Genomic DNA, 61877 nt, shown 5'->3' with positions numbered 1-61877 from the left:
ACCCATGTTAAATATAGGGGAAAAAACGCATGCGCACATATGCGTTTTTTTCCAGCGCTAAAAAACGCAAATGTGAAACCAGCCTAAGCCGGCCTTACAATAGAAAGGTGACAATAACCCCTTATTAACCCCACTTGCCACCACTACAGGGCAGTGGGAAGAACCAGTCAAAGCTCCAGAATAGGCGCATCTAATAGATGTGCCTTTTCTGGGCAGCTGGGGGCTGCTGTTTTTAGGCTGTGGGGGGCCAAGATCAATGGCCCCTTACCAGCCTGAGAATATCAGCCCCCAGCTGTGAGCTTTATTCAGGTTGGTTGTCAAAAATAGGGGGTCCCCACGCCATTTTTTTAAATTATTTATTTAAATAATTTAAAAAACATTGTGGGGACCCCTCTATTCTTGCAAACCAGCCTTGCTTAAGCTGACAGCTGAGGGTTGCAGCCCCCAGCTGTAAGTTTTGTCTGGTTGGTTCAAAAAATAAGGGGGGCCCACGCCATTTTTTTTTATATACAGCACAGGAGCGGCAGATGAATACTCCCATCCGCCGCTCCTGCTCTCACTGCAAATAGCGGCTGTAGGTGTCAGATGATGGGAGCGGTAGTCCCATCATCTGACACCAGTGACCGGGGGTAAACTTCATACCTCCGATTACAGCTAATAATAATAATCTTTATTTTTATATAGCGCTAACATATTCCGCAGCGCTTTACACACATTATCATTGCTGTCCCCGATGGGGCTCACAATCTAAATTCCCTATCAGTATGTCTTTGGAATGTGGGAGGAAACCGGAGAACCCGGAGGAAACCCACGCAAACACGAGGAGAACATACAAACTGGCTCCTGCTGTCTTTTGACAGTGTGGAACCGCAGTGTTTGCCGCTCTTTCATGCATATGACAGCATGTCAAACACTGTATTGTATTGACCCGAACCCCATTCAGTCAAGTGAATCGGGTTCGGGTCCGCTCTGCTGGATGACAGGCTGTATGGAATCATCATTCAGCCTGCCATCTAGATGTATCAGAGCCGAGTGATGTCACATCTGGCTGTTCTTGACTTTTCTGCAGCAAATACGCTGCAAGAAAAGTCAACCAGAGTATTTTCAGCATTTTTTTCACCATCCATTCAAGTCAATAGGTGAAAAACGCTGAAAGAAGTGACATGCTCTATGTCTAAAAAACGCTGCAAAGCACAAAATACTGATCACAAAAAAAACAATCTGTGTGTATGAGATTTCTGAAATCTCATTGGCTTTGCTGCTAATGAAAAAAGCAGCTGAAAATTAGCATAAAAAAAGCTGCAAAAACGCACTGTGTGAACTTACCCTAATATTATTAACATATTAACTATAATTGTTTTGATTATTATTTATTGTATCACTTAATAAAGTATGCTGAAATCCTCCTATATACCATATGAATATCCGATAATTGTGTCCTGAAAAAATCTTTATAATGGATACCACGTTTTAAAAGGACGTACCAAGTGTTGTCTAATCATGTACCATTTTTAATGTGTATGTCTTGTTATATGTCATTATATCAAATAAAGAATTGTCTCTTTTTTAATAGTTTCCTAAGTTTTTTGTAGGATAGTATATACCATATGAGTCAGCACACAGCCCTCCTATATACCGTATGAGCCCACCCAAAGCCCCCAATAAACAGTATGAGCACCACTTAGCCCCTATATACAGTATGAGCCCCCATATAGCCCCCAATATGCAGTATGAGCCCCCATATAGTCCCCAATATACAGTATGATCTCCAACAGAGCCTCCTACATTCAGTTTGAGCCACATAGCCTCCTATATATAATATGAGCCACCGCATAGCCTCCTATAAACAGTGTTCCAAATTATTAAGCAAAAAGAGTTTAGGAGTGATAAGGTTAGAATCTTTTTGTTTGTCATTTAAACTCATTGATGGTGGTGTGTGTCAGGGCTCTTTATATCACTGAAAGCAATTGCAGATACCTGTGCAAATTAGTTTGGCAGGTGTGTCCAAATAAAGGCAAGACTACTTAAGAAGGCTGTTCCACATTATTAAGCAGCCTACATTTTTTTTTCCAGATGGATGGAGTGGAGGATGGCTGGTTGATGGACACCCCATGAAAACATGGCTAAGGCGCCAACAAGGAGGAGGTGGAGTAATGTTTTGGGCTGGAATCATGGGGAGAGAGATTGTCGGCCCCTTTAGGATCCCTGAAGGGGTAAAGATGAACTCCATAATCTATGTGGAGTTTCTAAAACAGCACTTCCTGCCATGGTTCAAGAGGAAGAACCGTGCTTTCCGCAGCAAGATCATTTTCATGCATGATAATGCACCGTCTCATGCTGCAAATAACACATCTGCATCTCTGGCTGCTATGGGAGGACAAACTTATGGTGTGGCCATCATCTTCCCCTGACCTCAACCCCATTGAGAACCTCTGGAGCATCATCAAAAGGAGTGTCTATGATGGTGGGAGGCAGTTCACATCTAAGCAACAGCAATGGGAGGGTATTCTGTCCACATGCAAAACAATTGAAGCACAAACCATCCAAAAACTGACAAAGTCAATGGACGAGAGAGTTCAGAAGCTTCTTTCGAACAAGGGGTCCTATGTGCAAATGTAACATCACCTAGAATAAAGTTTTGACTTGAAAACTGTTTGATTTCATTTTGTAATAAGCTGATAATGCTTATAATTTCACAATTGACCATTTTTTTGTTCAAAATAAAAATAAAAAGGTTGAAAACTGTGCTGTGCATAATAATTTTGAACATGCATTTTGAGTGTTTCTTATTTTTAAAAATATACTGTTTTCATAGGCTGTTTGTTCAAAAACATTGCAATTATACTAGAATATTAGATGACTGGAAAATAACAATGACTGCAATTCATATAGGTAATTTAGAGAAAATATGAGGAAATATTTTTTGCATAATTCGGAACACAGTGTATACAGTATGAGTCCCCATAGCCTCCTATATACAATATGAACCCCAACATAACCTCTTACATATAGTATGAGTCCCAACATAGCCACCAATATACAGTATGAGCTCCCACATAGCCTCCTACATTCAGTATGAGCCCCCACATAGCCTCCTATATACAGTATGAGCCTCATATAGCCTCCTATATACAATATGAGACCCACATAACCTCCTACATACATGTAAGGCCCCCATAACCTCCTACATACAGTATGAGCCCTCACGTAGCCTTCTATATAGAGTATAAGCCAATACAATCTCCTATATACACTGTGAACCCCACATAGCCTCCATATATACACTGTGAGCCGCATATAGCCTCCATATATAAACTTTTTAGCCCAACATAGCCTCCTATGTAAAGTATAGCTTCCAATTTACAGCATGGGCCCTACACACAGTCTCCGATACACAGCAGCATGTGCCTCACATAGCCTTCATATATACAGTATGAACCTCCCACAAAGCCTTCTTGAATACAGTATAAGTCCCCAGCATAGCCTCCAAATATAGTGTGAGGCTCACATAGCTTCCATATATACACTGTGAGCCCAACTGTCACAATCCAGGTTGGACCTGACAGAGTAAATGCACAGAGTAACCATTTTTTTCCTTGGCTATGTACAAAGAGTGGTTTTGCCCCAGTGGCCATTAGGGTCATTGCACTGTGATGATTTCAGTTGTAGTTTTCCCCCCGGTGGCCATTAGGGTCATTGCACTTTGGTTACCTTAGCTTGTGCACTTAATTATGTAACAGGTGTGGTAGCTCTATAAGAGAGTATCAGGTGTGGTAATCACTGTTGGTGATAAAGAATTCATTTGCAAGCAAGCCTAGGTGAAGGATGGAGCTAAATGAGAGTCACGGGTAGGTCAGTGAGATTCCTGGAGTGTTAGCTATGGTATCTGCAAGGAGTGCTGGCATGGCATGGTGGAGTCGCAGCTATGGTGTCAGCAAGGAGTTCGTGCATGGATTGGTGGAGTGGCAGCTGCGGTGTAGAGCTTCACTCAAAATGCTGGACGTGGTTGCTGAGAGCTGGACTCAAGCATGCTGGACTTTTTGGCAGAAAAGCTGGACTCATTTGCTGCAAGGAGTGCTGGCATGGCGTGGTGGGGTCGCAGCTATGGTGTCAGCAAGGAGTTCATGCATGGATTGGTGGAGTGGCACCTGCGGTGTAGAGCTTCACTCAAAATGCTGGACTTGGTTGCTGAGAGCTGGACTCAAGCATGCTGGACTTTTTGGCAAAGAAGCTGGACTCATTTGCGGGACTCTGGTTCTGGACAGCTGCACGCAGGTGTGGACTCTGTTTGCTCCAAGGCTGCACTATGATGCTGAGAATGTCCATTTCTGGACAGCGCACCCAGATGTCGGACACGATGGAGGAAAAGATGCACGCAGGTGGTGGGCTCTGTTGCTGGGAGCGTAAGCAGCAGAGCAAAGCTAAGTGGTGTTCCTCTGTTTTGTCACTTTTCCTTATGTGTGTTTAGTGCAGTGGTGGGATTAGTTTCCGCACCGACCAATTCCCTAGTGAGGGTTTAGGTGCAGGGAGAGTCAGGGTTTTGAGGTTCCTGATCGTCACCCGGTGCGGAACCGGCCTAGGGAACACTAGGAGTGTAGAGACACTGACTCAGAGGAGTGCAGGAGGTCTCCACTTTCCTGTTTCCCTATCGCAGGGCCACCATTGTTATTGTTACCCAGGTTTTCCCCTATTCCCTTTGTCTTATTGTATTAGTTACCGGCCTGCGGGTCGCGTCACAGGACAATTACACGTGCCGCGTCCTGTTGTATCAGTTACCAGCCTGCTGCCCGTGTCACTCAGGACGGGGCACGTGAGATTATCACCAACCACTTACTTTTTTTCTGGTTAGCCTCAGGCCATGTTCAGACCTGTGAGTATTGGCTGCTGGGCCTCACTGAGGTGAGTGAGGAGCAGCATGGTGTGAAGCAGTTCAGCAGCAATTATCAGAGTCTGGGGCCTCCCGTTTGGCTCAACCAGGAAATCAAATAGCGGCTGCCAATGAAGCCCTAGAGTCGCTGATGGGGAGCGGGACTTGCTTTTACAGGCGGACGTACCCAGACAGGTGGGTGGAGTTGGTCCCCATGGTGCTGTCTGGGGTACCCCGAGATGAAGGGGTGCATCCCTGTAGTTAGCAGACTGGTGTGATCGTCCGCGGGGTTTACGCCAAATCTTCATTACCACTGAAGTAGCCGCCCCTCCTGGTCGTTCGGAGGAAGGCGACCAGGGAGTGTACTTTTCCTCCATTTCCCAGGTCCCCTCCCTCACCAGTGTGAGCATCAGGTGTGCTGCGGGGGAGTAGGGGCATGTCTCAGCCCTCGCCATTAGCCAACCCTGGGAGGCGCAGACCTCGTGGTGTAAAGGGTTGGGGGGGTGGTGTACCCCTTGGTGGAGTGCAGGGGTGTGAGTGTGGTGACACAGGGGGACGCCTCTGTTGTTGATCCTAGAATGAGTTCACCTAAATATGACAAACGAATGTGTGGCAATAAACGTTCAGGTCCAGACCTGTGTGTGAACGAGCATGTATGGGTGGCCACCAAAATACATCTTGTGGAAGTGTGTTGCGGAGTCTTACCAGCTCATACCGAACATACACATACTCATACATAACTCGTTCCCCAGGTCGACGCTTTGGAGATGAGTGGTGCCTCCAGAATATACTTTGCCAATACCAGCGGTGCGTTTGTCATAAACCTGAGATGCAGGTAGTTGCAGGGGTGAACTCTTGATCTAGGCATCTCTGCTGTAGTTGGTGCCCTGATGAGGAGTGGTCTTGAGGGTCCAGAGGCCCTTCATTAAGGGGAGAGTACTGTCACGATCAAGGTTGGATCTGACAGGGTAAATGCACAGAGTAACCATTTTTTTCCCTTGGCTGTGTGCAAAGGGTGGTTTTGCCCCGGTGGCCATTAGGGTCATTGCACTGTGGTGATTTCAGTTGTAGTTTTCCCCCCGGTGGCCATTAGGGTCATTGCACTTTGGTTACCTTAGTTTGTGCACTGAATTATATAACAGGTGTGGTAGCTCTATAAGAGAGTATCAGGTGTGGTAATCACTGTTGGTGATAAAGTATTCATTTGCAAGCAAGCCTGGGTGAAGGATGGAGCTAAATGAGAGTCACGGGCAGCTCAGTGAGATTCCTGGAGTGTCAGCTATGGTGTCTGTAAGGAGTGCTGGCATGGCATGGTGGAGTCGCAGCTATGGTGTCAGCAAGGAGTTCGTACATGGATTGGTGGAGTGGCAGCTGCGGTGTAGAGCTGCACTCAAAATGCTGGACTTGGTTGCTGAGAGTTGGATTCAAGCATGCTGGACTTTTTGGCAGAAAAGCTGGACTCATTTGCTGCAAGGAGTGCTGGCATGGCATGGTGGAATCGCAGCTATGGTGTCAGCAAGGAGTTTGTGCATGGATTGGTGGAGTGGCAGCTGCGGTGTAGAGCTGCACTCAAAATGCTGGACTTGTTTGCTGAGAGCTGGACTCAAGCATGCTGGACTTTTTGGCAGAGAAGCTGGACTCATTTGCGGGACTCTGGTTCTGGACAGCTGCACGCAGGTGTGGACTCTGTTTGCTCCAAGGCTGCACTATGATGCTGAGAAGGACCGTTTCTGGACAGCGCACCCAGATGTCGGACACGGTGGAGGAAGAGATGCATGCAGGTGGTGGGCTCTGTTGCTGGGAGCGTAAACAACAGAGCAAAGCTAAGTGGTGTTCCCCTGTTTTGTCACTTTTCCTTATGTGTGTTTAGTGCAGTGGTGGGACTAGTTTCCGCACCGACCAATTCCCTAGTGAGGGTTTAGGTGTAGGGTGTGTCAGGGTTTTGAGGATCCTGATTGTCACCCGGTGCGGAACCGGCCTAGGAAACGCTAGGAGTGTAGAGACACTGACTCAGGGGAGTGCAGGAGGTCTCCACTTCCCTGTTTCCCTATCGCAGGGCCACCATTGTTATTGTTACCCAGGTTTTCCCCTATTCCCTTTGTCTTATTGTATTAGTTACCGGCCTGCAGGCCGCGTCACTTAGGACAATTACACAGGCCGCGTCCTGTTGTATCAGTTACCGGCCTGCTGGCCGTGTCACTCAGGACGGGGCACATGACATCAACATAGCCTTCTATATACAGTGTGAGCCCCCCATAGCCTCCTATATACAGTTTGAGTCCCACATAGCTTCCTTAAATATCTGATGAACATGAAAAAAACAACATATACTCACTTTGTTTCTTAAACATAGAAAAATGGAGTACAAGTCCAATATTATAAATAGATATCAAATTTATAAAACATATAATAATACTGACATAACAAATATATGTACAAAAAAAGGATCAGGTAATACAAGCTGCTTTTGTCCTGAAAAAATCTATATGTAAAATGCTCAGTGCTTTAGGTAATGATGGGCCATGTGTTAGGGACTCAAAAGTGAAAGGAGATCACAAACAGGTGCGCATCCTGAAAAGAGACCCCCATTATCCCACGCAATAGTGCTTACCCATCATGAACTCCGTCAGGACACATGCAGTGCCGCCACCGATGCGCTTTTCGCCTCTTTTTCAAGGTGCGGTCTTTGTTTCTGTTGCCCCCGGTGCTCTACTCCTGTGCATTGAGTCTCAGCAGCAGCACGATGAAACTACATCATCACGTCTGCTGGCTCACATGCTGATCAATGGAAGATGGAGTCTGCCAACCCCCTCCATAAATGTATTCACAGCTATCTGCGGTGATAGCGAGCTGCAGTGGCTGCAGGAGGAAGGGCTGGGGAGGGCATTGTGGGCCACTGCTTCAGCCTTTCAGCTGTCTCGGTTCGCGCGAAGGACCTGGACTGCCAGACAGCTGGATTTGGCTGGCGGGCCACAGTTTGTCCTGGTCTGGCCTAGACCTAGAGAGATCAATATGGGAATTTGAAGGGACATGACATATCATTGGTTACATCTATTCCCAAGTAGAACCATTGCAGCTAATTCTCATTTAGAGTCTTGGCTAGCGATGTGCGCACGTGCTCGATGATACTTGAATATCAGTCGAGTACCTGGGAGCTTGGATACGCCAGGCACTCATCAAACATTGGCTGGTGTTTGGATTGAATTATTGAATCCCAGTCCTGCATGTTTGACACCTGTTACCCAGCCCATAAACATGTTGGGATTGCCTGCCGGTCACTGTAATGCCTTAGCTATCTTGATAGTGGCATTACTGTGATTGACTGGCTGCATTACTTCATCAGAGGTTATAAAATAGCCATTGCTACCTTGCTCTGCTCACCGACATCATTGCACAGCTCAGGGATAGTTCTGATTGGAGTGAGTGAGTAGTTGTTCAGGCCTGTGTGTGTGTTTTAGGAATTAGAGTCCTCTAGTGGTGATACTTTGCTGAACCTTCATACTAAAAGTCCTTCTTATGAGCAAATCTTGTGTTCTAATGGTTATATGCGATACAGTCTGCATTTAGCCTAGCGACAGCTGCTTGAGCAGGGAGAGTGACGAATACAGTCTCTAGGCAGGGCTTAGGGCTTTGCAGTCCGCTGCTAAATATATAGCTGCTGCAGGTTAACCCATTATTCTTTGGGGGGTAAAAAATTGACTGTATTGTCAACCATATAGCTTAACCTGCTTTGTGTGAAATTTCACTGGTTTGAAATTTTTAAAAACCGCATGGTCTGCTACAGGTGACCAAACTTTTTTCTTCAAAAAATTGATTATTGCCATCCATACAGTTTAACATGCTGTGTGTGAAACTATGGTGGTTTGAAATTTTTAAAAATCACTTTGCCTGCTACAGGTTACCAATCTTTTTAATTCAAAAATTAACTATTGTCATCCATACAGTTTAACCTACTTTATATAAAATTACAGTGATTTGAAATGTTTAAAAACCGCTTTGCATGCTACAAGTGACCACATTTTTTTCATTAAAAAAATTTGTTTCAATAAAGAAAGCTTGGTTTCCAGAGACCTATCCATCAGAAAATGTGTAAGGCGTGTGGTAAGGGACAGGGAAATGGAAGTACTGATGATGGTTCAAGCTGACAAGAAGGACATGGAGCAGGTGCTACTGCACCTGTTGCTGGAATACAAGCAACTCACCCATCCAGCACACATAGTTTCCTGTCCCACTTTGCAAGGAGGCATGATACCTCACTTCTGAAGCCACACCAGTGCGAGCAGGTGGTCAGTTGGATAGCACCACCACCCAGTCTTCTACACGGTCCAGTCTCACCAGCCAACCGTCTGGGACACTTCATCCTCATCCCGATCCTCCTTCCTCTCACCATATTGAGTCCCAGAAAACCAGTGATCCCCCACTAGGACACTCTGTGGAAGTATTTACATCATCATCATCTCTTGATTGTGGCTTCCCACCCTGCATGATCCAACAGGGACAAAATGACATTCTGTTTAGTGATGCACAAAACTTAGAAAAGCCACGGTCACAAGAAATGATGGTGGGGAAAGGCAAATTTTGTCTAACGAGGTACAGTAGATGATGATAAGACACAATTGCTGATAACTCAGGTTGCTGTTAAGTCACCAAGTCAGGAGGATCAGGGTGCAGCGGTAAAAAACGAGGTGGTGGATGATGAAGTCTCTGACCCAACCTGGGAAGCTGGAATGTAGAACAAGATTAGCAGCGCTGAAGGGGAGGGATCAGCAGCACCAAAACATGGAGGAATAGGCAGTAAGGTGACCATAATGAGAAGGTGGGCAACTGTTCCGCAGAGCACCGACATCCATTAATTTCTCTGTCAAAGAGTTAGGAGTTCCCCAGTCTGGGACTTTTTTTTAACAGAGAGGTCGTTGACAAAAAATGATCACTTGCAGCCTCTGCCATGCCAAGATCAGCAGGGGTCTGACCACTAAGAGCCTAACCACCAACAGTGTGATCAGGCACATGTCATCTAAGCACCCGACTCAGTGGGTTGAATGCCTGGGTCCACAATTGGTGCCAGCAGGTTCCACCACTGCCTCTTCCCCTGTGCTAGGGGCTTTCCAATACCCTATGACACTGGCACAGATGCCTCCTATCCTGCTCCTGCCCTTGCATATTCTGAGGTACCATTATCAGACACTTCAAAATCCTTGTCTCAGCACAGTGTTCAGCTGCCCCTACCCCAGGCCTTGGAATGAAAAAGAAAGTTATCCAACAACCACCCACAGGTCCAAATGCTAAATGGGCACATGGGCTGCTTGCTGTGGAAATGTTGCTGTTTAGGCTTGTAGACATGGAGCAATTCTGCCAAGTCATGGCGGCAGCCTTCCCTTGGTACTTGGTCCACATATGTCACTATTTTTCCCAGTGTGGCATCCCCATCTTGTACCATCACATGTCAAGGAACATCACCGGTGCCCTTATCAACACACTTACTGGGATTGTCCACTTAATGACTGACACGTAGACAAGCATTTCCCTGATGGCACACTGCTGGTTGAACATAGTGGAGGCTGGGGCCGAGTCTTACTCTGACACATGTGCTACCAACGCTGAGGATTGATGGTCTTACTTGGATTAGGGTTTCCTCCAATTCCTACACCAGTTCCTGCACCCCCTCATCCTCCATCTCCGATTTGGTATATCACAGCACGTTATACAGTAAACATCAGCTGGAAGCTCTGCAGCACTGCCTTAGTAAAGTGGTAACAGTCTATGCTGAAGTTTATTTGTCTAGGAGATAAACCGCACACAGCGGCAGAGTTATTGAAAGGAATAACAGACCAGAAAAATCTGTGGCTCTGGCCGCTAAAACTACAATCAGGCAAGGTCATGTGTGATAATGGCTGTAACCTGGTAGCGTCTGTAAAGCTTGGGAAGCTCACACACATTCCATGCTTGGCCCATGTGCTCAACTTGGTAATTCAGCAGTTTCTGAAAACCTACCTAGATTTGCCAGAGCTTCTGGTCAAGGTAGGCTGTGTCAGCAACCATTTTCGCAACTCAGCTAGAGCTGCCACCGCTCTGGCAGTGCTGCAGCAGTGCATACAAGTATCAGCTCACCCACTGGTGTGTTACATGACCATGCGCTGGAACTCCACACTACACATGCTGCCAAGGTTTTGTGAGCAGCAGAGGCCAGTTGTTAAATACCAGTTCCAACACGCCTCTGCACATGACAACTGAAGAGTGGACCTCTGAGATTTTTGTGGTTCCCCAAGATTTTTAGGACTCCACAAAGATGGTGAGTGGTGATGACACCATGATTCTGTGCCTACTTAAACAGTCGCTGTTCACAATTAAACTTGATGCATTGCATGCAGACCAGATGGCAATAGAGAAAGGCATGAAACAGGTAAATACTACCCAGCGCAGCCTCATCTGATCTCATCTGCTGAGCCTGGATTGGGTAACAATGAGGAGGTGGAGGCTGAGGAGAAGGAGGAGGAACAGGAGCTAGTTGCTAGTGCAACAGAGGCTAGTACTCACACAAGCAAGGAGGAAGAGATGGAGAGTCGTGATCTTGGTAGAGACAGGGAAGTGTTGGCTTTAGGAACCATGGCACATATGCATTTCCCATGTCCCTCACGCTATATTCATGTTGGAAAAAAAGAAAAAAGAGTACTGATTGGGTACCATGCTAGACCCACGCTACAAGGAGAACCTTGCATCTCTTCTTCCCGAGGCGGCGAGGTCTGCTAAAATGGTGTTATACCAGAAGGCCATTGTGGAAAATATGTTTAAACAATTCCCATCAGACATAGCAAGCGGCAGGGGGTAAGCTTCCTTACCGAAACAAGAAGGAGAGGTGAGAAAGACACACAGGTAGAGCAGAGGCAGGGGTACACTGTCAAAGGCCTGAGCTTATTTCATGACACCCTCCCATCTTCCAGGCCCTGATAACCTGTCATTTTTGAGAAGGTGGGAAAAGTTTTTGAAGATGGTCAAGCAATACCTGGCCGACAAAACTAGCTTATTCCCTAATTCCTCTGCGACCTTCAACTAATGGTTTTCAAAACTGGACACCTGCCATGAGCTGCCCCTATATGCTTTGGAGGTGTTGAGCTGCCCTGCCGCTAGCGACTTGTCTGAGCAGGTTTTTAGTGCCACCCAGGTGGGTCATAACAGACATGGACTTTTGTATGTCAACAGAGAATGCTAACAGGGTCACTATGATAGAAATGAGCAAAGCATGGATTAGCCCTGACTTTTCCACACCACCAGATGACAGCAGTACATAAGTGTTTTTAATCTTCTACATTTGAATATTTTTTATTTGAGGCCCTCCAGTTGTTGCCTTCAAGGGTGTATGGATGACCTTCCTTATAATTTTGTTCTGGCTGTTCACTGTGTGCAGAGCATTTATGAGTGTAAAAATACCACAACTAAACTTTCTTAATATTGCAATGAAGCACTCCAGTTGGTGCCCTCAAGGGTTTAAGGATTACCCTGCTGGAAATTTACTCCTAGCTTTACCCTGTGTGCAGGGCCTATATGAGTGTAGAAGCACCACAATTACACTTTCTTTATATTTGAATGAGGCACTCCAGTTAGTGCCTTCAAGTATGTATGGATGATCCTGCTTGTAATGTTTTTATGGCTTTACAATGTGTGCAAAGCCTTTATGAATGTAGAAGCAGCAAAAATACACTTTCTTAATATTTCAATGAGTCACTTCAGTTGGTGCCATTAAGGGTGTATGGATGACCCTGTTTGTTATTATTGGATGGTTTTTGCACTGTGTGTAGAGCTATTATGAGTGTAGGAGTATCACTACTACACTTTGTTCACAATATTTGAATGAGGTACTAAAGTTGATGATTCAAGGGTGTATAGATGACCCTGCTTGTATTTTTTGGCAAGATTTGCACTGTGTGCATAGCTGCTATGAGTCTACAAGTACTACTACATGAAAACTTGAACAGACTGCATGAGGCCCTCCTTTATTTCTAATGCAGGGTGTATCAGAGTCCCTCCTCAATCTAATTCTTGGCAGTTCTTGATTCCTTCATAAATTACACTGAAATTTCCAATTTTTTAATAAAAATCTAAATTTTGGTTTACTTTAATTATTTTTTTTAATCCTTTTGAAATGTTGCTTTATTTACAAGTCATTATACAGGAAAGAAGATTTCTTAACATCATTTTTCCTGTAAACTCCAATTTCTCTTCGATTTTGAATGTTTTATTGTCAGTCCGTAAAGTGGAGTAAAAGTGTGACACCATTGTTCTCAGCAGCGATCTGGGAGTCAGAAATACTTCCAGTGGCCTTCCACATGCTGTTCTCCTTTCATTCAGCACTAATTCCATCCACTCCAACATTTTCCCTGCCCCCCCCAGACCTTCTTGTAGGGTCTGCCGGGAAAATGCTCTTATCTCCTATTGATTCCCACAATACTCGGTACTTGAAACGAGCATCCGAGCATTAGGAATTGCTGAGTTTGAATAACAAACATAGGAGTATTTTAGTGCTAGCTCATCGCAAGTCTTGGCACCTCTTATGATGTAATCTGCCTTCAACGATCCCTCTTTTGACATATAACTACTTCTACAGGTTTTCACATCAGGCAATGTCAGTAACATAGCCAATTATGATTTCTCTACATACACCTGAGATATAAAAACGAATAAAAATGAACGCATGGGCCATGCACATACAGTGAACAAGTCGGTAAGACAGTGTTCACACCACCAAGAGACTAGAACACAGAGAGACACAGTACAACAAACGTAAAAAAATACTCTGCTGTAATAAAAAAAAAATTCCTTCATTTATAAGACCTGCAACCCACCTCCACTGGAAAGCCTTTGATGGGACACACCATGCACCATGCTTCTAACAGAAAATAAAACTGCATTATAATAAATATATACGGTAAATAAAGTTATAGCCATGATATTCATACCTAGAACACTAAAAATGAGTCATAAGTATCTAAAAGCAAGACTAATGACCTTTTGGATGTAGACATGGACACAGAAATCATAATGGGTCAGGCAGTGGTCAGGTAATAAAAGAAGACTTCAAGCCAGGATCTAGCAGTGTATGACATGTTTTATTTCACCTTTATCCTTGTTATGTAAGATTAGTAAATAGATCATCAGGGCCCATATGTACTGTAGCTAACATGGCTTGTACTTTAACTGATCAGATAAAGGTATAGTGCAAACTTTTTTACCTCTTCCGTAACCCTGTACCTAAACTTTAGAACATACTTTGGGTCCTGTAAGTTGCAACATTTAGCACATGGTCAGAACAAAGGTCCCCAATACAAGGTCAAGCTTGGTTGTGGACACAGATCATTAACTTCCCACATATTAAGCTTTGGTACTACATTTCTGTAACTTTCTAAAATTGCTGTCAGCAGCAAGGACCAGCAGTGCTGCTATTGCTATCTGGATCTGTTTCAGTTCTCATGCTTCTGTAAGTTTATAATTACAATTTTGTAATATATAAATGTTAGTAAAATAGCTATTGAAATTATCTTATTCGTAAACTAACTATAATTAATATTTATGCTATTAATTTTAGATCTACTTTTTACCTGATCAATATCCAATATAATCCTCCTGGCATCTGAAATCTTCAAGTTATTTGAAAAGTGACTGAACAAAAATGAAGGACAGTTCCCAAGACATTTCCAAAAACTCCATAAAACTTAAGAAAGAAATTTCACTTCTACATGGAGTTAGTTTGGTCATTGGAAATACAATTGGTGCAGGAATATTTGTTTCACCAAAAGGAGTTCTAATGTACAGTGGCTCTTATGGTTTGTCCTTGATCATATGGGTTCTGGGAGGAATGTTCTCTGTGATTGGAGCTCTATGCTATGCTGAATTGGGAACAACAATTACCAAATCAGGAGCAAGCTACATTTATATAAAAGAGTCATTTGGTGGGTTTTTGGCCTTCTTAAACCTTTGGACCAACATGTTAATAATCTATCCAGCCAGTCAAGCCATACTCGCAGTGACATGTGCCCAGTACATGCTTGAGCCATTTTTCCCTACCTGTTCTTTACCTCAGTCTGCAGTCTACCTTCTCTCAGTAATATGTGTAGGTGAGTAGGCATGAATGGTTTCTCCATTTTTAATTCACATTAATAAATGAAGTTTATGGGTAGGTTGACACAACTGATGTCTTCACATCTGAGAAAAATGATACCGTTATTCTGACCAGAGTTTGATCCGAGTGGCACCAGTTTTTCTTGGACGTGGAGAGAAAAAAAAAATTTCTACACATTCTCCATTCTGTCAATCTGGGAAAATTGTCTATCATCCAAGCGCAGTTCAATGGTTTTTATAGACTTGCATTGCTGATTTTGATCCAACATTGGCATCACAACTGAACATGTCTCTGATTTTTTTTCTTTTTGTGGACCACTGAGTCTGACGAAAAAGTGAGACATGTTCACAGCCCCATAGAATAGCACAGGTACACGTGCTATCCATGAAAACCACGGATAGTGCGCATACAAGAAAATTAGTCGTGTGCATGGGCCTTAATAGTGTGTAGGACCCCTTATGTTTCAAAAGCAGCTCTAACCAGACAAGGCATCTGAATCGGGAGCACATTAACCTGCGTCAAGAACTGTCACTTGCTGACTAATACATCCCACCCCTTGACAGTAGCCATTGTAATGAGATAAAAATAAGTTAGTAGCGTTCGGGTTACAATATAGTGTTTTTTTCAAACCACTATAATTAATTAAAATCAGCAGCACTGGATTAAATTATATAAATATAGATGCAAGCCCAAAAGACCCAATCTAATGATCCTATGCTTTAGTCGAAATATAGGAAAAGGAGGCAGGATACCAGAAAAAAAGATTTTCTTCACTTACCTATGGACTTTTTCAGATGTACAAGCCTTTTTTAATACTTGAAAAAGGCTTGTATAGCTGAAACATTACATTGGTAAGTAAAGATGGTCTTTTTTCCTGTATTCTGCCTGTTTTTCCCAAATGTTGTAAAGAGTCAGTGTTCTTCCTTTCACTTTCTGCAGTTTTAATTTTAGAGTTGATTGGTGTATTTTATAATTTATGTTATATTATTTGTATAAAATAATAAATGTTATATTCATAAATTCATAACAACCCCAGTACCCTCATAACAATGACAGTGACATTGTAACAATGCTAAACACAGCATAAAAAAAGAATGTCAGAATGCCCCAAAGAAAAGGTCGGCCAACCTGACTCCATCTGAAGCGCAATTCTAACAGTGAAAGCTGCAATGCACTCATAAGAGTGCCACAAAAAAAGACTGCAAGATAAACCGCAGATAAAACAGACAGCTGGCTGCAGTGCCCCCTTAACAATGCCAGAGAAGAGTTCTTTTACAGAAGAAAAAATTGCCTTCTTCCAGCGCAATCTCGGCTACCACAAAGCCATGACTTGTGTGCAAACTGGCACCGTTTACACTTAGGTTTCCTCTGGTTGTTTGACCAGCAGGAGCATACCAGATATGGTCCTTAATTGGTTACAAGTGGAGGGGTAATAATAAAAAAGTGTCAGCTTAGTGATTGTCAGATTGCTTTTTTCTTGCTCAGAATGTTATCTGTAATCTAATTATTGTCTATTTGTAGCATTTTTAACAGTGGTGAATTGTGCAAAAGTCAAATGGGGAGCCATCCTTCAAGTGCTGGCAACATTTGCCAAAGTCTTAGCTCTGGTCATTATCATCATTGCAGGAACTGTCAGATTATGTCAGGGTAAGTAATGGCATGCACATAAATAGCTAAATAGGAGCATTCTGAATTTATGGTTTGGTCTATAGCAGTATGGACTGGTATGAAAATGAATTATAATTTTATTTTTACTTTAATGACTTACACAATATTCTTGATGTCCTTTAAACACTACAGTGTGTGCGTAAAGTCATGGCACACTTTTGACCAGTCAAAGGAAAGCAACAAAAGACGATAGAAATGTGAAATCTGCACCAAATAAAAGGAAAACCCTCCCAGTTTGGGGTTATGTGAACCAACATGTGTACATTGAACAAGGAGCATCTAATACCATATGCAAATATTATTTTATTGAATATATTCATAAGTTATAAAAAATATTTTTATTTATTATTATTTATATAAAAATGTTATTTATTTAAAAATGTGAAGGACACAAGACATAAGGTCCGACACAGTTACTATAATTACAAATCAGGGAGACAACCTTATAATATCTTCACATATACCAATGGTACCAGACATATAGAGTCATTTATGCCACTTTAGATATACATATATATACATATAGCATATGCCAAACTAGTATCCACACACAATCTATTAGAACAATCTGAATAGTATAAAAGGTCTCACCCGAAAATATCTGTGTAACCGGTCACACCAAGCAGCCCCAATGCGCGTTTCGCTTGGGCTTCCTCAGGGGGCTGTCGCTGACTTCCTGAAGCACTAAATTGGTTTTGTAACCTCATTGAGCTTTGAACTTCATAGCCAGGTGTATCAAATCATGAGAAAAGGTATTTAAGGTGGCCACTTGCAAGTAGTTCTCCTATTTGATTCTCCTATGAAGAGTGGCATCATTGGCTCCTCAAAACAACTCTCAAATGATCTGAAAACAAAGATTATTCAACATAGCTTTTCAGGGGAAGGATACAAAAAGTTGTCTCAGAGATTTAACCAGTCAGTTTCCACTGTGAGGAACATAGTAAGGAAATGGAAGAACACAGGTACAGTTCTTGTTAAGCCCAGAAGTGGCAGGCCAAGAAAAATATCAGAAAGGCAGAGAAGAAGAATGGTGAGAACAGTCAAGGACAATCCACAGACCACCTCCAAAGACCTGCAGCATCATCTTGCTGCAGATGGTGTCACTGTGCATCGGTCAACAATACAGCGCATGCATAATGCCTTTTTGTATGACCAAACAACTCAATCTTTGTTTAATCAGTTCACAGGACCTTCTTCCAAAAAGACTGACACCATAGCTGCCACTCCACCATGCTTTCCATGAACTCCTCGCTGACACCATAGCTGCCACTCCAGGACTCTGACTGAGATGTCCTGGACTCTTCTCAGCACTATAGTGCAGCCTTGGAGCAAACAGAGTCCACACCTGCGTGCAGCTGTCCAGAAACAGAGTCCAGCAAATGAGTCCAGCTTTTTTGCCAAAGAATCCAACATTTTGAGTCCAGCTTTCTGCAACCGAGTCCAGCATCCTGAGTGCAGCTCTACACCATAGCTGCCACTCCACCAAGCAATGCCAGCCCACCTTGCAGACACCATAGCTGACACTCCACCAATCCATGCCAGCCCTCCTTGCAGACACCATAGATGCTACTCCAGCACTCTGACTGGGCTTCCCATGACTCTCCTTCAGCTCCATCCTTTACCCAGGTTTGCTTGCAAATGAGGAACTATCACCAACAGTGATTAACACACCTGATACTCTCTTATAGAGCAATAACACCTGTTACATAATCACGTGCACAAACTAAGGTAACCAGAGTGCAATGACCCTATTGGCCACCGGGGGGAAAACTACAACTGAAATCACCACAGTGCAAAGACCCTAATGGCCACCGAGGGGCAAAACCACCTTTGGCACACAGCCAAAGGAAAAAAAAGGTTATTTTGTGCATTTAAACTGTCGGATCCAACCTTGATCAAGACGAAAATATGTCAAAATGTTGGCACAAACTAAGCCATCTGACAGATGGTGGAAATTTTGACTCAACAGTTTAAAGATGTGAAAAATGTATCAAATTGCACTAAACACTATCTGAATCATTTTAAGACTATCTAGTCTAAGTCTGCACTGTCTAAAAGTTAGGCAGCCTTATTTGCTGGTAGCATAAGAAGAAAGCAGAAGTGATGAGCACTCCTTGTCAAGAGTCAAGAGAGCAGTCCGGCGCTTTTGGCAAAATAATATAGCTTTAGTATTCTCTGTCGTGTATGCAGAGTTTGTGGAAAAGCCTGCCCGGCACACCTTGCTACAGCAGGCACCAGTTGCCAGTGTAACATAGCACGGGGTGGTAGCTGTTGGCGAAGTACTCATCTCTAACGCCCCGGCACGTTACATGAAGATGGGAGTCCAGGCTGGGTGGCACTGCTCATAATGGACCTCAGGTCCTTTCACTATGCACTCCAGGCCCTATCTCACTTCTTAACAGGAAATTTACATTTTCCCTCCAACTCAGCCCCTCTCACTCTGGCCAGTTTCAAAACATAAACTCCAACTGTCCATTCGGTCAACCTACACACACTATCAATAGTACTAACCACCTTTAATGCACAGCACAATTCACATTATACATCGCATTTTACATTACACAACATAACATTAAATTTGTTTCTTAAAATGGGAATGTGGGCAATGTGTCTCACACCAGGACTGCATGACTCCAGAGGAGACTAGGACCACTCTACTGACTCCTTACAGGTGGTATAGCACTCTACTTTATTAACTTTAATTTTCACTTGCATGACAAGGACTATTGCAGATAGATGTATCCTTATAAAGCTGTTTCCATCCAGTATAGTACTCTGGTAGCAGTTTAGGAACAATATAATTTTAGCAAAGATTACATTATAGTTTATCACAGCTCCCAACTTGAACTGAAGTTCAAACCTGGTATTTAAAAGTACATAGGCCTACTTCTTGTAACTTCTGTAATTACTGTAGTCTCTTTTAGGAAGTGGAACTACACCATTTTCAATGTGTGTTACTGACCTGCCTAGCTAACAGTCACTGAGTTAAGGTCCATTTACCTTCCTGACTATTGACCCATCTAAACAAATCAGAAATTACCTGATGTACAAGCAAAATGATTATTCATCAAGTTCAATTACTTTTAACTGGCTTAAGTTGGTGGTCCAAAGTCTAAAGTAATTTCCATCCTAAATCCTTATTAATTTAGTGCCATAATAAGTTTAGTAACTAGAGCTCCATTGACTCTTGTGCAAAATTTGGACCTGGGCCCCCATCTTCTTGTTGGTCAAATGTAAAGGCCTTTGTAGTATTCTAGATCCTATACAGTCTTCATGGCACCTTCCTGTTGTCAGGCATCTTGGTTCAAACCCTTGAGCCTGTGCTTTGTGGTCGACTTCTCTGTCCACCAAGCCACAGCAGATACATTTTTTCTCTGGGTATTGAGTTTCTGTTATCCTTGTTTCAGTCTTTTTAGGGTAACAGGTGTTTTCATTTACTCATTTGTCTGCCCCATCACCTTTTGTGTGCAGCTTTATATACTTTCCCCCTGGTGGTATTTCCTGTTGATAGTCTCATTTGGATGTCCGACCATAGTGCTGTAGTTTAAGCCAGTCAGTTAAAGACCAACTAGAGTTTCTCATTCTTCTATTTATGTTCTTTACCCTGCACCTATCTTCTGTTTTCTAAGGTAGTACAGTGGGTATAGAAAGTATTCAGACACCTTTAAATGTTTCACTCTTTGTTTCATTGAAACCATTTGGTAAATTTAAAAAAGTTCATGTTTTTCTCATTAATGTACGCTCTGCACGCCATCTTGACTGAAAAAAAACATAAATGTAGAAATTTTTGCAAATTTATTAAAAAGAAAAATTGAAATATCACAAGGTCATGAGTATTCACACCCTTTACTCAGTATTGAGTAGAAGCACCCTTTTGAGCTAGTACAGCTATTAGTCTTCTTGAGAATGATGCAACAAGTTTTTCACATCTGGATTTGGGGATCCTCTGTCATTCTTCCTTGCAGGTCCTCTCCAGTTCCGTCAGGTTGTATGGTGAATGTTGGTGGACAGCCATTTTCAGGTCTCTCCAGAGATTCTCAGTTGGGTTTAGGTCAGGGCTCTGGCTGGGCCAGTCAAGAATGGTCACAGAGTTGTTCAGAAGCCACTCCTTTGTTATTTTAACTATGTGCTTAGGTCATTGTCTTGTTGGAAGGTGAACCTTCGGCCAAGTCTGAGGTCCGGAGCACTCTGGAAGAGGTTTTCATCCAGGATATCTCTGTACTTTGCCGCATTCATGTTTCCTTCAATTGCAAACAGTCGTCCTGTCCCTGAAACTGAAAAACACCCCCATAGCATGATGCTGCCACCACCATGTTTCACTGTTGGGATTGTATTGGGCGGGTGATGAGCAGTGCCTGGTTTTCTCCACACATGCCGCTTAGAATTATCACCAAAAAGTTTTATCTTTGTCTCATCAAACCATAGAATCTTATTTCTCATAGTCTGGGAGTCCTTCATGTGTTTTTTAACAAACTCTATGCGGGCTTTCATATGTCTTGCACTGAGGAAAGGCTTCCATTGGGCCACTCTGCCATAAAGGCCCAACTGGTGGAGGACTGCAGTGATAGTTGACTTTGTGGAACTTTCTCCCATCTCCCTACTGCATCTGTGGAGCTCAGCCACAGTGATCTTGGGGTCTTCTTTACCTCTCTCACCAAGGCTTTTCTCCCACAGTTGCTCAGCTTGTCTGGATGGCCAGGTCGAAGACTTCTGGTGGTCTCAAACTTCATCCATTTAAGGATAATGATGGCCACTGTGCTCTTAGGAACCTTGAATACTGCAGAAATTCTTTTGTAACCTTGGCCAGATCCGTGCCTTGTCACAATTCTGTCTCTGAGCTCCTTGGCCAGTTCCTTTGACCTGATGATTCTCATTTGGTCTGGTATGCACTGTGAGGTCTTATATAGACAGGTGTGTGCCTTTACAAATCAAGTCCTATCAGTTTAATTAAACAGAGCTGGACTCCATTGAAGGAGTAGAACCATCTCAAGGAGGATCACAAGGAAATGGACAGCATGTGATTTAAATATGAGTGTCTGAGCAAAGGGTCTGAATACTTATGACCATGTGATATTTCAGGTTTTTATTTTTTAATAAATTTGCAAAAATTTCTACATTTCTGTTTTTTTCAGTCAAGATAGCGTGCAGAGTGTCCATTAAAAATGATCTTTTTTGAATTTACCAAATGACTACAAAGGAACAAAGAGTGAAAAATGGAAAGGGGTCTGAATATTTTCCGTACCCATTGTAGTGGCATATTCTCTAACAGTACATACTTAGTCCTTTATTTTGTATTTTGCAGTTTGCTTTACTCACTCTGGGATCTCTTTCTATTTCAGCAAACTTTTCCTTCTGTAGGTAATTTGCACTCTGCTCTGTCCTCCGTTTCTTTAGAAGGAACGTGAATCACTGACAGTCTTCAGGGAGCATAGGTCTGATTTTCCATCATCTAGTTTGTGATTAGGGCTATCTCCGCTCAAGCAGAAACCACTAGAGACTGCGGGGCAGGATCTCTAGTTTGTATAGGAACCGGCAGTGTCAGTTGCAGTTTTAAGTGTGTTACCTATTTTCTCAAGTGAGTTGCTACACCATCAGAACACCTGTAATAATGTCCCCTGTCCTGGCCTCTTTCTGTAATAATGCTATCTGTCCTGGCACCTATCCTGTAATAGTGTCTCTCATCATAGGCCCCTTCCTGCTTTAATATCCCATCATTATTCTTCCTGTTATAATATCCCCAATCCTGGGCCCCTTCCAGGTATAATGTTTTCTGTCCTGGGCCCCTTACTGTAATAATATCTCCCATCCAGGCTTCTTCCTGTAACAGTGTCCAACATCCTGGTATAATGTCCCCCATCATGGGCCCCTTACAGGTATAATATCCTCTATCTCATAATAATATCCGCCTTCCTAGGCCCCTTATTAGTATAATGACCCCCATCCAGGGTTCCATTCCTGTATAATAACCTTTTCCTGGACCTTATCTTGGTATAATTACTCCAATCCTGAGCCCCTTCCTGTATAATTACTCCCATCCTGGGGCCCTTCCTTGTATCATGACACCTATCCTAGTCCACATTCTAGTATAATGACCCTCTTCCTGGATCCCATTCTGGTATGACCCCTATCCTAGACCCCTTCTTTGAAGGACACTATTCTGGTATATTGACCTCCATCATGGACCCCTTCCTGGTATAATGTCCGTTCTATTTTCCAAAACATAAAAATCATTCTTCTTATCCCATGACATGTGGTGTCCTCTTCTGTAGCCAGCAGCTGACTTCAGTGTGCTGGAACTGGCAGCACATGATGTCATTGCCATTTGCCGCTCGTGTGTGGCACGCCAAATCAGCTGCCAACCTCTGAATGGCAGTGTCATATGTTGCATAGCAGATGGCCAGCGGGTCCCTGTGTTGCAATACCATTCATCTGAATGTGCATCCTCGAATGTACATCCAGATGAAGTAGGCGTTGGTGTCGGCAGGCCCCCACCCACATGGCTCTGTTATGGTTGCATTCTCTGCAATCATTCCACCCCTGGCCAAAATCTAAACTATTTTCTAATATACTTCAAATATTAATTCCCTATCCTTTCCTAAGTATACTGTCTATAGTTAATTGCAGCCATATTTGAACAGGGACACAAGTTTTGAGACTTTAGATGTTTACAAAAACATATTCAATATATAGCTATATAATCAATATGGATTTAAAGTGCAGACTCTAAACTTTAATTTGAGGGTATTCACACCTTAGTTGGAGTAAGGGTTTAGGAATTACAGCTCTTTAATATGTAGATGCCTTTTTTAAAGGGACCAAAAGTAATTGAACAATTATCTTAAAAGTCTTTTAATGGTCCATCCCCTCATTAATCCATCATCAATTCAGCAGGTAAAGTTCTAGAGTGGTTTCCTGGTGTGGCATTTTCATTTGGAAGCTGTTGCTGTGAACCCACAACATGCATTCAAAGGAGCTTACAATGGATGAGAAACAGATCATCATTAAGCTAAAAAAAAAATAAGAATCCATCAGACAAATAGCAGAAATATTAGGAGTGGCCGAATCAACAGTTTGGTGCAGTCTGCAAACAAATCAGCTTGAGAACTTAGAAAAGGCCTGGACATCAACAGAAGACAGCAGTTGTGGATGATCATAGAATCATTTTCATGGTGAAGTAAAACTCCTTCACAGCATCCACCCAAGTGAAGAACATTCTCCAGGAGGTGTTTCCTTATCCAAGTCTGCTATAAAGAGAAGACTTCATGAGAGCAAAAACAGAGGGTTCACCACAAAGTGCAAACCATTAATCAGCCTTAAAAATAGAAAGGCCAGATTAGACTTTGCCAAAATACATCTAAAGAAGCCAGCCCAGTTCTAGAAAAGCATTCTTTGGACAGATGAAACTAAGATCAACCTGTAATGATGAGAAGAAAGTATGGAGAAGACTTGGAACGGCTCTTGATCCAAAGCACACCACAGCCTCTGAAAACATGATGGAGGCAGTGTGATGGCATGGGCATGCATGGCTTCCAAAGGCACTGGGTCAATTGTGTTTAGTAATGATGTGACTGAAGACAGAAGCAGCAGGATTATTTCAGCAAGGTTGATTGGACAGCACTTCACAGTACAGATTGACAATGACTCAAAGCATGCTGCAAAAGCAACCCAGGATTTTTTTTAAGGCAATGAAGTGGAGTATTCTTCAATGGGCGAGACAATCATCAGATCTCAACCCCATCAAGCATGCATTTCACATGCTTAAGACAAAATGTAAAGGAATATTCCCATCTTCAATACACTAAATCAATATGTAGTAGGTGTAATAATAATATTGCCAAATACCTCCAATTCTGATTCGCTATGTCACTTACATCATGTGCAGGGCATTGCAGTAGGTTCAGTATCAGACCACTTATAAAGTGACAGATAATTATTTAGTTAGCTGTCAATGGTCAAAAGCATGGATATACAGTATATGCTACTGCAATGCCTTGTGAATTAGAACTATACTACATTTCTAATTGGAGGTATTTGCTAGTATTATTATCAATACACTATTATCAATTCACCTACTATTGGTATAGGATCTTAGAGATGAAGAATACCTCTTTAAGGCAGAAGGACCCACAAACAAGCAACTACTGAAGAGAGCTGTAGTAAAGGCCTGGCAAAGCATCACAAAGGAGGAAACCCAGTGTTTGGTGACGTCAATGGTTTACAGACTTCAGGCCGTTATTGACTGAAAAGGATTCTCTACAAAGTATTAAAACTGAACATGTTATTTATGGTAAAGTAGATTTGTCCAATTTCTTTTTTGGCCCAGAAATGTGGAGGCTTTGTAGAAAAATTGCTGCAATTCCTAAACGCTTCACTGGATGTTTTTGTTCACCTGCTTTAATTAAACCTGATAGTCTACATTTCAAATGCATCTCAGCTGTTTCATTTTAAATAAAAAAATTAGTGGCATGCAGGTGATTTTTTTTCACATCTTTTGATGATGCTTTGTTTGAGAATCACAGTGCTTTAAACGAAGCGTCATCAGGGGGCACAGGCTACGTTCACTGTTACAGCCCGTGCCTCCTCCCTGAAACAAAGTATCATCAGTGAACTTCCTTCCAGGGTATGGGCTAGTCCATGCTTGCTGTCTACTGTGCGATGTGCTCTCTCGCTGGATCAGATCAGCATTAATGAGCAGGCAATAGAGCGGTGTCAGAATACGCCTGGTACTGCTGATCTGTGCTGGCAAAAGAGCGTGCATTATCATTGTGCAGGGACTAGCTGTTAGGCGTCGGGTTTCTGCCGCTGCACAGCAGGAAACCCGAACCTTGCACTCAGCGGTCTCCCATTCTCCTTTGGCCACAGAGGAACCTGCTCAGCAGACTCGTCGTTTCCAGCGCTCTGCTAAGACCAGCACTGTGGGCTTGCTTGCTGCTGCCACCTTTGGTCCACCTTCAGCAATGCAGGCTGGCCAGCAGCGAGTCTCTCCAGGGACTAAGTCCTCCTTGCGGTCCACTGAGCATGCCCGTGGTGTGATCTCCCATTGGAGATCGAAGGTCACGTGCTCAGGTCCTTCTCCAGCTAGGATTGGTCCATCCAAAAGGCCAGGAAGGTCCCGGAAGCACGCGGCTATAAAAGGTTCACATGGCCGCTCGGCCATGCGCTAGTATAGACTTCATTAGCTGACTATCAAGAGTGTGTGTTGTATGCATGTATGAATGTCTCTGGTGAATGACTCATTAAGAACCCCTACCCTTGGTATGCATGTGTTGTGCAGCCTAGCCTGTTAAGTGCCCAGGCTTAGGTAGGTCAGAGTCAGTGACAGGCATTGGTTTCCACCAGTGGCTCGGCACGCCACAGTGCACGTGCTCTACACACTGAAGTCAGCATCTATACCGGCGTCCGCAGTTGCGACGCCGCGCGCTCAGAAGGTCTAGAGGGACTCTGACCCCGTGTCCTTGGGGCAGGGTTTTGTGACCTCTTTCTGTGCGCTCCTTGGCCGGGCTCTGTGAGTTAAACAGGCTCCGGTGTTTATGTTCAGCGGTAGTGCAGCTCTGTGAGTTAACAGAGTCGCTGCTGTTCACACTGGGTGACGTCAACCCACGTGTGACCTTCCCACACCGCTTTATACTTCTGCCTTTACTTAGCAGCAGTGTACCACCTCTGCACAGTGGATCCCGGGCTGTGAACGCACCTACTATTATTTTATAATTTGGTGCGTTCCGCCAGCCCTAACACAAGCCAAGCTCCTGAAATGAGCAACACTGATGATGCTTTGTTTTAGGGAGGTGCAGAAGCTCACAGCAGTGACCTCAACATCTGCCTTCTGATGATGCTTTGACTGAGTACCCCATATACTGCAATTCTTAAACCCTAAATGACCGCCGATACACCTTTTAACGGCAGAAGTTAAGGGTACTTATTCCTCAGCGCCGCTTTTTAACAGCGCTGAAAAATAAGGTTATAGCGCCCCCCAGCATCGGAAAATCTCTGGGGTCTCGGCTACCCGGGGTAGCTGAGACCCTGGAGAATATGATTCTGGTAATTTTTTACCTATCCCAGTGTTGCAATCACCGTTATTCACGGAATAACGGCGACCACAAAAGAAGTCTGATTTCCTATTTATTTCTCTCTCCTCTGATATGATCTAGCACATCAGAGGAGAGAGAAATGGGGTCCCCTGAGCCCTCTCAGTACCTTGGTGTCACACGGTCCCTCCAGCAGTGTCCCACGGCCATTGCGGTCTTCTATCGGGAAGAAAATGGCAGGCGCATGCGCCGTGCGTCCGCCAAGATCTGCAAGGCCGGCACTCGGCAACAATAGATTTCTCCTATTGGTTCGTTTTGATCACTGTGATAGACCCTATCATAGTGATCAAAACTAAAAAATAGTAAATCAAACTCCCTTTATCACCCCCTTAGTTAGGTAAAAATAATAAAATTAAAAACATTTATTTTCTTCCATTAGGGTTATGGTTGGGGTTAAAGCTAGGGATAGGGTTGGGGCTAGGATTAGGGTTTGGGCTAGGGTTAGGGTTTGGGCTAGGGTTAGGGTTGGGGTCAGAGTTAGGGTAAGGGTTGGGGCTAGGATTAGAGCTAGGATTATGGTTGGGCTAGAGTTAGGGTTGGGGCTAGGGTTAGGGTTGGGCTAGGGTTAGGGTCGGGCTAGGGTTATAGTTGGGGCTAGCATTAGAGCTAGGGTCAGGGTTGAGGCTAGAGTTAGATAGGGGGCTAGGGTTGGGGTTAGTGTTGTGTTGGGGTTAGGGTTGTGTTGGGGTTAGGGATATGGTGTTGAGGTTGTGGTTACGGTATGGTTAGGGTTGGGATTAGGGTTACGGGTGTGTTGGGGTTAGGGTTGGGGTTAGGGCTGTGTTAGGGTTGGAGTAAGAATTGGGGGGTTTGTACTGCTTAGGTACATCAAGGGATTTCCAAGGGCGACATGGCACCCGCCATTGATTACAGCCAATTTTGCGTTCAAAAAGTCAAGCGGTGCTTTCTCCATTCTGAGCCCTGCCATGCACCCAGAGGCTTTCCCCCACATACAGGGTATCAGTGTATTCAGGAGAACTTGCACAACAAATTTTGTGGTACATTTTCTCCTGATAGCCTTGTGAAAATAAAAAAGTTTGGTTCCAAAGTAATTTTTTTATGAAAAAAGTAAAATGTTCATCTTATCCTTCCACATTCCTTTAGTTCTCGTGAAGCACCTGAAGGGTTAATAAACTTTTTGAATGTGGATTTGCGCACCTTGAGGGGTGCAGTTTTTAGAATGGTGTCACTTTTGGGTATTTTCTGTTATATTAACCCCCCCAAAACTCACTTCAAATGCGAGGTGGTCCCTAAAAAAATGGTTTATAAATTTTGTTGGAAAAATGAAAAATCGTTGGTCCACTTTTAACCCTTATAACGCCCTAACAAAAAAATTATGTTTCAAAAATTGTGCTGATGTAAAGTAGACATGTGGGAAATGTTTTGTGTGATATGACTGATTTAAGGGTACAAAAATTAAAAGTTTGAAAATTGCAAAATGTTGAAGAAATGTTACCACTAACATGAAGTACAATATGTCACGAAAAAACTATCTCAGAATCAGTGGGATCTGTTGAAGCATTCCAGAGCTATAACCTCATAAAGGGACACTGGTCAGAATTGTAAAAATTGGCTTGGTCATTAAGTACCAAATTGGCGCTCTCACTAAGGAGCTAAACAAAGTGTCATCAAAAAAGAAGTTAGATAGTGCAATTAGAGAAAGGTAGGGCATGTTTAATTCATGTATATTTGAAAATAGTTTAGATTATGGCACTAAATAGACATTCTATTGTATTGACAATCATTCTGTGCACATAAGAGTATAAATAGGCCAAAGTCTGCCAGTCGACTTGCATATAGCTGATTGGTGGCCAAAGGACCTTTCACCATTGTATTTAGCTAAAATGGCCACTTTATGGTAAAGAGACATCAGCTGTGTCTAAAACATTTTTCTTAGCATGCATTATTTCCCAATGCGTCTGATAGATTCAGAGCGGTATATGTAATGACAGCTCTTCTCTCCTCCCAGCACTTATACTCAAATCACAGCAAGTGCGGGTATTGAGATCTAAGCTAATATCTCTGCAACAGAGATGAGAAATAAAAAATACATTTTATTCACATCTTCATTCCCTTTATCATGATGTGGCCAGTTTAGAATGTAAAAATGGTGAACAGTCTTCTACTATGACCTCAATCAGTCCATATAAAGATGCCATTAGATGCAGAGCAAGGCAGGAAGCTCCTTAGTCAAGCACCACTCCATCTGCTACCCCCCTGCTGTCTAGGATTGCCACCATTGTCACAACATCAAGCGGAAACAATGAGAATGAGCAAACCGCAGCAGGGATCAGCCCATCTGTCAATTGCCCAAAGTACAAGATCACCAGTCCGGTTTTATTCTATCATAAGCATTTGTTTTATTTTTGATCACTTTTGTTTTCTTGCATATACATGAATGTGAGGAATATCCATCTTTGCTAAAAAAAAAAAATATGCTCTTACAAAGCTCTAGAAATTGATGCACATATGCAAAAACAAGTTTTAATGAAATTTACAAATATTTTTTTACGGTGTCATTTCAGGTAATACCTATAATCTAGAAAGAGCATTTGAAGGCTCCAAAATGAATATAGGGTCATTAACTATGGCCTTCTACTCTGCTTTGTATTCTTTTTCTGGCTGGGACTGTATCAATTATGTAACAGAAGAAATGAAAAATCCAAAGAGGTAAAGTATTCACTATTATCGTAAGGTGGTTGTCCAGCCAGGAGGAATTATTTAGAAAGCTGCTAAAAATTTTCCAAAGAAAAGAAGTCATCATTACCTTACTAATCGTCTGCCACCCTGATCCTGACTTTTATTGTGCCCCCTGCCAAAGAGCTGTCTTCTTTTATTATTGCATAACATTTTAAGTGCTTTTTTTCTGGCTTAACACCACCTTTAATTGCGTATATATTAGCATAAAATATTCAAAAAATGTTATGTGAATTTTTACATGTTTTTGCATAATGACATAATTACAGTTATTAAAATTTAAATCTAATAAAACTTACTGATAAGACAACCCAAGCACACAATTTCCAATTACCTAATATCTTTTCCCTCAATACATACGGTATGTTACCTAGTCTCCCCAGACATAAATTTTTGGTCCACACAAGACCTTCTTCTTTGTTCTCTTCTTGTCTTGCAAAAGATTTGTCTCACACGTCCCACAAACCCTGGTTCAAGGAGGAAGATCCAATTAGACCTGAAAACCCACCTTTTCAAAAAGTCTACAACCTGCAGAATCTTTGATGCCACCACACTGCCATATCAGCGCGTATCCCCTCACCTACTGTTTCCTTCTCTGCTCCATTGTAGATTATAAGCCCTTGAGGGCCGAGCCTTCGCTCCCATCCAATTGTACTTGTCTGTTACTTATTAAGCCATTTTCAGTTATATTTTTTTTACCGTAATGTGTTGTAACTGATTATGTTCTGTAAACCCTGTTTTCGAACATACAAAGCCCTGGAATTAGGGACGCTATAAAATAATTACCGTAATAAAATAATATGTTTATTTAAACCCTTCCAAATAGCAAGAATGAGACTATACAACAAAATTAGGTATCAAACCATCTCTTTTATTTCATCTGGTCTATTCTTCTATCTTTTGGCCAAGACAGAATAAAGTAATAGTAAGATAACCTTATTGCTAGAAGGTAACAAACCTTTCATTCAGAATGCGCTGACCCAGTTATCATAGATAGAAATCCCATAAAGTTCTGACCTTTGTGTCAGTTTTGGTTATGTAGGTATATTCCTTTTTTTTCTAGGCTGCTGTTGGCGTACGATTGTCATAGGCTATATAATGCTCCTCTGTGAATTTAAATATGCAAAAAGCCTTTTCAGAGAGGAAGATGATGTGAACTCTAGTGCCTCCTATTGGATGAAGAAATCCTAAGTCAATTTCTACCCTTTAATATGTTTTATTTTTTTTTAAATTCTGTGGAAGCATGGTTGAAAAGCAATGTCTGATTTTCATTTAATCACTTTCATAGATTTTTGATTTATCATTACTTTTGTCAGATTCAAGTTATTTCTGTGACCATTGTGGGTTTTTCTGTCATTAAACGAGGGGCACCAACAATTTTGACCACGTGTGCAGACACAGGTGCTTCTCATAAAATTAGAATATCATCAAAAAGTTAATTTATTTCAGTTCTTCAATACAAAAAGTGAAACTCATATTATACAGAGTCATTACAGACAGAGTGATCAATTTCAAGTGTTTATTTCTGTTAATGTTGATGATTATGGCTTACAGTCAATGAAAACCCAAAAGTCATTATCTCAGTAAATTAGAATACTTTATAACACCAGCTTGAAAAATAATTTTCAAATCCAAAATGTTGGCCTACTGAAATGTATGATCAGTAAATGCACTCAACACTTGGTCGGGGCTCCTTTTGCATCAGTTACTGCATCAATGCGGCGTGGCATGGAGGCGATCAGCCTGTGGCACTGCTGAGGTGTTACAAAAGCCCAGGTTTGAGGTGTTATGGAAACCCATGTTGCTTTGATAGCAACTCTCTACATCAAGCTGCTCTCAGATTAGATGTCAAAATCCTGGTGATAGATTCCCTTTAATAAAATTGCAATTTTCATAAACTAAAATGAGAAAACTTTTTTTTAAACTGTTGCATAGTTAACCCCTAATAAAAGCAAAAATATATTGCTATTTAAAAATTATGAAAAATACACTTGTGTTAAATCTTAGACTGTTTTAAATCTTAAGATCTAGATAAAAAGCTAACAATTATCGTTTTCTTTACAACTAGATAATTGTACAGTAATTTTCTGCAGCTAATTTCATCACTTTGTTCTTTATGAATGTTGCATTAGAAAACACATTTTTAAAATGTAATATAGTATTTTTTCCTAAGTCTAGGAAGCAAAGTATGATATTACTTGTGTAAATATAATTATAGAAGGATAGGGAAAATGAAGGGAGGTCAGCTCACCAGTCTCGGTTGCGATCCATAATCCTCCTGCGCACGGAGTCACCTTGATCAGGGGTGTTGACTGAAGCAAAATAAAGAATGGAATCGCCAGCGCTGGACTTCAGTTAAAAATACATCATTTATTGTAAATTCTTAAAATAGAACAGAAAAAAGTATGGATAAGGACATACAGGCAGATGGGGTCTCTGGTGGTCTCCAACCAACGCGTTTCGACCTAGAGGGTCTTACTCATGGTTCACACTAGACCAATACTGACGACTACAAATAGTACAAAAACTAGTAAATCACAGGTGTTGGACAAAAGAATTAATGAAAATAGGGAGTATCCCTACCAGTTAACTCTTGCAAACACTCAGCCTAATGTGGAGCTGAAACAAAAACTTGTCGGAAAAACAAAACAAAAAAAAAAAAAATCTGATAAAAAGATATCATAAGAATATAATAACAATCACAAAAATTATCAGAATAACCAGAATTGAATAGGACTAAGTAGAATGTAAATATACAGAAGAAAATATCAATCTAATTGCAATATTAAATCAAGTCGTTTGTTCAGACCTAATGGTACTCTTGTATTTAATTTAAAAATCCAAAAGGATTCACGATTTAATAATTTTCTCCTGAAATCACCTCCCCTAGTAGATCTATAGACTTTCTCTATTGCTATAATTTTGAGACTATCAGTTTTACCTCCATGAACAGTTTTACAATGATAAGAAACTGCTGAAATATTATAATTACTACTAGTAGCTTCTGACAAGTGTTTCCTAATTCTCTTTTTAAGAGGTCCTATTGTACAGCCTACATATTGTAGGTTACAAAAAACGCATTCAATAACATATATTACTCCTTCTGAATTACAATTTATGTGAGACTGAATAGGGTATGATATGCCAGTAACACTAGAAGTGAATCTGCTGGTTTTAACCACATAGTTGCAGACTTTACAGGGATGATGTCCACATTTGGAAAAGCCTTTATATGACAACCAAGTATTATTTTTAGTTCTCCTATTGCTGATAAAAAGACTGGGGGATAAGATATTGCTCAAAGCAGGAGCTTTTCTGGCTATGTATCGTATCTGGGTATTGTCCAGAATTTGACCAAGTTTATTATCATTGTGTAAAATAGGTAAATATTTTTTAACAATGTCCGTTATCTTATTGAATTGTGGACTGTACAAGGTAGAAAAACTAACTATAGGACGGTCATGATTATTGCAGGAGGCCCGTGTGCGATTCTTTTTCTTGTTAGCAGTAACTCCAGTGTGTACAAGGCTCAAAGGCGATTTATTCAGCAGGGTGTGTCTATCGATCCTGCTGACAATATTATCAGCTTTCCTTAGCATCCAATTAGCATATCCTCTGTCCTTAAGTCTAGAGAGGGTTTTGTTTGATTCTTTAGCAAATGTTATAGGTGAACTGCAATTTCTTTTTAACCTAATTAATTCTCCCACTGGAATGTTTTTAACCACGTGCTTGGGGTGACAAGAATAAGCTTGTAAAATTGAATTTGTATCTGTGGGTTTTCTGAAAGGAAAAACGCAGACCTTTTGGTTGTCAGGATTCACAGACAAAGTCACATCCAAATAACTGATAGAAAAATCCGACACTGTAAATGTAAATGAAAGATTAAAATCATTCATATTGATATAGCTAATGAAACCACTAATCCCTGAGATGTCTCCCTTCCAAATCAAAATCAGGTCATCTATAAAGCGGCCATATAGTTGTATATTTTGTGAAAAGGGATTATTGTTACATAAGATATATTTCTCTTCCCAAACAGCTACTGTAATATTAGCTAAAGCTGGGGAACATTTACCCCCCATACTTACTCCTTGTTTTTGTAAGAAAAAAATTCCATCAAATGAAAAATAATTATGTGAGAGAAGAAAGGAAACTGCATCCACAATGAAGGATTGAATTTCTATCACATATGTGCTATATTTGTCCAAAAAGAATGTGAGACTAGAAATAATCACATTGTGTGGTATGGACGGGTATAAACCCACCACATCACAAGTAATCCATGAATATTCTGGTGACCAATGATAATCATCCAAGGCAGAGATTAACATTTTGGTGTCTCTGATATATCCTGGAAGATCAATGACCAAAGGTTGTAGGTAATGATCAACCCACTCTGCCAATTTCTCTGAAAAAGACCCTATCCCCGAAATTATAGTTCTAAAGGGGGGGGGAACAAATCCTTGTGGATTTTAGGAAACGCATGATAAATGGGAATCACAGGGTTCTTGATATTAACATAATCATAAATTTTCTGTGTTATGGCCCCTGTGACTAAACCATCGTTTAATAATTTTGACAAATCACACTGAAATTTAGACGTGGGATCACTAGAAATCTTGGAATAGGTAGCAGAATCATTCAGAATGCGCAGATTTTCTGAATAATACAGACCAGCATTAAGCACGACTACTCCACCCCCTTTATCTGCCTGTCTCACCAGAATGTCAGCATTATCTTTTAACTCTTTCATAGCTGCTCTCTCTTGTGCTGTTAAATTGTCATATGTCATTTCTGTTATTTTATCAAGCTCCACTAAATCTTTCTCTATTAGTTCTTGGAATATATCTAGAATAGCAGGTCTGGACTGAACTGGATAAAACCCTGGATTGGGCATTTTAAAGAGATCATTTAAAGTCCTATTTTTTGGTAAGGAATGTGATTGTAAGTCTCTAAGAGTGGAATAGCCTATAAGATCTTTAAAAGAAAAATTTCCATAGGGAAAAATTAACTCAGGAATATTTGTAGATCCAGACAGTGACAAGGTCTCTGAAGAGGTGGACTGGTAGTCAAAATGACATTTCAAAGTTAAATTTCTGGCAAACTTATTCACATCTAGAAGAGTCTGATAAATATCAAATTTGTTGACTGGACTAAATCCCAAGCCTTTGCTCAAGAGAGTCATATGAGCTTCTGATAGGATATAGCTTGAAAGATTTATTACAGGGCATGTTGATATCTCCTCCTGTTTCTGAAGTGGTAGTTTCTTTTTATGTTTCCTCCCCGCTCTTCTCCGTCGTTTTTTGATCTCCTTACGATAATTCCATCACTACGGATATCCTCAGAATGATTAGTGTTGAAGGAAGCATCTAAGAACTCTTCTGACGTATTCAGATTAGAACTGGAAGACACTGTTGAATCATGAGACCTGGTGAAGCTGACCCTGCGATCTCTATGGTGAAAGCCTGAAAAACCATGCTGATATCGTTTTTTACCTTCTTGAAAAGGACGGCTTTTCTTCCAGGAATAGACCTGGTTCAATTCAAAGTCGCGTTTGTCTCTTGTGAATTTACTGCGTTTTATATCTGCAATATATTCTTCCAGTTTGGAAAGATTTTTTTCCATTCTTGAATTAAATTTGTCAAAGTCTTTCACATTATTGTGTTTGTTCAGAGAAGTCTGCATCTTAGTGATCAGCAATAGGAGAACTAAAAATAATACTTGGTTGTCATATAAAGGCTTTTCCAAATGTGGACATCATCCCTGTAAAGTCTGCAACTATGTGGTTAAAACCAGCAGATTCACTTCTAGTGTTACTGGCATATCATACCCTATTCAGTCTCACATAAATTGTAATTCAGAAGGAGTAATATATGTTATTGAATGCGTTTTTTGTAACCTACAATATGTAGGCTGTACAATAGGACCTCTTAAAAAGAGAATTAGGAAACACTTGTCAGAAGCTACTAGTAGTAATTATAATATTTCAGCAGTTTCTTATCATTGTAAAACTGTTCATGGAGGTAAAACTGATAGTCTCAAAATTATAGCAATAGAGAAAGTCTATAGATCTACTAGGGGAGGTGATTTCAGGAGAAAATTATTAAATCGTGAATCCTTTTGGATTTTTAAATTAAATACAAGAGTACCATTAGGTCTGAACAAACGACTTGATTTAATATTGCAATTAGATTGATATTTTCTTCTGTATATTTACATTCTACTTAGTCCTATTCAATTCTGGTTATTCTGATAATTTTTGTGATTGTTATTATATTCTTATGATATCTTTTTATTAGATTTTTTTTTTTTTTTTTTTTTTGTTTTGTTTTTCCGACAAGTTTTTGTTTCAGCTCCACATTAGGCTGAGTGTTTGCAAGAGTTAACTGGTAGGGATACTCCCTATTTTCATTAATTCTTTTGTCCAACACCTGTGATTTACTAGTTTTTGTACTATTTGTAGTCGTCAGTATTGGTCTAGTGTGAACCATGAGTAAGACCCTCTAGGTCGAAACGCGTTGGTTGGAGACCACCAGAGACCCCATCTGCCTGTATGTCCTTATCCATACTTTTTTCTGTTCTATTTTAAGAATTTACAATAAATGATGTATTTTTAACTGAAGTCCAGCGCTGGAGATTCCATTCTTTATATTACTTGTGTAAAGGTGCAATGTGGGATGAGGATGGACTAGACTTAAAAGGGTTGTCACCTTAAAGGGAATCTGTCACCCCATTTTTCGAGTATCAGCTGCCGGCACCGCCATCAGGGGCTTATCTACAGCATTCTGTATTTCTGTAGATAAGCCCCCAAAGTAACCTGAAAGATAAGAAAAGATAAGAAAAACAAGTTAGATTATACTCACCCAGGGGCGGTCCGGGTCCGGTTTTGGTCCAATGAGTGTTGCCTGAGCACTGCAGTATTCTGCTCTGCCCTCAACAGGGCAGAGCAGTGCCCCTGCGCAGGAGCCACGCCAGGCAGCAAAGAAGAGGACATCACCATTAGAAGATGGGAGGCTCCGGACCGCAACACCCATCGGACCAAGACCGGACCGCCCCCGAGTGAGTATAATATAACTCATTTTTCTTATCTTTCAGGTTACATCTGGGGCTTATCTACAGCATTACAGAATGCTGTAGATAAGCCCCTGATGGCTGTGCCGGCAGCTGATACTCGAAAAATGGTGTGACAGATTCCCTTTAAGAAAATAGTTGTCCCTGGCTGCAGTTTACTTTAAAAAAAAACCACACACACTTTACTAATCCTGTATGGTGCTGTTCCTGGTGTCTGGTATTGGCTGCCGCACTGATGTTAAAGGGGTTGCACACTACTGGGGCAATCCCTTCTTAAACTAAATGTTATGACCTGATAAAATAATAAAGCTTATACTCTCACCACCCATGTTGGTGCTGTTCCTGCAGTGGACAACCCTTTTAAGTTGACTGTGCGGCAGGCAATCGGTGAGTTCAGTGGCTCTAAGGGGGTGTTACATATATACCAACCGAGTTCACTGATTGGCTGCCGCTCTGTCAGCGCCGTAGCCAATACCGGACACTGCAGCAACTTTGAAAAATTTAAAAAATTTGCAGTGCGATGGCAAATCTGATACAGAACCCTCTCAAATACTATGTGCCTTCATATGTGGCACAGAAGCCGCTGGGTCCCCCACACAACCTTCAAGCATTTTGTTTTCTAAATAAATAAAAAATATGATTCATTATGCATCCCAAATAAACTCCGTGAAGGTATATGTTCACACTATGTGTTAGCATTGCAGAAAACCACTGCAAAACAATACATTTTTTAAACACATTATTAAAAAGTAATTGTTTGGTATAAAAAAAACAATCAGAAATTAATCTCCCCAGAAGATGAATTCATCAGATATAGCATTCTACTTATTTATTGTCAGCATTTTATAAACTGGAACTTAGAATATATCCACTTACCAGAAGGCTCAGCTATGGCACAATCATTGTGTATTTGTTATTGGTGGTATGGATGTATGATGACATAAAGAGTTATTAGAGTCATGATTTCCAAATATAGAAGTTGTCACCTTTGGTAATATTCTCATGTCTTTCATCTGCTTGCGCTAAAATAATTTTAAAAAAGGTACCAAAGAGCCAAAGGCTACCACAAGATGGCGCTCAAAGACAGAGGTTACCCTTGTACATTGTAAATCATCACATTATACACCATCTATTTATCGGCAAAAGGTATTAACGGGAAATAATTTTTACTTATAGCCTAAATTTACAGAAATTATAAAAAGTGAGGTGTGATATTTAATCCCATGTAGTAAACAGACACAAAGATGGTAAATGGGAATAATGGACCTTGTTTTGTCAGAAGAACATTAAAGGGGTTGTCTCATCTTACTAAGTAAACTGTAAAGCGCTTGTAAAAAGCTTCTTTGAAATCTACCTCTCATTAAAAATAATCTCTGTTCTCAAGAATAGAGGAATTTTTCATTCTATTGTGTACAGCTCGTTGCATAGGTTACCAGCCATCTCTTTAGTCTGAGAAGTGGCCAATTTCCATGGCAAAGACTGTGCACTTGCATGCTTTATACTTTAAATCCTGCAAGCACGGCTTTGAATTTGGCTAGATCTTTTGCAGGTGCTGCTTCATAGCTGTCCCTGGTTCCAGCCAACTTAAGTGTCCCTGCGCTTGTCACATGCTGCGATGGCAAAGCAGGATCTACTTACAACATGGGAAAGAGCACAGCTTGAGCTAGTGGCAAAGCCATGTCTCTGGTGCAAACAGGTGGATCTCACTAGATTGGAATATCCTCAAAAAGTTAATTTATTTCAGTTCTTCAATAAAAAAGGGAAACTCATATATTATATAGTCATTACAAACAGAGTGATCTATTTCAAGTGTTCATTTTTGTTAATGTGGGTGATTATGGCTTACAGCCAATAAAAACACAAAAGTCATTATCTCAGTAAATTACAATACTTTATAACACCAGTTTGAAAAATTATTTTAAAATCCCAAATGTTGGCCTACTGAAATGTATGTTCAGTAAATGTACTCAATACTTGTTCGGGGCTCCTGTTGCATCAATTACTGCATCAATGCGGCATGGCATGGAGTCGATCAGCTTGCGGTACTGCTGAGGTGTTATGGAAGCCCAGTTGCTTTGATAGCAGTCTTCAGCTCGTCTGCGTTGTTGGGTCTGGTGTCCAGTTCTTTTTCTCCTTGGCCCAGGTAAGACGCTTCTGGTATTGTCTATTGGTCAGGAGTGGCTTGACACAAGGAATGTGACACTTGTAGCCCATGTCCTGGATACGTCTGTGTGTGGCTAGCTCTTCAAGCAATGACTCCAGCTGCAGTCCACTCCTTGTGAATCTCACCCAAATTTTTGAATGGTCTTTTCTTAACAATCCTTTCAAGGCTGCGGTTATCCCGGTTGCTTGTGCATCTTTTTCTACCACACTTTTTCCTTCCACTCAACTTTTCATTAATATGCTTGGATACAGCACTCTGTGAACAGCCAGCTTCTTTAGCAATTACCTTTTGTGGCTTACCCTCCTTGTGGAGTGTGTCAATGACTGCCTTCTGGACCTCTGTCAAGTCTGCAGTCTTCCCCATAATTGTGGAGCCTACTGAAACAGACTAAGGGACCTTTTTAAACGCATAGGAAGCCTTTGCAGGTGTTTTTTGTTCATTACTCTAAATTACTGAGATAATGACTTTTTTGGTTTTCATTGGCTGTAAGCCATAATCGTCAACATTAACAGAAATAAACACTGGAAATAGATCACTCTGTTTGTAATGACTCTATATAATATATGAGATTCACTTTTTGTGTTGAAGAACTGAATTAAATTAACTTTTTGATGATATTCTAATTGTCACACACAGTGAGGGAAAACCAAGTGTAACATAAAGGGAAATGGGGAAGGGGGCCCAGACACTAAGGAAGGGATTTGGAGACCCCTAGGCTAGATCTAATCTCTCCCTAGAACTCCTACCAAGTCCCTATGGTTCCTCACCAAACGCCGAGCCGGAACCTGAGGCCCTGAATCTCCCTAGGGCCTAGTCCTGAATAGGGAACGGAAGGGAGATGCGCGCTAGGCAGTCTCCGTTAAACTAAAGACGGTAAGGTGAGACAAACAGGGGAACACTTAGCTGAATCGCCAGATTCAGATACCAGAAGAGGGAATCCAGACACCAAACTGGAGCACTCTGAGAAGGTCCAACACTCTAGCAGGCAGAAGTGGAAATGAAGCTATTACCTGCAATGAGTCACAGCTGAGCCACTAACTAAGTATATCCAAACTTCTCAGGGCAGGAGGAGGCTGGGTCCTAGAGGCAGATGGTTCAGGGAGCAGTCTGTACAGGCGCTCAGACCTTCTGAGGCCTGACGCAGGATGATAGCCTGTCACCTCCGAAGCGCTCGTGACACTAATTTAGTGAGAAGCACTTGTATTGTCAATCTTCAGGAGACAGGAGTTCACCACCCCAAGCATGCAGTAAGCAGGGAGGCAGTAGAGCACTGTACTCCTAAAGGCAGAACATTATACATCCCCTTTAATGAGGCATAACAGCCATTATTTCAATGATGGATTATGCACCTTAAGGGGGTTGTACAGGCTTGGGTTCAGGCCTACAATCACTCTATGTGACTGCAAAATTGTGAATCCTCACAGCGCGCACAATACGCACCTTCAGGATTTTTTGTTCCCGGCTCTGTATGCAATTTGCATAATTCCTGCCACATTCTGACTAAACGTGCCAGCCTCATTCAATTCACTTGTATCGAGCAAGGCCACGCACGTCTAGTTGACTTGTAACCACATGTATGAAAATCGCATACTTACAATCATGTGCCTTCTGCTCCTGCTGATTTCCCTCACATTATGGACACGGGCCTCCTCACACTCTACAACTACAGAAAGAAAAACTGAGCAGCCATTTTTCAAGCAATTGCAATTTTGTTTCTATTTTTAAATGCATTTATATTTCACTATTATCTGTCAATCTGTCACGTTACATTTTATCATTTTGCTATTTTTTTTTCAGAAATCTGCCATTATCCATGGTGATATCTATGCCACTTGTGACAGTTATCTATGTCATGACAAATATTGCATACTACACAGAATTGGATCTGAGCACCATCATGGACAGTAGTGCAGTCGCTGTGGTAACATTTTTTCAATTTTAACACTGTGCACGTCAACATTTTATTTTTGACAACTGGTTAATTTTTGGATATTTTTGTTGTTATTGTTATTTAGCAATTTACAAGCTTTCTAAGATTGGAATTTGAGCAAATTTATTCATTGTAAAACCAATTTTTAGGGAAAATTTAAATTTCAGAAGATGGGCTCATCTCTACTCCCATCCATATGCATGGTGTAGAGCGAGACTGCTGTTTACTGTGTTTTCTCAACATCAATAATGGTTAAAATTACAAAGTGCTTGCAAAAACAAGCAACTGTGCGTTTTTAATCCTATTGAAAAACCTCTTCCTTTACAAGATGTTTAATTGTATTGTTTTAATGCTGGTTGTCTAGTTACCAGACACTGCTCCAGTCTAGCAGCGTGGCCAAGCATGCACAGTGCTTACAAGCTCTTTTCAGTAGGACACTATCAGCACTAATATGTAGTTTACTGTATTGCTGGAACACATGATATGGCCAGGTTTAATGTACCTGCATTCTTCCAATGCGACATGGTTCAGGCTAATGATACAACTATGCCACTGATCTGAACTGAATCTTCAGCCATCCCTGGCAAACAGAAAATCGGAATGCTCCAGAAGATGACAAATGAGAACAACCCTTTATGTGCCAGAAGGAAGAGCTATAAATATACATTTTCCCAACAGGGACCACTGCCGGGTAGAGGTGTAATTGGCTACCGGTTATAGAAGCCTTTAAAGCCAGCTATAGATGTACAGAATATTTATCTTTTTGGCCAACAAAGAGTAAATGCCTCCATACACATTAGACTACTGTCAGCCAAACCCAACAACATCGGTGGGATCAGCTAACAGTCTAATATGTACGGGGGCCTCCTGACTCTTCCACAACAGTTGATGTCTCGGGAGAGAACGATCCCTTGTGAAACGCTGATGTTTTTGCTCTCCGTCAAAAAAAGATGTCTGATAGCGACTTTCTCGTAAAGAGCACAGGAACGTTTAACCGAGCCAAGGAGTTAGTAACTACTGTTTGGCTGACTGATATCGAATGTATATGAGGATCTTTAATATAGAAGTGTATACTTTAAGGTTTTCCACTAAATAAGCTTAATCACTTCTTAAGTGCGGAAAAACTAAACTTTGTCATTACTTACTTAGACTTTTGCTGAAAGAGTTCTTGGATTTGTAAAGTGGTTTATCCCGATATCAGTGGCCATGTCTTGTTGCGGTGGATTAAACTCGGTAATAATTTCATCATCAAGGTAAGCTAACCTTGTATCCGAAAAGACAAAGCAGAACTAAAACATATCGAGGGAGAGTTATTAAAATTTGTGAGAAGTAAACTTAGAGGCGGTACGAAGAGCAACCAATAATGTTGCTGCTTTTATTTTGTAATCAATTCATGTATTTTCTAAAATGAGAGCACAAATCTGATTGGTTGCTGTTGAAAAGTATTGTTTTCCTTTTACACTAGTTCAGATAAATCTGCTATTGATTCGTGGAGATAAGCCTGCACGACATGTTGTTGACATATAAACCTACAGTTCTCCATTCCATTAGTAGCTTCCATTAGTAGTTTTTTTATGTATTTCAGGCTGTTTTTTGTGGCCTCCAGAGAAGGACAACTTCCTGACTTTCTGTGTATGATACACATCAATAGATATACTCCTATTCCTGCCCTGCTTTTTAATGTAAGAAATACTTTTATATGATTTTTATAAGAATTTGAAAAAATGTAAAGATTTTAGAATCACATTTGGTTTGTCCAGCAAGTAGGAAATAATATAATATTATTGTAATAGAAAATGCCTTGACTTAAGGGCAGAGTTCTTGTCCCAGGTCAACGACTGCAATCTCAATATATAAATATCCATACTCAAAAATCAGTTAATGGAAGGAAAAAAAAGGTATAATGCAAAGGCATCAGCTATTTTGAATACACAAAATACCCAGAACAAACCAACATGGAGAACTTTGTCACTGGCAAACGTACGGCCACCGGTTGATATAACAGGAGCAGCTTAGTCACACGTGTAGATAAGTGTAGCGGGAGCACAGTGGTGTTAATTTGGATGTGAAATCTCGGCCTCCCCGCTTGGTACCGCCCCACATCATTATATACATTCCTGTTCATTCCTTTGATGTGGCCACTCTCAGGTAGAATGGTGAGTGGGTGGTGCAGCATCACTCTCCGTTAACCCCCACCCCACCAGCTAGTGAATGTGGGCCACAATGTCCTTGGAAGTATAAACAATTAGATGTGAAGTCTTCCCCTATTGGCCCACGTATATAAATGCCTTAGTATATCATGTTGTCATCCAACCACACGGTGCAGTATTTCTGTTACAAACCAAAGGACACAGAACACACTAAGTATATATTAAATTCTCATGACCTTCAATCTCTTCAATGTGTAAGATGTTCTTCAGACTGAACCTGACTACTTATTTTTGTGTGTCATGTTGAAGCATGACCATAAAGAGCAATTTGTCCTAGTGAGAAATAACAGTTAAAGACATTGAATTTGTGTCTATGATGCTTCCTTACTAAATAGCCCTCGTGTCCTACAACTTGACTTATCATAGTTGCTGTCATGATCCAGACCGGGTTTTGAGTCCTGTTTTCCCTTTTTCCCAGTCTGGTCATGTCAAGAGTTAACCTTTCCTAGTGAAAATATTGGCAAATGCCACAAATGAAGAAAAGACCTAATCTGAGATGCTGCACAGCCCTATGATACAGCTATCTGATACCTTCCTGACCGTGGAGGTTAGCACCCTAAAAGTATGACTTTGGCACCCCCACTCAACGAGGACTATCCCTTGCTCCCCTACCAGTCCCTGATATGACAGGAGGGAAAACAGTAACCAGATAGTGCAGCAATGAAATCATCAGCGTGCCCTAGAGCTAATGCAGAATCTCAGGCAAATAATATACAACATTAAAAACCAAATAAATCCACACCATGATATCCCATGACCCAAGTATATGCCACACAGGCATTTAATAAGGACCAAAAAAGGCTCCCCCCTCTCTCAGGGGTATATAGTTAGATGAAAAAAGATGAAAGTGGTCACTTATGTGTGGAAGAACCCTGACGCGTTTCTCCGCTTGTAGCGGTTCCTCAGGAGGAATAACTGATATTCTTGATGTCCATAACTGATACCAGGATGTTGCTTGATGGCAATTTAATTTTTAATGTATATCTATTAAAATTTGTTTTTAAGGGGATTTGTATGTTCACCTATTCTTTTCTGATTCCCAATATATGTTTTTTTGCTCAAATTAACCTTTCCCAGCCTCAGTCTGGGTTCAGGTTGGCTATTTATCGCTGCTGCTTCCTGAAGGCGATGTCAGTTATAGTTTTTGCCTAGGGCTGCTGTAGCTGTCTCCGATTGCTCTGATTTGTCCTGCTGCGTTTGCTGTTTGAACCCATGTCTCTGTTTTCCCCTATTCCCGTCTTGACTCAGTGTTTCCCTTTAGCATGCTGACTCTCTGGTTTTGACTTGGCTTGTATCCTGACCTGCTTCTGTCTTTTGGCTTTTCCACTCCTGACCATTACTGATCCCTTGGCTTGTCTCTGACCGTGAGTTTACTTATTCCTTTGGTACTGTGCTACACTCTAGCATCTGACCCGGCTTGTTCGACTATTCTGTTGCCACCTGTGGTAGCCTCACTGCTGCACTGCAGGCCAGCTCTGTTTAGGTGCAGTCCTACTTCCACTCTACTGCCATCTAGTGGAGCCTGCATCTACCTGCATTGCAGCAGCGTGATAGTTGCCATAAGCAATCCTACTGCTGCTAGTGTGTTATATGTGTATGTTTTTTGTTTCTTACTTATCTTCATCTTGCAGCAGGACAATAGAGCTGTTAGAAAATCCCCTGACCTCTAGGGATAATGAGATAACTTTACACATTCAACCCCAATCTATACTACAAAGCTGACAAGTGAGTTACAGAATACTGAACGCATTAGGCTACATTCACGTGTAGCATTGTTTTGCAGCATTTTAATCTGTAGAAAAGAAGCAGTGTGTTAAGTAACAAAAAGTTAGTAGATTTCCGAAATCTCATGAACACACAGCTTTTGTTTTCCTGACTGAACTTTAACACTAGCGTGTTCTCGAAAATCCGCAGCTCTGTCAATTCTTGCAGGGTTTTTGCAGCAATTTTTAGCCATATAGAGCAATGAGAGTGCAAAATACACAGCATAACATTTGTGCTGTGTTTTTTGCAGCTTTTTGGTGAATAAAACTAATTTTAATAACGTACTGTAGGCAAATCACACATGTAATCTGCCTGAAAAATACAGCAAAAAAGCGCAGCAAAAAATAAGTTTTATATACCATTACTACCAAGAGTGGAGGTTTCGGTTGAAGAAAAAATGCTGCCAAAATGCCACGTTTGAAGATATCCTTACCCTACTGCAACTGCTTTTTACCTTTTTTTAACAGTTTGTAAAAAAAAAAAACTTTTATATAACTTGGTTCATTTGCTTACACTAAAAAATTATTTTTCTGGTTTATAAAAAAATGCAAAATACCCTGTTAGGGAAAGCTCGCTTAATGGAGTTTTATTATATGGGGAAAAATTGTTAAATGGGATAATCATAAGAGCTATAAAATAAATGTAAATAAAACAATACTCACCAGATAAATCCTCACCCCTCCAGGGCCATCACTCTGGTGCTCCTCTTCAGTCTGTGCCTGCAGATGAGTAAAAGTGTGATTCTTTTCTTTTTTCAAGACAAAAAGAGTCACCCCAAAAAATTAATTACTTTTAAAATTGCTTATTTCTTCTGCTAAAATGTATTTTTTTCTTTGCATTATCCAGGGATTAATGGCTCTTGTGTTCCTTTGTGTGGATGATGTGTATCAGCTCATTGATTACTTTAGCTTTTCTTATTGGTTATTTATTGGCCTTTCCGTAGTTGGTCAAATTTATTTAAGGATAAAGAAACCAGACTTTCCCAGACCTGTGAAGGTACTTGTTTTACTTACACTAATTTTCAGATTGTGGAACTATAACTTAGTTATATATGAAAACTAATTTTTCTCTTACGGAAATTTTGAGGCACCTACCCCGTTGTTTTTTAATATGTGACTAGAAGTAAAATTATGACTATGAACTTAGTTTTTCTGGGTGAATCTGTAAGTTTTGTACCTAGAAAAAAAACGGTCGTTCGTTTTCCACTATGAGAAAGTTAGCAAAATGCACAGATCAAGTCAAAGGATATAGCAGGTGATTGCAAGATCAAGTTTCTAAAAATGGAGAGACATGGGATATTTTTCATCTCAACAAAGTGCCCACAGATGTTACTTTTTAACTGTGTTAAACCAAAAAAGAATATATAGCAAAGTTAGACATACCAATTTAAGGTGACATTTGGGTGTATTTTGGGGTAAGGCTGCAGTGAGACGGCGGGCGATTCGCTGATGCGAGAAAATCGGGCCAATTAAGCTAACATTACTTGGATCCAACTGGCAGAGTTTGCTCCGAGTGTCACCTTAATGTGGTTTGATTCTTTCGCATGAGAGAATCGTATCACAGGTGTGGAGGAGACGGGGAACTTAATTTCTCGATCTCCTCCATTCTCTGTGTCCGTGGTAATCAGACTGAAGTAAGATGATATTCAAGGACAGTCCAATGTTTCACACGCACTCAAAGGCTTGCATGGGTGCACGCTATCCAATTATTGGATGTACTTGCAGCATGCCAAATCAACACAATAAAAAAGTGCTTGTCGGCACTGCCCCACAGTAAAACTTTGGGCCAAGTGCTACCCGGTGAAACATCGGATAGCATGCGGCCATGTTATACGGATGTGTGAGCGAACCCAAAGAGACTGATTCCACATTGCATGAGTGTCGCTCCCATCTGTTCAAGTCTGTTTTTAATTAGAACTGGATCCTTCCTGCCCTTTAACCCCTTACCAACATCCAATGTTCATCTATGATGGATGTTGTGGTCACAGGCGTGGAGTGGGCTCAGGAGCAAAAAAAAATAAACATATTTGTTATCACAGCATTCAGTGCTACAAATAATAAAAAAATTTAACCTATATGGTAAATATTGTGAAGAGAAGAATAAAAAAAAGTCAGGATTTTCTTTTTTTCTGTCATCTTTGCTTCATGAAAATTGAATAAAAAGCAATCAAAAGAGATATGTACTTTTGCAGTGAAAAAAAGTAAAATCCTGATTCAGCTCCGTAAATAAAAAAAGAATAGTGTCCTAGAAAATGACAACACAAATGAAATTCTATTTTCACATTTTACTTATTTTATTTTCTGATTTCTTTAAACGCAGTAAATATAAAACATGAGATACATAAATTTTCTATTGCTGTAATCGTAGTTAAATGGAGTTAGCAGGTCATTTTTTTCCTCACAATAATTGCTATAAAAAATACAGTTACATTGTTTTCATCAGTTCACCCCACTTGTAATTCCCATTTTCAATAGTATATCTTAATGTGTAGTGTTACCAGAAATAAAAAGTTATGGCTCAGAAAAGGAGAAAAAATGAAAGCAGAAAAACTAAAATTGGCTCCATCATGAAGGGGTTACATTTACCAGTTACCAATGAGAGGTAGATCTTTTCATGTAGACTCCAATCTAAAGAGGTTGACTTGTTACTGGCAGATGGGCTCACACAATTTGATCAAAATGTAGACTAAGCGCCAACAACTTATAAGTATAGTATATTTGCCAATTTTGTAGTTCTTTTTAATTGTTTAAAAAATGTTTTTTTTCCACAGATGAGCTTGTTTTTCCCAGTGTTATACTGCATCTGCAGTATTTGTCTGGTAGTGGTTCCTCTCTATAGTGATCCCATTGATTCACTGGTTGGAATAGCTGTAGTTCTTTCGGGAGCTCCTGTATACTATCTCTGTCTTCACCTTCCTCCAGAGAAACAACCAACATTTGTAAAGAAATTCTTAGGTAAGTAGTGATTATACAAAGTCTGTTGATTACATTCATTCTGGCTACGTTTAGTCCCATTCATTTATAAACCTGCTCCATACAGATGAATTCGTAAAGAAAGATGTAGAATCATGGGAACAGATAGTGAATAATGAAGAATTTATTTCTGAGTCCAATGGGAGCTGTGTGATATTGTGCTCATTAAGCTGTTTCAAGTGGAAGCTATAAACATATTTTTACAATATAAGTCTATGGCCCCAATTCATCATGACCAGCAATTTTCTCTCTGGTGTTGATGAGGGACAATGGTAGAATCAGATGCTCCTGCTTCATGAATAGATGCCCACATCTCTTCATCAATCTGGAGTGTCTGATGTGTGGTATGCACCTCCATGCGCTATGCTAAAATTCTTACTTCAGTTAGGGCCGAGAAAAGGTATTTTGGTACCCTAAGAAGAAAATGCCTAAATGGTCACCTACCCTACACATACAACAAAGAAATCATGAATACATAAGGTTTATTTAGATATACTGATAATTGACAAACAAGTGTTCATAGGAATTCTTGTTCCTATTATTCGCTGAAGAACAAAGGCCGGCAATCACCCAAAACACAAAAACACTCAAGCAATGAGTGACTAGATATAATTTATGAATCTATAAAAGGCATTCTCCTTTTACGCATCGCCTATTGTAGAAAGGAAATGTGCTCCAGGAAACATGATGTTGTATGAGGACACAACAATCGCATTAATGATTGTTCTGGATCCATCGTGTTTTTCCTCGGCCTAAGCAAAGGGGCCACTAACCGAGCGCCAATTGATTTGCTAAGAACATTGATTAAACGTAACCAATCCAACATGTGGCTGCGGCATGAACCCGTTGTACTATGTGTACCGTACCTTCAAAAACACAAGTTTAAAGCAAAGCAAACAAGCAGATCATAATATAATGACACTTGGCCATTGCAAAGGTGCTTCAAAGGCACAGGCACAGCTAGCACATGAACTTATGCTATGGATCAGTGAAGAATTGTTGATGTCTGTGAAACAGCAATTGTATCAGAAAAACTGCATAGATATTAACGATCATTTAAAAACTATGATGCCTTACAGTAAAAAGTCATGTTGACATTCTTTGTAGTTGCCCTAAATAGGTTGTCCAGACTGATGCCTTTCCTTGCTTCAAGCGCTTGTTGCCCGGTGTAGGCTTGACATTATTTATGTCCCAATAGCACTGCAGCCCATCGGTCGCTGCTGATGAACAACAGCCTTCATAGTTGGAAATGACACCAATAGGCTGCAGTGCTCACATGGCACAAACAATGTCACACTATCACTGGGAGAAACAGTTTAGGAAGTATGTTTTTTACTTATTATAGTCGGTACACTGGGGCATTAAAAAGAAAAGAGTCAAAATGAGAAAACAAATCCAGAACATCACCTTGTCTGATTTGGCAAGATTTATTTTGAAAATTATGGTGAAAAATAAGTATTTGGTCACCTAAAAACATGGAAGATTTCTGCCTCTCACAGACTTGTAACCTCTTCTTTAAGATGATCCTGTGTCCTCCACTCATTATTTGTAGTAATGGCACCTGTTTGAACTTATCAGTATAAAAGACACCTGTCCACAACCTCAATCACACTCCAAACTCCACTATGGTGAAGAACAAAGAGCTGTTGAAGGACCAGAAACAAAATTGTAGCCCTGTACCAGGCTGGGAAGACTGAATCTGCAATAGGCAAACAACTTGGTGTGATTAAATCAACTGTGGGAGCAATAATAAGAAAATGGAAAATGGAAAACATACAAGACCACTGATAATCTCCCTCAATCTGGGGCTCCACGCAAGATCTCACCCCGTGGGGTCAAAATGATCACAAATACGGTGAGCAAAAATCCCAGATCCACATGGGGGGACCTAGTGAATGATCTGCATAGAGCTGGGACCACCATAACAAATGCTACCATCGGTAACACACTTCGCCACCAGTGACTCAGATCCTGCAGTGCCAGATGTGGCCCCTGCTTAAGCAGGAGATAGCAGAAGAAATTTTTGAACCCCTCTCCATAATATTTGAAAATTCTTGGAGAACAGGAGAAGTCCCAGAAGACTGGAGAAGAGCAAATATTGTTCCTATCTTCAAAAAGGGGAAGAAGGTGGACCCAGGCAACTATAGGCCGGTGAGTCTGACTTCTATACCAGGAAAGATCTTTGAACAAATTATTAAACAACATGTATGTCAGTACCTGGATAAGAATGAAGTGATTAAACAGAGTCAGCATGGGTTTGTAACTAATAAGTCATGTCAGACTAACTTAATTTCCTTCTATGACGGAATCACTGATTGGGTGGATCAAGGAAATGCTGTAGATATAGTATATCTTGACTTCAGCAAAGCATTTGACAAAGTATCTCATACAATCCTTATTGAAAAAATGACTAAGTATGGAATGGACAAGGCAACTGTTAGGTGGATTCATAACTGGCTTAGTGATCGGACCCAAAGAGTGGTCGTAAATGGCTGCACATCCAGTTGGAAGAATGTCTCAAGTGGGGTACCACAGGGCTCTGTCCTGGGCCCTGTATTGTTCAACATCTTTATCAACGATTTAGATGAAGGAATTGAGGGTAAACTGATTAAATTTGCTGATGACACAAAGCTAGGAGGGATAGCTAATACTAGAGAAGAGAGAGAGAGGATTCAAAAAGATATAAATAAACTGGAGAAGTGGGCAGCAACTAACAGAATGGTTTTTAACAGGGACAAATGCAAAGTACTACATCTGGGCAATAAAAATGAAAAAAGCATATACAGAATGGGAGGAATAGGCCTAAGCAACAGCACATGTGAAAAAGACTTGGGTATACTAATAGATCACAAACTGAATATGAGTCAACAGTGTGATGCAGCCGCAAAAAAAGCAAATGCAATTCTAGGATGTATTAACAGAAGCATACAGTCTAGATCACGTGAAGTCATTATTTCCCTCTACTCCTCTTTGGTCAGACCTCATCTGGAATATTGTGTCCAGTTTTGGGCACCACATTTTAAAAAAGACATCAACAAACTGGAGCAAGTTCAGAAAAGAGCAACCAGAATGGTGACCGGTCTGCAAACCCTGTCTTATGAGGAAAGGTTGCAGGATTTGGGATTGTTTAGTTTGCAAAAGAGAAGACTGAGAGGAGACTTAATAGCTGTCTACAAATATCTCAAGGGCTGTCACATTGTAGAAGGATCATCTTTATTCTCATTTGCACAAGGAAAGACTAGAAGCAATGGGATGAAACTGAATGGGAGGAGACACAGATTAGATATTAGAAAAAACTTTTTGACAGTTAGAGTGATCAATGAGTGGAACAAGCTGCCACGAGAAGTGGTGAGTTCTCCTTCAATGGATGTCTTCAAACAGAGGCTGGACAGACATCTGACTGGGATGATTTAGCGAATCCTGCTTTGAGCAGGGGGTTGGACCAGATGGCCCAGGAGGTCCCTTCCAACTCTACGATTCTATGATTCTATGATTCTATGATTCTAAGCCAGTACATGTCCGGGACCATCTGAAGTTGCTAGAGAGCATTTGGATTATCGAGAAGAGTATTGGGAGAATGTCATACGGTCTGATGAAACCAAAGTAGAACTGTTTGGTAGAAAAAAAATTGTCATTTTTGGAGGAGACAATGCTGAGTTGCATCCAAAGACCATCATGCCTACTATGAAGCATGGGGGTGGCAACACCATGTATTGGGGCTGTTTCTATGCAATGGGACCAGGATGACTTATCCGTGTACAAGAAAAAAATGAATGGGGCCATGTATCATGAGATTTTGAGTGCAAACCTTCTTCCATCAACCAGGGCATTGAAGAAGAAACATGGATGGGTCTTTCAGCATGATAATGGTCTGCAAACCCTGTCTTATGAGGAAAGGTTGCAGGATTTGGGAATGTTTAGTTTGCAAAAGAGAAGACTGAGAGGAGACTTAATAGCTGTCTACAAATATCTAAAGGGCTGTCACATTGTAGAAGGATCAACTTTATTCTCATTTGCACAAGGAAAGACTAGAAGCAATGGGATGAAACTGAATGGGAGGAGACACAGATTAGATATTAGAAAAAACTTTTTGACAGTTAGAGTGATCAATGAGTGGAACAAGCTGCCACGAGAAGTGGTGAGTTCTCCTTCAATGGAAGTCTTCAAACAGAGGCTGGACAGACATCTTACTGGGATGATTAAGCGATTCCTGCTTTGAGCAGGGGGTTGGACCAAATGGCCCAGGAGGTCCCTTCCAACTCTACGATTCTATGATTGATTCTATGATTGATTGATCCCAAGCACACCACCAGGGCAATGAAGGAGTGGCTTCGTAAGAAACATATGAAGGTCCTGGAGTGACCTAGCCAGTCTCCAGATCACAGCCACATAGAAAACCTTTGGAGGGATTTGAAAGTCTGTGTTGCCCAGCGACAGGCCCAAAACATCACTGCTGTAGAGGAGATATGCATGGAGGAATTGGCCAACATACATCCAACAGTGTGTGCCAACTTTGTGTAGACTTACAGAAAAAGTTTGACCTCTGTCATCACCAACAATGGATATATATCAAAATATTGAGATGAACTTTTGTTAATGACCAAATACTTATTTTCCACCATAATTTGTAAAATAAATCTTGACAAATCAGACAAGGTGATTTTCTGGATTTGTTTTCTGATTTTGACTTTCATAGTTGTGGTCTACCTATGATGTCAATTACAGGCCTCTCATCTTTTTAAGTAGGAGAACTTGCACAATTGGTGGCTGACTAAATACTTTTTATCCCCATTGTACATAGTCATGGCTGAAAGTGTTGGCATCTTTGAAATTCTTGACATTGTTCCAGAAAATTAAGTATTTCTCCCAGAAAAATGCAATTACACATGCTTTGTTATACACATGTTTGTTTTCTATGTGTTTATTGGAACAACACAAAAAAAAAGAAAAAAGGCAAATTGGAAATAATTTCACACAAAACCCTAAAAATGGGCCAGACAAAATTGTTGCCACCTTTCCAAAATTGTGGGTAAACAACTTAGTTTCAAACTCACCTGTGGCATGTAACAAGTGTGGGTAATATGAAAATCACACCTGAAACCATATAAAAAGGAGAGAAGTTGAGTCAATCTTTGCATTGTGTGTGTGCGCACCACACTAAGCATGAAGAGCAGAAGGAGAATAGAACTGTGTGAAGACTTGAGAGACAAAATTGTTGAACAATATCAACAATCCGAAGGTTACAAGTCCATGTCGAGAGATCTTGATGTTCCTGTGTCCATGGTGTGCACCATAATCAAGAAGTTTACAACCCATGGAACTGTAGCTAATCTCACTTGAATGTGGATGGCAGAGAAAAATTAATGAAAAGTTGAAACGTAGGGTAGTCCAGATGGTGGATAAGCAGCCTCAATCAAGTTAAAAAAAAAGTCAAGCTGTCCAGCATGCTCAGGGTACATCAGTGAAACTGGGAACTATATGTCAACATTTGAACAAAATTAAACGCTATGGCAAGAGACCCAGTAGGACCCCACTGATGACAAAGAGACATAAAAAAAGCTAGACTGCAGTTTGGCAAAATTAAGTTGAGTAGGCCAAATTCCTTCTGGTAACGTGTCTTGTGGACAGATGAGATGAAGATATAGCTTTTTGGTAAAGCACATCATCCTACTGTTTTCCGAAAATGGATAGAGGCCTACAAAAAAAAGTACAGTACTTACAGTCAAATGTGGTGAAGGTTCAAAGATGTTTTAGAGTTGTTTTGCTGCCTCTTGCACTGGGTACATTGACTGTGAGCAAGGCATCAAGAAATCTTGAGATTACCAATGGATTTTGGTTCACAATGTAGTGCCCAGTGTCAGAATGCTGGGTTTGCATCCTAGGTCGTGGGTCTTTCAGCAAGACAATGACTAGAGATGGGCTGACGCTAGGATGTTTGGGTCCGATGGGTTCAGTCGATCAGTTACGAAAAGTTCGTGTTTGGATACCAGAACAGTACCTGGACCCAAACCCAGACTACATTCACATTAATGAGAGGCCCGAACATTCAGTGTTTGCCAAGCTGTCATGTGCATAGCAGATCAGCAAACATTGCTTCTGATCGGCGGTAAAATCATCACCGCCTGTCAGACAGCTACAGTTCCCATGCTGTCAAAGCACAGCATGAGCACGCAGCTGTGATCGGAGGTATAAAGTTTGCCTCCTGTCACTGGTGTCAGAAGATGGGACTACTGCTCCCATCAGCTGACGCCTGCTGCCACTAATAACAGTGAGAGCAGGAGTGGCTGATGGGAGTATTCATCAGCCAGCACCTGCCCTGTAAATAAATAATTATTTTAAAAAAAGCATGGGCTCCCCTGTATTTTTGAGTACCAGACAAAACTCACAGCTTGGGGCTGCAACCCTCACCTGTCAGCTTAAGCAAGGATGGTTATCAAGAATAGAGGGGTCCTTACACCGTAATTTTTAGTTATTCAAATGAATAATTAAAAAAAAACGGTGTGGGGTCCCCCATTTTTGAGAACCAGCCAAACTAAAGCATACTGCTGGGGGCTTGTATTCTCAGGCTGGTAAGGGGCCATAAAGGTCTGCTCAGCTTAAAAATAGCAGCTTCCAGCAGCCCAAAAAAGACACATCTATTAGATGCGCCAATTCTGTTGATTTGCCAGGCTATTCCCACTTGCCCTGTAGTGGTGGCAAGTGGGGTTCATATTTGTGGGGTTGATGTCACCTTTGTATTGTCAGGTGACATCAAGCCTACGGATTACTAATGGAGAGGCATCTATAAGACACCTATCCATTACTAATCCTATAGTTATATGGTAAATAAAGACAGCCAGAATAAAGTCTTTTATTTGAAATAAAGCAAAACACTTTTAGTTTTTTATTTATAAATAACAACCATAGTTATACTCACCTAATGCCCAATTTCACTGAATCCCTCGTCTTCTGTAATAAAACAAAAATAAAAAACAACAATATCCCTCACCTGTCCGTCATTCTGTCCCACGCCGTAATCCATGATTGGGGGATAAACAGTTTTCAACCTTTACGGTGCCAACATGTGACCGTCCAGGCTAAGAATCACTGTGGAATGAGCTGCTGCGAGAGCAGCATCAGTGACTAGCGGTGACATCATCGAGGTTACCTCCGGTCACTGAGGCTTTGTTCCCAGCAAGGCTGAACTGCAGTGACTTTGGTGAGATCCCCGCTAACACCATAAGTAATTCTCATGGTGCAGAGATGAGTTCACTGGGAGAATTTCACTGCGGTGAATTTGCCTCTGCTCTATGAGGAAGCATAGCCTCAGTGACCGGCTGTAACATTGATGACATTACCACTGGTCACTGATGTTGCTCTCGCAGCAGCTCATTGCCCAGTGGTTCTCAGCCTGAACGGTTGCATCATGGCACCATCCAGGTTGAAAACTGTTTATCCCCAGGACTTGGATTAAGACGTTGGACAGAGCGACGGACAGGTGAGGGATGTTGTTGTTTTTTATTTTTGTTTTATTACAAGAGACGATCTGATTATATACATTTTAAAATGTTCTTTTAATAAACACAGATGCCACATGGATGGAATATGGATGAAAATTGTGAGTTTTTTGGATGAAAATTATACGATTTTTCATACACTCGTCTGACCTCAGCCTGTTAAGTGCTAGCTGCATTCCACAAGATTGCATACAATGCAATGTATTTCTTTGGTCTGTAGTTGTTTAGTTAAAAGTAAACATCAACCAGTTGCTCTACAAAAACTTTCTGTATAACCCCCGACTGAAAAACCTGAGATATTAGCTGTTGTCCACCTTTCTTCATTAAAGCTTCAGAACAAGATTTAATAATAGCTGAAAGTCACAATATCCTAGCTTTAGCTTCTTGTCATTGACCAGAGAGGGAGTAGTCTAGAAAATTGCAATGTTCTGACATAATCGCAATTATACAATGATTATTCAAGTCATTTTGTCAGTCAAGAGCATTGTTCTTTTATGACACATATATTCAAACTATCTTTTATCTTCGTAATTGATCAAATATGCTAGGACAGATTATATGACGTCTGTATTTTGCCATCGGTTTTCCTTTTGATCTGTTTTTCATTTGGTTGTCATATTTGATTATTTATTAGTTGGAACACAAATGCATTGTTTAATTAAATAATCAGTGTTTTTTACTTTTTATGTAAATATACATAAAAAACGCAACAAATATGGTGTCACCAATTTTGGAACGGTTCCTACAACATTTGTGTATTGGCTTTCATCGGCCCCATGCAACATGATTGTGGGGCACTGATTGGCTCACTTGGAACCCAAAGACTTGCTGAAGACCCCATTGCTGCCATCTTGGTACTCCCATAAAGCTCAGCTGCAAGTTAATTTTTATAGAAGACAGTTATTTTCACCTGTAATTAGTAAAACCAATCATGAAGTTCAAGTCCCCTAAGGGGACTAAAAAATTAAGTAAAAATGTTAGAAAAAGTTTTAAAAACATTTAAAAAAGTAAAAACTATTCAAATCACCTGTTTTTGCCCAATAAAGATTAAAAAAACATATTTCATATTGCAGTGTTCGTAAAAGTTCGGTTCATCAACATATAAAACTAATTAACACGTATGGTAAAAGGTGTGAAGAGTACATTAATCAAAACACCAAATCTGTGGTTTCTCATTCATCACACCTCACTTAAAAAATGCAGTAAAAAAGTGTCTGTTCTATCCTCACTAAATGAGGCAGGTGTCATGATCCAGTGTTGGATCTGGCGGTATTAAAAGCACAAAGTGAACTTTTTTTACTTTGGTTAAGTTCAAAGGTGTTTTGACTGTCCCCGGTGGTGGTTGTGGTATTGCACTTTGGGTTTTTGTGCACTTAATTAGGTATTAGGTGTGACACCCTATAAAGGTGTGCTAGAGGTGTGCAATGACTGCCTGTGATATTGTGAGTTTGTGTTCACTCTGTTTTTGGGAGAGCCTGGAGGAAGGATGGAGCTGGTGAGGAGTCCTGCGCAGCTTAGCCAGGGGGGACGTGTTGCAGCTATGGTGTCTGGACGAAGGGCTGGCATGGCGTGGTGGGGTCACAGTGATGGAGTCAGCAGGAAGTGTCTGCATGGTCTGGTGGAGTGGCTACTATGGAGAGTGGCACTCACCATGTGGGACTTGGTTGCTGAGCTGGACTCAAGCATGCTTGACTTCGTGGCAGAAGCTGAACACTTCCTTGGGACTCTGGTACTAAGCAGCTGCAACTGGTGTTGGACTCTGCTCCAAGGCTGCACTAAGGTGAAGGATCCTGTTATGGTGATGGATCCAGGTGGAGGAGAAGATGCACTCAGGTGGAGGGCTCTGTTGCTAGGAGCGCACGCAACAGAGCAAAGCTAAGTGGTGTTTCCCCTGTATTGTCTCTTTCCTCATGTGTGTTATTAGTGCAGTGGTGGGATTAGTTTCCGCACCGACCTATTCCCTAGTGAGGGTTTAGGTTCAGGGCGAGCTAGGGCGTTGAGGTACGCGTGCGGCGCCCGGTGCGAAACCGGCATAGGGAACGTTAGGAGTGCAGGGACACTGGCTCAGGGGAGCTCAGGAGGTCTCCAATTCCTTTTCCCTATTGCAGGGCCCACCACTGTTGATGTTTCCCAGGTCCCCCTTTATTATTTAAATTCGCCGTACTGGAGGCGGGGTTTCCAGAATGTTTATTAACGTGTAATACCTAAATTCGCCAGGTGGAGGCGGCGTATCCACCTGCACGTATTATTATTTAAATTCGCCCCACTGGAGGCGCTGTATCCAGGGTCACGTGTGTTATGGGTTCGCCTTGCGGTAACACCTGCGCCCAGACACACAGTGACCATGACAGCAGGCTCATGTAGCTATACAGGCAGATAAACCAATATACTGGGGTCCAATAAGGAGACTGTGGCTGAGTCTGTGCTTTTATTGAACGTGATAGTATATTGACGCGGTGAAACTGTAAACAATCATACACATACAATCAGTGCATAGTACAGCAGAAATACATACTACACATGTTCTACATTATGCATGAACATTTACAAAGCTAGTAACTGACCTAGGGATACAATTGACTAAGCTAGGCTAGCATTAGAGCAGAAATTACCTACAGAAAGCGTAAATAGATACCGGCAATGCAATTGCAAGGGGCCAGTAATGGATGTGCTCCTTCTTGGATACAGGATGAAGGAAAATGGAGGGAAATGGAGGCTGAGCTACCATAATGCATTGCAGAAAGGGGAGGAGAATCAGAAACAAGAAATAGAAAATAGGACCGTAAACATGACTCTGGCCGATAGAGGGAGCCAAAACACTACAAACAAATAAAGATTGTGAATATGTAAGTTTCTCTATACTCACACTAATGAATAACTGCAAATTATTGAAACAGATAATCAGAGGTAACAAATGAGATGTCAGAGACAGAACAGTGTCATATGTATTCTAATCTGGTATCAATAAAATTGATAGCTTGCTACGCAAAAGACAAGACCTCACACAGCTCCATTGACGGTAAAATGAAAATGCTATGAGTCTTGGAAAATGGCTGCACGAACACAAACATTTTGTTTTACAAACTTCCGAATTTCTTTTTCACATGTTAAAAAAAAATCTACGCAAGTTTGGTATCACCGTAATCATACTGACCTGGCAAGTAATGTTTCCTGGTCATTTTTACTAGACAATAAATCCCATAGAAGTAAATCCCCCAAAACTATTTTTTTTTCCAATTTTCAATGCATTCTATAGCAAAATGGATGGTGTCACTCAAAACTTCAACTCATCCTACAAAAAAAACAAGATTGCATACAGTTATGTCAACATAAAAATTAAAAAGGTTATATTTGTTGGAAGAAGGTGGAGGTAAAAATGCAAACATAAAGACAAACAGACGAAGGTACCGCTCTGTGTGTATTGAGATTAACTTTATCTCTACTGCTTTTAATCAATTGCTGGTTGGCAACATTTCCCTGCAAGAAGGGGAGGGTGTAATTACTATATACGTACTTTTATTTCAGACCTCTTTCCCGGTTTATCTTACTAGCGCAAATAGTTATTGTATGCTAATTGATTTTTACTATAGGACAAATTAGGTGGTTTTGTCCATATTTGCTGCTGCAGGTATCGGTATTCGACAGTCACAAGCAGAAAAGAATAGGCCACAAATCGGGGATCACCCTGAATAGGAATTTAGCAAAAATATTACAATTTTTATTTATTTAAATTAAGCACAGCAAACAACAACAACACATTAAAAACATTAAAAAATGGTCACACATGTGACACATTCAAAAGATATACATATCTCATAATAGAGAACCAAACCTGATAACCACTACCACTTTTGGTGAAGAAAGTGTCTTACACCCAAGGTCCATGTAAACTAATACCCAATTAGAAGGTTTTGAAAGCACACTAATACACTGTAGCCATCACAAATGAATCATGGATATCAGTGATGCAGATACCTTTTAAATTTTAAGTGGATGTTATCACAAGCTCAAATAATGCCTTGAGACAGTGCATACAATTAGTTACCGTATATAGCTCTGGCATACTCTTATTCACAATGTGGTACATAAAAAACAAACATTTCTGGAATGTACTGAATAAACCCCATTTGGAAATACCTCAGCCTGAAGTCAGGCTCCAAGAGCAGACCAGATCATCCAGACCAGAAATGGGCTGTAAAGAGGGCAAACAACCAAAGGACATCTACATGTCCACCTTCAAATAATATACATAGATGCACAGAACCCAATACATCACATATGAAGTGAAGTGGAGTGGGGCAGGCTGGACTAATGACCTGACGCGGGTCGCCACTCTAGGTGGCTTCGTCAGGGTGGCGACACACGTCGGGTCATTAGTCCAGCCTGCCCCACTCCACTCCACTTCACTTCATATGTGATGTATTGGGTTCTGTGCATCTATGTATATTATTTGAAGGTGGACATGTAGATGTCCTTTGGTTGTCTGCATTTGTGATGGCTACAGTGTATTAGTGTGCTTTCAAAACCTTCTAATTGGGTATTAGTTTACATGGACCTTGGGTATAAGACACTTTCTCCACCAAAAGTGGTAGTGGTTATCAGGTTTGGTTCTCTATTATGAGATATGTATATCTTTTGAATGTGTCACATGTGTGACCATTTTTTAATGTTTTTAATGTGTTGTTGTTGTTTGCTGTGCTTAATTTAAATAAATAAAAATTGTAATATTTTTGCTAAATTCCTATTCAGGGTGATCCCCGATTTGTGGCCTATTCTTTTCTGCTTCTGACTATCATATATAGGTTGTAGGCCAGGGTTGGATCCCCTTTTTATATTTCGGTGGTGCCCCCGTTAGCTTGCTTTAAGGTATCGGTATTCAGCGCTTTGCGCCTCTGTAATTTTGTTTTTTATTTTTAAATTGTGATCATGGGTGACAAAATGGCGCCAAATGTTGACAAAACTTTGAATACCAGATTAAGCCAACTAACAAATTTATAAACCGAGACAGATGCACCAGATTTATCAACATATGTAAACACGTATTTTCTAAAATTTAAGCAATTTTAGTGAATCAATTCTGATATGTGTTAATCCAGACTTAGATATATTCTTCTCTTAACGATATTGAACCAAACTGATTTGCTTACAGGTTTAATTTCCCTGTACACACAGAAGCTATGCATGTGCTGTCCGGTCGAATCAGGTGATGAAGAAGAGGATAAGTTGAAATAAAAAGATCCTGCATACCTGACAACCTGTAAAATCCTTCCCTTAATATTACAACTTGTAGTGGTAAAAGAACACTCCTGGTAAAATACATTTACTGTGTTACGCCAAGTACAGGGCTTAAGAGAAAATGACATAGGGATTTAACAACATCAAAGAACACCAAATAAAAGTTGTATGTGTGTTTTGCTTGGAGTGTCCCTTTATGGCTATATCTATATATGATACAGTTTCATTATTTATTTGCAAAAACATTAGGTTTATGAAAGTTGAGCAGCTACAGTAAATCTGTCATATTACAATCCATCCACAGTCACTATTTAATGTATGCTTGAAAATGTAATCTTGACTGTAGAGTAAAAGCAGCTAAATGTGTAAAGTTTTCTCCATTGTGTTCAGAAATGTATTCATTATTGCAACTTTGTCTAAACAGAAAGAACATGAGGATATTTTGTTGTACTGTTATGGTATAGTATATGGCATTTACATAGGAAACCTGTATATTTTACTTTTATAACTGAGTCAGGTAGGTATTGACAAGGTGATATGAGAGTGGTGTATAGAACCAAACTTTCTGTTGCATTTGTACACCACTCTGTGTGCATACTCAGGCAGATTATGCAAATTGTCTCTTCAGAGAGGAAGAGGACTAGAACTCTAGTGCCACCTATTGGAGGTAGCAATCCTAAAAGTCAATGTTGACCCTTTAACGAGCCTTCGTACATGACTTAGGATAAAAGCCAAGCCAGAATCTCCATTTGCAGACACTGTGTTTCGGGGTACTGCCCCTCATCAGTGCAAAGTGGGAGATCTGGCTTGGCTGTGAGAGAGGCGTCTGACCGATATCCAAGAAGTATCATTTCTCCTTGCGGAGAATGACATGCTAAGCATGTCGAGGTGAGGAGACTTAAAGCCGCAATGCTCCTCTGGGAAATATGCTAATTATGCAAATTGTCTCTTCAGAGAGGAAGAGGACTAGAACTCTAGTGCCACCTATTGGAGGTAGCAATCCTAAAAGTCAATGTTGACCCTTTAACGAGCCTTCTTACATGACTTAGGATAAAAGCCAAGCCAATGCTCACCGCAGAGCAATTGTTTGTGTCAGTTTGATGAAGGTTTTTGATAATGTAATGGGTGTATTGAGTGATAATGTAATAGCATTAATAATGTAAAAGGTGTTACTGCAGTATTTCCAAAGATTACAGGGATTTCACATATTACACAGAACAGAGGTTGGATACCGATTTTTCTTCCCTCCTCCAAAACTAAAAAAAAGTTTAGTGCCCCTAACATAAATCCAGAAGTAGTAATCTTTAACTTGTCAGATGGCACAGCATTTTCTTAACATAGCCTGTAGCTCTTCATCTGACAAATTAAGGATTAATATACAGTAAATACATTGCTATAGGATTAGAACCACCATCAGTAAATGAATGCTGCACCAGAACCTCCATCATACATGATCACAGCACTAGAATCTCTATCAGTAAGACAATGCAGCACCAAAACCATCAGCAGAACACAAAAACATTACAAAAACATCAATAGTACATGAATATAACACCAGAACCATCATCAGTACATGAGTATAACACCAGAACCACCATCAGTACATG

General features: G+C 40.8%; 1 protein-coding gene across 1 annotated transcript; it reads left to right on the top strand.

Annotated features, from left to right (window-relative positions):
* The first annotated feature begins 14235 nt into the window (after positions 1 to 14235).
* On the top strand, positions 14236 to 60640 carry LOC141082021 (Y+L amino acid transporter 2-like). The gene is made up of 10 exons (XM_073566142.1): positions 14236 to 14336; positions 14445 to 14973; positions 16500 to 16625; positions 29257 to 29401; positions 40461 to 40584; positions 41743 to 41846; positions 42179 to 42275; positions 45414 to 45563; positions 47338 to 47521; positions 60185 to 60640. Exons 2-10 carry the CDS (start codon positions 14529 to 14531, stop codon positions 60265 to 60267), a joined length of 1458 nt encoding a protein of 485 aa, XP_073422243.1. The 5' UTR covers positions 14236 to 14336; positions 14445 to 14528; the 3' UTR covers positions 60268 to 60640.
* Positions 60641 to 61877: the final 1237 nt, after the last annotated feature.

The sequence above is a fragment of the Dendrobates tinctorius genome, unplaced genomic scaffold (genome assembly GCF_039654945.1).
Source record: "Dendrobates tinctorius isolate UK_male_01 unplaced genomic scaffold, ASM3965494v1 ptg000004l, whole genome shotgun sequence".
Taxonomy (NCBI): Eukaryota; Metazoa; Chordata; class Amphibia; order Anura; family Dendrobatidae; genus Dendrobates; species Dendrobates tinctorius.
The sequence above is the reverse complement of the archived record's forward strand: the minus strand, read 5'-3'. Positions and strand labels throughout refer to the sequence as shown.

Bases quoted from the DNA above. Each gene is read 5' to 3' on its own strand.
- LOC141082021 (XM_073566142.1), top strand. From the start codon at position 14,529: ATGAAGGACAGTTCCCAAGACATTTCCAAAAACTCCATAAAACTTAAG. The intron at 45,564-47,337 runs GTACTTGTTTTA...TTTTTTCCACAG, and splicing joins ACTTTCCCAGACCTGTGAAG to ATGAGCTTGTTTTTCCCAGT. The intron at 47,522-60,184 runs GTAAGTAGTGAT...ATTTGCTTACAG, and splicing joins ATTTGTAAAGAAATTCTTAG to GTTTAATTTCCCTGTACACA.